Here is a 63,376-nt window from a genome sequence, read left to right on the forward strand (position 1 = left end):
TTCTGCTTGACTCGGTGGCTATATTAGCACACACATATATAATCAGAAATATACATAATGCAGAAGACAAAGATAATGTTCAGTAGCCTGGCAAGGGAACAAGAATTCAGGATCACCAGTCAGCCTCTAGAGACTGTAAAGCCCGACCCTCATGGAGCGAACTTCCCCGCGATGTTCGCGCGTCAAAAAGTGTAGCGAAACGCGACGCCGTGTTTTCGCCTCACCGCCCCTCATGCGACGATCCAGCGGCGAACGCCGCCGAGCCGCTATCATGTGGCCAGCCGTGAAGCAGGATTTACTGTTTTTTAAATGCAACCCACAGTAAGATTTAGCATGTTGCGACACTTAATAACGTCATAACTTAGTATTATAATTTTTTTGAGTTATTCTTCTACAACATACTGGTTCCATTACGCTTTGAATTTCGCATACCTAGGGCAACCAAGTAATTCTATGTGTGTGTGCGTCAGGAAAGTGCCAGAGGCAGCACAATGGAAGCCAGGAGCGCGTTGTTTTTTCTTCCCATGTCCGCCGATCCGCAGCGAAACAGACAAGCATACAAGCTATCTACCATAGCCCCCGAAAGCTTCCCATCTCAGAGGCCATATGCCGTCGTGCGCCTATCTCCTAACTTTACTGACAGGTGGCGCTCGCATCTCAATGAAAATTTCTCTCGCTAGGCTTAGGCGCGTTCGAAACGAGAAGCGATCTCGAAAATTCCTCAAGATTAGCCATAACACTCTCTCGTCGAAGCGGCATGAACTAAGCAAAAGCCGTTGCGCAGTCAGTTGCTACGAACGAAGTGAATTCTACAAAAACAACGCCAAATTCAGTTCGAAGCGGGCAACCGGGACCGCCGCCATGTTTTACATAAGCTCAATCCCATGATGCAACGGCCGGAAGTGCTGCCTCCTGATTGGATCGGGCTTGTCGCCACGCGCTGGACGCTTCCGGCGGCAGGCGAAAATATCTATCCCCTCCAAATCGGTGGCGCGCGTCGCGATTTTTGACGCCGACCGAAGAGCGGCCGCCGTCGACGAAGTTCGCCGCTTGGACGCCGGAAATTCGTTATGTGAGGGTCGGGCTTAAAGGAGTAAGTTTATCTAGGTCAGTTACTCACAGGGGACCCTGATCATGAGAAGAAATTTACAGAAGAATAAATTGGGTTGGAGTGCATACGGCAGGCATTGCCAAATCCTGACTGGGAGCTTACCACTGTCGTTGAAAAGAAAAGTGTACAATCATTGCATTCTACCGGTGCTAACATATGGGGCAGAAACTTGGAGGTTAACAAAGAAGCTCGAGAACAAGTTAAGGACCGCACAAAGAGCGATGGAACGAAAAATGTTAGGCCTAACGTTAAGAGACAGGAAGAGAGCGGTGTGGATCAGAGAGCAAACGGGATAGCCGATATTCTAGTTGACATTAAGCGGAAGAAATGAGCTGGGCAGGCCATGTAATGCGTAGGATGGATAACCGTGGACCATTAGGGTTACGAATAGATCCAAGAGAAGGGAAGCGCATTCGAGGACGGCAGAAAAACCATTGGATGATAAGTTAGGAAATTTGCAGGCGCAAGTTGGAATACGCTGGGCAAGACAGGGGTAATTGGACATCGCAGGGAGAGGCCTTCGTCCTGCAGTGGACATAAAATAGGCTGATGATGATGATGATGAATATAATCGGAGTCCAATTATCGCACGACGCATTGTAAGGTGCTGAAAATTTCAGTCGTCCTTACACACATAAGTCTGTAGATGTAGCATGCATGTATTGCACGTGAAGCAGTTGAGCACAAGTAAGCCCAAATCTACAACAAGAACTTATTTATAGAAATGTTGAGAGGCGAGAAGGGGCAGCGACTTCCTACGCTGCTCGTCGAGTGTCCAGTTCTGCTCTCTTGGTGAAAACGCCGAGCTGCCGCCAGAGGTGAACTGGCACCGCGAGCTGAACGCACTGGCACCGTGTCGCACTGGCACCGCATGCGTTCGGTGCGAACGTGGGAAAACACGGACCGCGTCGGCAGCAGCTCTGCATGTTGCCTCATTTCATTGGTGCTGCTACAAGTTTATGGGACTAGTGGCGGTGCTCTCTGAACAGTCAAGCATGTTCGAATTATCGATGTTCAAATAATCAGTCATTGACTGTATTCGAATAAATACAGTACAGTAACCTAACTCGAACTCTGATACTAGTGCTACTGGCTCATGTCATTTCAGAGCAACTTTTGCAGCAGTGAAAAATGAATTTCGGAGCAGTGAAATGAACTTCCAGAGCAGGTGTATGAAAGCGATTGCAAACAATATTATAAGGGGCTTTTACAATGGGCAAGCCACGTGAAAGCAGTAAGTCGTCACTGGTTCACAAACTCAACCCAAACACTAAAAATGAACCCTCGCCCCTTTCATCGCAGTCTTGCTGTGGACTGTGACGAAGCGGTAGTGTCCTAATCTGCTAAATAGCATTTCAGTGGCTTAGAAAAGCACGGTAGCACTTCAATGAGCTACATGCAGAATTCAAAAGCACTTTGAAAATCTATCTTCAATGTGATCTCGCTGCTATAAATGGATCCTTTAAGACAGAGCACCCTGAAAAAAAAAAAGGGCACGCCAGCGGTATGAAAATTTTTATTTGCCCTGTGCTGATGCTTCACTGATATACCATTTACAGTGAAACCCCGTTACTACAAACACCAAATTAACAAACATTCAGATTATTGAACCTTTCAGAAATCCCCTGCTGACTTCTTATAGTTTCAATGTAAAAAATATTTCAGCACTACAAACTTTAGAATGCTGAACATTTCAGAACGGTTTTTCAGTTTCCTTATGTTAACAACGCATCAGTACTTCGAACTAATATTCCGAAATCTAGGGATTCTTAGATTTCCACGTATCCTTTACGGCAGCCGGAACAGTAGACTATAGCAGATGACAAGGCGCAGAGGGTGGACGCTGTGGCGCATGGATCCATATAACCTGAGATGGCGCCAGAAGAAAAAAGTGGACAAAAACTGCGACTATGGATCAGGTTTTGCGAGCACCTGCTCCACCGAGAAAAGTGTTGCCTAGCAACGAAGGCGCGCATCTTTCCACTTCCGCGCTTCTTTCTGTGGCCGTACTAGCTACGCGCACAGAGAAATGTAACCTCCGTACTTGCGGGGATGCCACACGGTCACACTTTCCGGACAGTGTCGTCTACGTGCGCTTGTGCTTTGGCATAGTTCATGTGTTCACTTCGAGCGAGACAGTTGCGGTGTCCATGGCAAGGAATGTGAAAAACAAACAGCAAGAAACATTGTGCTTTCGAAGTGACATGGAGCTACCTTTTTGTAGGTAGTTTTCTCGACTTCCAACGTCTCTTTTACGCGTGTCACCCTTGTTATACGGTCCTTCGGTAGTGCGTGGCAGGGAACCTATGGAAAACAGCAATGTTTTCGCAGATTCCTCATATTGTGACACCTTACGAACCGATGGGTTGATGCGTGGAATGGTTAATTTTGGAGCTTTCACTATAACGACCTTTACGAATAATGAACAATTTACTGCGGTCCCCTGAAGTTCATTACATTGAGATTTCACTGTACTTGAAATACTGCGATGGTCAACACTGACGGGGCAGTTTGCTTTCACTCGTTGCACAGCTCGCTGTGCATCGCGCGCCGTAGTGAAGTGCAAATTTATACGCGCGTGACATCCGACTGTGTAACGCTGTCAGATTAGGAACTGATAAGTGAATTCAGTTTGTAGCTTTCTGGCTACACACAAGCTTTTGTTTGTTTTTTGCGCTTACTGGACGGGAGTCCAGTAACTTGTGTGACATGCCAGCAACTGCCACAAACGCTTTGATAAGCACAAACACAAACTTCACTCAGACTCTGGACAGACATGCGAGCTTTTGTTTGTTTTTGCGCTTACTGGACGGAAGTCCAGTAACATGGGTGACATGCCAGCAACTGCCGCGAACGCTTGAGTGAAGTTTGTTTTTGTGCTTACCGGACTCTGGACGGACACGCGAGCTTTTGTTTGTTTTTGCGCTTCCGTCCAGTAACATGGGTGACATGCCACCAACTTCCGTGAACGCTTTGAGTGCTTACGGGACAGAGTCCGGTAAGCACAAAAACAAACTTCACTCAAAGCGTTCGCGGCAGTTGCTGGCATGTCACCCACGGACCCAATCTCGGCTTTCGGCCACCAGTAGTCTAGCCTGTTAGATCACCAAAGTGGTTTACTGGCCCAAACATATTGGAGGCTGCCTGGCCATGACCGGCCTGTTGCCCACCACCGCGTCAGCTGGCAGCGAATTTTCGTCACGGCCGTACAATACAGCATGGCTTAATTAGCTGTGCTTCGTCAGTATCCGGCAGCGAAAGTTGCTCTTTGGTGTCGTGTCAATCAAAGCCTTAGTAGTGGCCCTATGCCTCTCTTATGCCGTGAAATCACCAAACCAAGAAAAGTGGGGAACAGGCGACAAATTGAATAGTGAAAAAATTGTTCAGTGTTTCCATGTCTGCGCCAATGTGCACGTTATGTTAAAAAAAAATCTAGCTAACAGCCTCCGAAACTTTAGTCACCGTTTTACATTGGTTATACAGGAGAGGAGATAATTTTGTTTACCACAGCGAGTTGGCTCGGCGCCAGTGCGATCGCTCACTGCCGCCTGAAAAGCTAGGCTGTCTCGTTGCGCAACCTTTACGCGTCGTCGTGGAAGGTCTTAATATAGACAAGATCGCATGGAAGAAACAGCAGTACGATCTAGGCTTAATTGGAGTGGCCCGACTCAGTCCACCACAGAGCTAATGCAGCCAGCCTCTAGTCCATGCCATGCCACTTTTGATGGCACGATAAAACACGCTTGAGGACTTAGTTCCATTTTCGAAAACCCGAGCAACACTGTCAGTGCAGAGTGGGTGCTGATTTCTCATGTATTGTTGAAACGTAACAGAATGTAGCAGGGTTCGCCTCTCGGCACAGTTCGGCACAATGGGTGCAGTGGTAGCATCACTGCTATATGTAGAAATATTGGTCAAATAGAAATTTTTCTCCAACTGGTGTGTCAACCCGATGTGCTTTTCACCCCTTCTCTTAAGAAGATTTCGTACCATACTCCAGATGTCTCGAAATCTCAATTTAGAAAATACTAGGGAAAAAGCAATGGGGCAGCGTCAGCAGTGTCGCTTGCGTTGGCTTTTCAACCGGCGGCAGCGTACTAGCCAAACCAGATGCCGTGCTGGCTCGTGCTCCTTGCTTATCTTTTCCGTTTGTTTCTATCATAACTCGCGCGCACGTGCTCGAGTGCTTGTTGCCACTTTATTATGGGCTTCATGCAGCAGTGGTAAGTTGGGAGCTGAAATCTTTTTTTCTCCCTCATCTAGGACGCTGTCAGTGACACATCAAATGTGGTGACGGAGTATTAATTGTAACCTTGAGCAAGACGATTCATACTTTTGAGCAGGCGTGATCAGCCCATGCACTGCACCCAAAACAAGCAAGCATGTGAGCGCAAAGCATTTCAGCGAGATGCGGCTTGATAAGGATGCTCATGCGCCACAACGGTGAGGCGTAAATGCCGCGTCACTCGTGGGTATCTGCTAAAGGCGTGACAACTGCGCTCTTACGCAGTTTAATTTCGGTTTTTGAAGGAAATCATTTGGAATTTATTACAATGCAGAAAGTAGCAGCATCAAATTCTTGGATGCCTGGAACCGGTTATACTCTGATCTTGCAATATTGCATTTAGGATCAATCGTATTGATTCTGTGCCAAACACGATTTCTTGGCAGAGTGCCACTAACCATATAGACCATAGACACTGATGTGTGCCATGCTAATGCAGGCGAGAGTGACCGAGAGTTTTACTGGCAGCATTTTGGAAAGGCTCCACATCGTCTTTGTGTAGCCAACGGGCTTCTATTTTCATGACTTAGCTTCTCCCAGCTTCTATTTTCATGATTTAGCTTCTCCCGAACTCCCCTTATCTTAAAATGTTTTCCAGTTTTTTACAGCTTCGAGTTAACAGGGGTTTACTGTATTGTCATTAGTGATGTTAATTTTGTTTAGCACAGCCAGATTGTGCTGTACGCAATACAATAGCGTCACCTAAACTTAGAGAAGAAATGAATGGCTAAAAGTTTTACGAAATTAGTTCACCAGGCAAAACAAACATTTCTGCATTGTACCCAGATCAAATAAATAACAGATCACATAAATGACAAGTTAAGCTACTGCTGTGGGAGTTTGTGTGCATTGCACAAGACCTTGCAAATTTCTATTTATTTTACCACATAGTGTATGCACACACACGTGCAAGCACCCACCTCGAGCCCCTGTGTGGAGGTGCGCAGGTGCAGCAGGGCGACCAGGGCGTACTCGCTGTTGGCGCGCACCATGGTGTTCTTCTCCTTGGTTCCGTTCACCAGTTGGGGCACCAGGGTTCGCAGCAGTTGTGGGGGCGCGCCCTTGTCCAGGCTGCGCGACAGCCATTGCACCGTCTGGGCCACCAGCTGCTTCACTTCGTTGCTCCCGTGGTTCAGGCACTGCGCAGAGAAGGGGCAACTACTAACGCAAACTGATGGTAACAAGGCGCTTCACTTAACCATTACTGGTGCCAAAAACGGGGAGGGAAGGAAAGGCAGAGCTCAAGACCACCATGCCCGAACAAGAAAGCTGCAACTATAAACAGAAAAAACAATGATTCAAGAGGATAGATGACATAACCTCTCCAAACAACCATGAGGTAAATACCGTATTTATTTGAATCTAGGCCGACTCCGATTCTAAGCCTACCCCCCAAAAGTCCGAAGCCAGCACGAAAAAAAAAAAAAAACTTACCTTGAATGTAGGCCGAACAAAAACGCGAGGACAGCATTCGCAAAATAAAACAGCATTTATTAAATATGAACATGCCGAGGTCATTCTACGTCGCCATCGCTGCTAGCCTTGTCGCTATCTTCTATCTTCAAACAGTGCACTATTTTCAGTACCATCAAGCGCATTAGAGATGCTGAACATTTGGAAGGAGCGCACGATCCATGTTTGCCATCCTCGTTGCGGCGCACGCAAAAAGCATCTCCCATGGCCCCTCCGACGATGGACGTTTTTCTTATCGATGCCGAAGTCCCACCCGGCTTGAACATTTGACTATGCCTCTACGGCTCGCACAACTACCGTATTTACTCGATTCTAACGCGCCCTCGATTGTAACGCGCACCCGTTTTTCGTGACGACAAAAAAGTCTTTTACAGTACGCTCACATGCTTTTAAACAGAAATACAACTTTCTGTCATTTGGAAAAACAGATTTCCTCCCGATGCACTGAAGTTGCGTTGAATAAAAGAAGTCGCAGTTTCATCGAATACGATGAGTACGATCTTGGAGGCTGCCATGTAGGATTTGCCACTGGCTTGGCTTCGAGCAGCCCACTCTGTAGCCTCCAAGATTGGGAGATGCCCGCTATCACTAGAGAGCGTGTGCCATCCTCCAGTCTCAAAGGCCATGCGTGCTCTCCTTAGCTGACAGAACGCTTGAGGGGACGGCACTTTCTTTTGCTTTTACAGCGCAGCTGTTAAGGGCTAAGTCTTCGATGGTCATGTCCGCGTGTAGAAAAAAACTCTCATTGGCCGTATGCTGTAGCTGCGAGTGAAAGCACGCGAGGGACGCGCTTTCACGGAGAGCGAACACACGGCAGACAGCAAACGCGACTTCTTCCGTCGCGCGAAAGGCCGCGGGGGGACGGGAGGTGACGTTTAGCTGCGGCACCAAATGCGTATCTTGCGACCGGGCCCAAGGGAAACTGGCGACTCAATCACCTGCGCGAAAGGAGGAAAACGGAAGGCAGCGCAGGAAGGAGGGAGTGCGGCTTTTGCTCTGCAAGCAGTTAACTACGTACTTGCACATTGCGCGGCGACGGGCGGTCGCGCGCACCGCATCTTGAAAGCGATCTCCACACGGCTCTGACCTTTGTATGCGCTATGCTTTCGCCGCTCAGTTTCCGTTGAAGTGATAGACCGCATGAGCCTTCGCTCAGTGCTGCTGGCGCGTTTGCTCACGCCAGCGTTTTCACAGCGGTTGTGTGCGATCATCGAGTGTGATCTATTCATGTCTGCGTGTGTGCGCTGACACCATCCTTGTTAATTCAGTTAGTAGGCGAATGTGTCCAAGTTTATACAGCCGATAAAACTACTATCCTTACTCCGTATAGCTCGCTACTAATTTGCTATCGCAATTGATGCTTTGCAATTCTAGCGAAATTGCATCTTTTTTTGTTTCGCACTTTTAATATTTCAGTCTAAGAAGATTTAACATAAAAGGCATGCGCTGCTGGTGTTTTGTTTCATGACATTTGTTTATGGGCTGTCATTCGCAAGTTCAGCAATGCGCAGAACTGTTGCCGACGGCGGCGTTCTGCCCGCGTTCGCACCGAACGTGCGCGGCATGGTGACGTGTTTATGAATAACGTGCCAACCTTTGCCGTACACCCTACGGCGGTGTATCGTAGCGCCCATAAGGCTATGGTCCCTATGGTCACTATATAAATGAAAACCACCGGATCATATATAATTCTCATTCTTTAATAGTTCAAATAACCAATTGCACCATCACATCTGAATAGTTATAATTGGAAATAAGTAATTCCCACCATAGTACAGCTTTGCTAGTCTTCTATCTCCACCCACTGGAAGGGCTGACAGTTTTTTATGGCGACAGTATGGATCGCTCCGTAACAATATCTTTTTTCTGGGGGGGGGGGGGGCAGCACTATCGTCTTAATCACTTAATGAGGGATCAGTCTTTTTTAAGTTTGGTTGCTATTTTGCACGTGGTGTGTCCACAGAGCAGGTGTGTCTTGGAGACGTCGATCTTTGTGTGTGTTAGTGCGGCTTCGCATTTGTGTGATCAGCACCACCTCCTGTGCTTTCGCAAATCCAAGTAGTGCAAAGTAATGGGGCTCATTTCTTCAATCTCTATAGCGATCTCTGCCAACAGAAATTGCCAACGCGGTGACACTCTTGTGGACTGTATACAGAGACAATGTCAGTCTTGTGCAAATCGGAGCAAATCTGATCGCCTCCAAGCGTAGTATGAGACAGCATTATTAGATCTGTCAATTCAGCAATATTAGCAATTCATTTTTTGGGGTGAACGAATTTTTCGGACTTTTCGATTTTTCCTGCTATCTTTCGGTCCCGCGAGGTGCGGAAAATTGGTCGGCAACTGCACCTCCCATGGTGGCTGCACGATTGCAGCGCCAGACTTCCCTCTAGTAAGTATTTAGGAAACTATGCCTGTGAGGCCGTCACTGTTGCATTGTCGTCATTCCAGCTTTGTCATCCGAGTGTTGTCATGCCGTCATCGTCATGCAGTCGCTTTGCAGTCCATTGCCAAGCGAGACAGAAATCTTCCTCAAAATTTTGACAATTTTTGTTGTCGGGAAGTTCTCACGATAAACATGCAGGGGTTCTTTTACACTGTTCACCTCTGTAACTAACCGTGCCTGTCATTCTGTTCAGCAGCAATGTATCAGATTCCAAATCAGAGCACTGGCTTTTATGAGCACTGAGCCCACATGGCTGTAGCCTCCCCTTCATGTAGCTCCACCTACCTTGGCAAATGTTGTCAGTAGCACTTGCGGCAGCTCCTCAGAGTTGAGAAGCATGTGACGTAAGCAGTGGCCAGTCCCACGCACTCCACCAATCACAATGGGCACCTGCAAATGCAAAGAACATTTCAAGTGAATGCACCTTGAGCCAAAAAGCCGTATATTATAACACGGACATAATTTTTTTTGTACACATACATTGTCACACATTGTTTTGCTTTCTTTATTATTACATACACATTACCTCGCTTTTTGACAGCGACCATTTTTCACCGGATTGCTACTGTTATTTATCGCATGGTGCATGATGCACATATTGCATCCAAAAGTTCTTGAATGTTAAAGTACTAAAAGTTGTGCGAGTTTACCAACTCGCCCACCAACTACCAGCACTTGTGTGTTACCTTTGCCTTGTGTCCTCGTTTCTCGTGTGTGCGGTGCAGTTTCAGAATTCTTGAATGTTGTCAACAGTTCTTCAGTGAAGGGCTTTGTCCGATCAGATTACGTGCACAACTTGAACAGTGTTGCACCTTCTCAAGTGGACGCGAGCATGAGCAATTATTTTGGAATGTACCATGATACGCATTTAAATAGCCCATCGACTTGACTCGTGAACTTGCGACCAATTCATATGATAGCCTTGCCATTATGTGGACTCAGTTTCACATTTATCTGCTACACTCAAGAAAAACTGGAAGCGCATGCAATTAAGTTTGTCTTGCCCTTTTCTCTGCCTCTTGTTTGTTCTTTTCACACTGTTCTTTCCATTTCAGCCACGAATACACACTAACTTGCTTCACTTTCAGTGCTTCAGACTGGCTCGAAGACATACTGACATCAATGCATACTCACTTCGACTTGCTCAGAAGTGGACTTGCATGCCACAGAGGCTTTACTCAGGTTTCCTCAAGCATGCCCTCCGAATCTGAGTGAGTCTGCCAACCTATGGCAGCGACAACTTCATCTGTTGGGGAGGAGCTTCGGGTATAGGCATGTATGTGAATACAGCTATAAATATGGCCATAAAGTTTGCACCTCTTCAAGCCATGCACGGCTGGGATGATTACCCTGTAAGACAAACAGTTTGAGATGTCTGTTTGACTTACCTTTAACGTATGATCAATCGTCTTAAGAACTTCAGATCAAGATTTTTAAAGTCCCATAAGGTTAATCTGAAAGAGAGTACAGTTGACTTCTGCTAATTCGACCCTGACGGGACTGATGGAATTGGTAGAATTATCCGGCTGGTCGAATTAAACAAAAAGAAAAAGAATCACAGAACACACCGCTGATATCTTTGGCAGAACTGTCGACTTCCATTAATTCGACTCCGGCTAATTCAATCCCGATCAAAGGTCCTGGCCGGCACCCATACATTTCTATGGGCCCAAACTATCGTTATTTCAATCCTAAAATTGGCCTTTGCCAGACAATTCAAACTTGACCAGTCAGCACACACATGCCCGACTCCTACGGTGGCCCCAGTAGCGACCCATTAGGTGGCAGCGTCTGTCTCGGCAGAGTTTAGGGGACAGTGCATGCTATGACCAAACGTCAAAAAAGCCTGCCCTTCACATTGAGCACACGTAAAAATTTTCCAAGGGCTTGCCCTAGGGAGATTTTTGAGCAATAACCGTAGCTCACAATATCTAATTATGGTATTTACCAGATTTGTGCCTCTTTTGTTCGTCCTTTTCAAGAAAGAAGATGAGGACTGCTGCAGCAACACGACCGCGACAGCAGCCACGACGGACAAAATGCTCCCTGCACTCGACGTGCTGAGGCATTCAGTGGCGTGCGGAAACATTCGCGACATCATGTGCGCGCACTTCTATGCCTTCCAGAAGGGGATCGTTGACGATTTGGGCAAGAGGAAAACGCACACGGATAGTAGAACCTCATTAATGTTCTTCAAGGAACTGCGAAAAAAAAAAAGTTGCAGTTTCGCTCGAAAGGTTAAGCAATGATTGCGATAGCAAATTAGTACACAGCTGTACGAAGTAAGGATAGTAGTTTTATCAGCCAAATAAACTTGTTAACATTCACTTACTAAATAAATTAGCAAGCACGGTGTCCCGCACGCACAGGTAAACATGAACACATCTCGCTCGATGACCACGAAAACTTGCTGTTAAAACGCTGGAGTCGGGAAGCGTGGCTACAGCAATGAACGAATTGACCTTCGCGCCGTCTCTTGCTTCAACGCGAACCAAACGTCGAAAGCACAGCACAACATCGAAGATCATTTTGAAGATGAGGCCCGCGTGAGCGCGTACTTTGCGCAAGTCGCAGATCGCTTTGAAGAAACCTCGCTCGCGCGACTGCACTGTATAGGTAACGTGCCGGTCGCTTGTTGCAACGTACAAGCTGGCTGCACTGCTAAATTTACGTGACCGCCACATTCAAACGCAACGCAAGGTGCAGGAAAATTAGATTGGTGACGTATCAAGGGGAACTTAATACATGGAAGTCAATGAGATTTAGGTAGGGACTGCGAAAATGCGACGTATCAGCCGGGAAAACGCAGCAGCGAGGAACTTATCAAAAGGGTTCCATTATTAGGAATTTTTTCTGCTAAAAATAGTCGACTCCCGTTAATACGAAGTGCACGGGCACCGCGAAAAACTTCGAATTAAACAAACTTCCAATTAACCACAAGGAACAAAAACGGATATTTTTATTCGAAAAATGACTATGAAAAAAAATCGGTTATTGCCGTCTGCTTCTGCTTGCGGCATCTTGCTACGGAGAGCAAGTTCTGCAGGCTGTAGACGTGGCCGAGTGCTTCGTCGGCATTGCTCTCTGCAGCAAAAAACCGCTGCGCGATGGCAAGGCCCGCAGCTACATCAGCAGCCGCAGGTTGTGGCTCACTTAGAATGTTGTAGTCCTCGTCACTTTCATTAGCAGCCTCGTTGGGCCGAACCATTTCAATTATTTGACTGTCCGTCAGCGTACCGCACATTTCAACACTGCCATCAACGGCGACGTACTCTTCGAAAGTGACGTCACCGAAAGCTGCTTGAAGAGTATGGTCGTCGAGCTCGCTTGTGTCTGCTTCCCCCGCTGGAGAAGACGAACCAACTCCAGCCACACTTGCACTAAAACCACATACCCTGAAGCAGTTTGCAATTGTTTCTTCTTTAACGCGGCCCCAAGCTCACGCTAACAAGTGGCTAGCACTGAGGAGGCTCACCTCGTACTGCATGGAGCTCTCCATGCACAAGAGCTTCCGCTCGAGAAGGTGCTTTCGGTACAGCACCTTCACATTTTTTATGATCCCCTGATCCATAGGTTGCAACACCGATGTTGTGTTGGCTGCCAGGTAGGCGACGCGGATGGCACTCAAGGCCGGCACATTCATGTAGGCACTGCACTGATCTACAAGAAGCAATACCTTGCGGTTAGATGACGCGAACTTGCGATCTAGTTTATGTAGCCAGTCTTTAAATAGTTCCGACGTCATCCACGCCTTTCTATTGGATGCGTAATCGACAGGCAGCGTTTTGACGCCCTTAAAACATCTAGGCTTAGCGGCCTTGCCAAGCACCAGCAGGCGACATCGCTCCGTGCTAGTCATGTTCGCGGCAATTAAAACGGACACTCTCTCTTTGCTGCGTTTCCCTCCAGCACAGTCATCGTCCTTGAAGGTCAATGTCTTCTCGGGTAACATCTTGTAAAAAGTGCCGTCTCGTCGGGATTGAAGATGTCTTCCGGCTTATATTTGCTCAAGTATTCGCGAAGCTTTTTGTTCTCTCCACGTCGCACATGTTTCCTGGTCGACGGACGCCCTTTCGCCACTCACGCTTTTGAACACCAGGTCGTGCCGTTGCTTCAAGCGTGTCAACCATCCATCCGAAGAGGCAAAGTTTTCAATTCCTAACATTGCCGCAAGCGATGAGGCTTTCGGTGCAACGATATCGCCACTGAGCGGAAGGTGATTGCTCCGTGCCTCCCTAATCCAAATGAGCAACGCTTGCTCTAACTCCGGGTGGGCGCTGGTGCGCATTCTCTTGCGAGACATCTTGAACTGGTCTTTTTCAACCGCTTCGAGTATCGAGCGCTTGTTCTTCAGGAAGTTTGAAAGAGTGTTGGGCTTGATGCCGTACCTTCGTGCGATGTCCTGCTTGGCGATGCCTCCTTCCTCAACTTCTTTCATAATCTTTACTTTCGTCGCCAAGTCGAGCGTCCGATAAGGTCCGCGGGTTGCCATTGTCGCGACTGCAGGTGTAATGCGGCACGCCGCAAGCGGAACCTCTGTGCAACGAGGCTTGACGCACTACAACACTCGAGGAAACAAACGGATAGCGCAGAGAGGCCTAGTACGTCAACGCCACAGAAAGACCACGTGACGCGGCTAACCTTGCCGCCTGATGATCTTTGGCGCTGTCGTCAGCTGCGATGCCAAAGACGCCAGTACCTAACATTGACGCTTCATGAGCTGTGGCGCTGTAGTCAGCTGCGATGCCAACGATGCCCGTGCGGCACGCAAAGCTGATTTTCACTTTAAAAATAGCAAATTTCTCTAACATTACGATCACGTCGAGACATCCGATTGAGAAATAACTTATAATTAACCACTATTTTAGACTTCTAACTTCTAATTACCGAGCATTTTTTTCGGTTGGTTTGCATGCAAAACTGACGGGACCCCTGCTTCACTTCCAATTAACCGAAATTTCCAATTAAGCGACTTCGAATTATCGGGAGTCGACTGTAAATTCATCTTTTCTGATTTTGTGTATGTTTTGATGATACAACCCCACAAGATTCGTATCACCGAGATTTTACTGTAGATCCATGCGCATTTTTCTTGCAAAAAAATCGGGTGCGCATTTAAGATTTCTATTTTGTTTAGGTGCTTTAATGTTATTCCTACGTTAGTTTTCTACTTTATACCCATAGAAAGGGGGCGTGCAGTTGATCCAGGATCATGTTAGAATCAAGCGAATATTGCCAAATGAATCCACGGTGTGTCTGCCATTATTTCTGCAACTCAAACGTTTAACTCGATCACCCAGATAATTTGATAAATTTTGTTAGTCCCTTCAGGGCCAAATTAGCGGAAGCCAATTGTATTCGCCGCGACTCAAACATGTCCCCACATCGAAAGCGCACCCACATTTTACGGGTTCGGAGTGGAATGCTAATAATTAAAAACGACATTAAAGGTCCTAAACAAAGTAGAAAGAGAACGCGCATCCGATTTTTTTAAAGCAAGAAACACACAGCATGCCTTCGACTCTGGCAATAAGAAAAGACAAGACCGGCAAACTTTAACTTCGCAGAATATAAATTAATTATTATTCATCGCCATCTCCTCAGACAGCACTCTATCGCTGTTTATGAAGAACCGCAACGTGTCGTCCTTTGTACAGTCCAAAGTGCTTTTGATATTCTGCATTTATCAAATGATTCTGCAACAGTCGAAGAGGGAATGATGGCGCACGCCTAGACTAACCAATTCGCTACTTCATCCTGCGATGCATGCGATTCTTCGAAATGCCAGGAACACGTATGTGACACGACTTTTGTTACGGCTAGCTGAACACGTAGAATAACTTATTGTTTGAATGTGTTTTCATAATCAGACTAAAAGCAGCGCATGGTTGCCGTCGTGCTATGAAAAAACTCGGTCTGTCACCATCCATGGTTGCCATCTTGTGATGGCAGTGGCGATGACACTGGCTAGGCTGGCTCTGATCGTAGAGGCTATGGTGAACAGATTACACCCCCCCGAACAACTACTTGGTCAACTTTCTGAGAAAAAAAAAAAAAAAAAAAGGTGTAGTAGAATTGGGTAAACATTGCAATAATTCATTGCGAGCTATTGTTCTCGCTTTAAAATCTTTCTGGGTCAGGCCGAAAATAGCCGTTTTTGACGGGAGACAATATGTGTGACACATTGTCTGTACCCTAACCCAAGACGGACTCTGCCACTATTAGAGTCACCACTGCGGTCAGCACTGGGGTCGAATTTCACAGCGAACACTAATTTCAAGATCGAAATAATGAAAGTTTGTCCCACAGAAATGCATGGGTGCCAGCGGGGATCTTTTGACAAATTAACCGAAAAATAGAATTAATCAGAGTCGAATTATGGAAGTATTGAATACTGTATAAGGTATCCCTGATACTGTTGACTACTCACCCGGTCGGCAGTCATGTACTTGATCAGTGTCTTGAACACTCGTTCTCTCCAGTCGTCCGTGAGGATGCGCTCGGGAGCTTGCTTCAGCGCCACCGAGAGCGTCACGCTGCAACCATGCCTTAATGTCCAGTCCTCGCTAGGGTCATCGCCTGCAGCAACATTTGTCCTATTTGTTACAGCGAGCTTCGACTGTCTTCAGGACACTCAAAGAATGTGTCAGCCAGAAAGCTGACTATTCACACACTCCCAATACAAATGCATTTCATTAAGATGACACAGCTTGACGACAACATCATTGCACAGCTCAGAGAACCAGGCTCCTGAGCCCTCACAATATCACGCATGCTGTCAGAAGCTCACAAAGCTAAATCACACTGCCATGCACAAAAAGCTTTACGATTATATCAATTTATGACTCGGGCTTTGGAACAATCTATCACGAAGCAGCTGTAAAACAAGGCTATTGACTATTCAAACAGGCCACGATTTCGAGTTATTGACCAGCGATTCCTTATATCAATTCACTAGATCAACAATTACAGTAGACTCCTTTCAAGATGAGCGAATTTCAGAAAACTGCTCGTCATGCCAGAGGTAGAGCTTGAAACTACAGTGCACCAAGTCTAAGAAACTAAATAAGAATCTCTGAACTGTTCAGCTTATCAAATTGTAGCTTCACAGGTTCATGATGTTACGGAGGAGTGGGGTGTAGTGCTGAAGATACGGCTGACTCTCAACAAACAAGACGATTTCGTGGGAAAAGCATGCAAATGGTCTGTAAACACAGCATGCAAATAATCTGTGAAGACACCTTTTTACGTAATTGCACCAATATTCCCATGCCGTCAAACTTTTGTGGAGCTGCGGAGTACAAATAGGGAAGCGATTATGTAAAAAGTGACAATATTAATGGGCAGTCTATCTAAACGTGTGGACGAAAGTGGCCGACAAAAGTGGGCCTTTGGGACAAGCAATTTGAGAAGAACCAGATGATAATGCGAGTGAACGACTGAGGCTACATTTCTGAGACACGTACTAGAGAGGAATTCGCTCGAGAAACAATGGTAGAAGAACAGAGCATCGGGGGACGACTCACTTAGTAGGTGTTCTCGGGCGAAGACGGCCAGCTCATCCGGTGGCAGCCACCGGCAAAGAGAGCCCAGGCACCCGGCAGCAGCCGTGCGGCAGCCATCCTCGGAGCTGCTCAGGTAGCTGCTCACGCTGGCCGTCACACTCCGCCGCATCAGGTCCGACATCTTGTGGCCCGCTGCTGCCACCACACGGTGCAGCGCGTACAGCATCGTCTCTCTGCGCCGACCAGGCATGTAAAACGCGTCGTGTATTGAAATAGGTGGTCGTTGACGACTTGATGCCCTCAGCAAAGATGTTAAAGGTTAAGAATAAGCAAATCCTAAATTAGAAGAAAGGGCAACAGATGACTGAAAGCACGGGGTTTATAGTACAGTTCAACCACAACATAAGGAACTTCAATGCAACAAAATTCTCTATACAGTAGAACTGCACATTGTGCGGCCGTGCACGCCCTATCTTGAAAGCTATCTGCGTCGGGGGCTGAGTCTAGGTGCGACGGCGGCTTATACCTTTGTGTGTGCTTTCGTTCTGGCTGCTAAGTTTGCGTTGAAGCAATACACGATACAAAGGTCACTTCGCTCGCCATTGCTGCCGTGCTTCCTCACGCCAGCATTTTGACAGCGAGTGTCCACGGTCATCGAGTGGGATGTGTTCACGTTTGCCTGTGCGCGCTGATACCATGCTTGTTAATTTGCATAGTTAGTGAATGTTTGCAAGTTTACAAAAACTACTATCCTTACTTCGTATAGCTGTCTACGCATTTACGATTGCAATAAATGGTTCGCCTTTTGGGCAGAACTACAACTTATTTGAAGTGGCGGCGGAAAAAAAATCTCTCAAAATTTTACCCTGCATAATAAACGCACCCCCCAACTTTGCATATTTTTCGGGGAAAAAAAAGTGCGTTCATTATGCAAGTAAATACGGTACACTGCCAAAATCAAGATGGTGGGATAAAATGGAACAAAGTTCGTAAAGAGACGCTTGTATCTACTGAGAAAAAAATTTTATGAAAATTATGAGATATACAAAATGTAATGCCATCGAATAGGCACCATCTCTGAAAAAATCTAAATTTTTCATGGAACAGGTACTCCGCTACAAAAATATAACTGCAAGCACTACAGTTGGGCGGGCCGGGCCGTGGCCACTGATGTTCCGGGATGGTTTGCGTTGTCGTCGCTCCGAGAGTCAAAGTCCGACGAAAAAGCAGCATCCTCAGACTCGCTGCTGCTTGATCCATCGATAAAATCAACTGCAGATGCAGCAAAATCACAAAATCTGCGATCTCTCGAAGCGCGCTTGCCGCTCTCGGAGGCAGCTATTTTTGCTTTCTACTTTGACAATGCCGAAGCACGTTCAAAAATTACCGCCTGGCAGGAAAAAAAGCGAAGTGCTTAGAAAACTAAAATCTAGTTCGCCTACTTTCCGTTTGACAGTGCAGTGTGTCCGTGAGCAGCGCAGAAGGTCTTGAAAGTAGTGTTTCAAGCCATCAATAGCGGGCTAATGATGCCAAATAGGCGTGGTACGGAAAGAGTTAAAAGCCTAAAAACTTTAGTTTTTTGGTTATAATGTGGTACTGCTAAGAGCGCAGTTTTTCGCAACTCCCGCATCCTTTTTATAAGCGATCTGGACTGCATAATGGCTGACATTAGGCACCACTAGCACTCACCTGACAGTGGGATCATCCTGGTTCTTGACCGAGTTGTGCAACTCCTGGAAGACTGGATCGCAGCGTGTGTGAAGGACAATGAGGTGACTCAGCGCTACCGAGGCCTTTAGCCTCACCTGCCGGTTGCCGTCATTGAGTGCTTTCAAGAAGGTGGTTTGCAGCTGAGGCAGGAATGGTTTCAGCTGCACCCCAACCTGCATTGGCCATCAAGTCCTCCCTTGAAGCACAGCTTGCCAAGTCGACAACCTGACAGTGAAACTTGCCACGAGGGTGTGAAACACCACCACACACAAGCAGCATGCGCACCACGAGAAGAATCCAATGGCTGCTCTCTCACAGTTCTTTAACGTGTAACCCACAAGTCCAAGCTGCACTCATTCTAACACTTTGTACCAGTACACCAAGGACAAATCCCATATGTGCAGGTCACTTTGCTTTGTTTTTAGCCATGAACAAGTTACACGCATCTGCTCATCCAGTCACTTATTGCCGAGTGTGGACAGTCATGCATATTATTTCGCTGCGGCCAGAGGGGCTCTACAAGAGGGCTCCACACAAGATTAACCGCACCACTCTTCGTACAATCAAGTTTATTTATCATCATCATCATGCATATTATTTTGTAACATTTATTTTGCTGTCTCGCATTGATACAATACTATTCAAGACTTATGTAATGTGGAAAAACTGCCTTTCTCAAAATACGTTTTATTACTGAATGATTTCACTAAGTAAGAAACAAGCCATACATTTCTTCTTCCTGGGGTTTTACATTTAACTAGGGTTGTACGAATACTGAACATACTAGACTTCCGTTAATTCGATCCTGACCGAAGGTCCCAGCTGTCGCCCATGCATTTCTATGGGCCCGAACTGTAGTTATTTCGATCCTACAATTGGCCTTTGCCGGATAATTCGAACTTGAGCAGTCAGCATACACGTTCCTGACCCCCGTGGTGACCCCAAGAGCCACCCCTTTAGTGGCAGCGACTGTCTCTCGCATCGAAAACGCCCATTTTTGGCCTGCCCTAGCAGGATTTCCAAGCAATAACTGTAGCTCACAATGTCCGATTACGGTATTTAGCTGATTCTGACGCGCGCCCTTTTTTTTTTTTTGTCATACAAGAAAATTGGGTTGAAAATAGCCTAAATGGTGCAATCGAACACGGAACCAAAGATGCCCTCGTGGCGTTCGTATGCCTTTACCGCATAACGCAGATGTATTTCAGCAAAGCTGACTTAAAGAGAAAAAAGAAAAATGTTCGGTGATGCTGACTTAATGAAACCGGTGCAACATATATTAGACCCCTGCCCATTTTTCTTGCTAAACCAATGCGAGCGCATCAGATTTCTACTTTGTTTAGGAGCTTTGTTGTCATTTCTATGTTAGTTTTCTACTTCAGACACATAGAAAGTGGCCGTACATTTGATTCGGGCACATGTTAAAATAGGACAAATACTGCAAAATGAATCAGCAGTGTGTTTTGACGTTTTTTCTGCATCACGTTTAAATTAATTCAACCCGCTGGATAATGTGATCAATTTCGTTGTTCCTGTAAGGGTCGAATTTATGAGAGTCGGCTGTAGTATATTTCAAACCGAATACCAAATTGAATAGAGAAGAAAAAAACCAAATATCAAATACCATATTTATTCCATTATAAGGTGGTCATTATAAGGTGAGGGTGCAAGTTGCAGGACACAAGAAAAAAAAAATACTGCCTTATAGTGTGGCTTCATGGCACTGTGGTGTGCGCTGCTGTAAAGCAACACTATGAGGTGAAACTCATGCTGCCGTGAAGCCACACTACACGGTGACATTCACGCTGCTGTGAAGCCACACCTGAAGGCAAATTTCGCGTATATGACTGAGGCTGAAGATTCCAGGAGAAAAAAAAACACCTCACCTTATATTTGAATAAATACGGTATCAGAACACTTCTCACGAAGTTTAATGCTTACAAATTTTATGCAAGAAAACATGGTACTGCACATGCACGGTAGTCTACTAGCATTATATACTAAGACTGTAGCCAGCAATCGGTAACTTCGGTATATAAGAATAAAGAATTATGGGTTTTTACGTGCCAAAACCACGATCTGATTATGAGGCATGCTGTAGTGGGGGACTCCGGAAAATTTCGACCACCTGGAGTTCTTTAACGTGCACGTAAATCTAAGAACACGGGTGTTTTCGCATTTCGCCCCCATTGAAATACGGCCACCGTGGCCGGGACTCGATCCCATGACCTAGTGCTTAGCAGTCCAACACCATAGCCACTAAGCAACCACGGCGGGTGGTATTTAGGAATAAAGATGTAGACAGTGGTGGCACTGACGAACTGAGATTTGGAGCAATTTTTAGAGAAGCTAATGTTCATCTTGGAGCAGTTTGATGCACCTAAATACAGATTTCAGGACACTTTGGAGCAAAATAAAAAAAAGTCAACTGTTGGACACGTCCTAGACACTTTCGAGCACTTAAAATAGACAAGCGCTATTCCATAAAGTATTTACGTGCTGTAAAACAATGTTACTCTGCCTCTAAATACAAGAAATAGAAACACAAACCCATTCACACAGCCTGCAGCGATTAGTTTATTTCAGATTGCGTGAGGCTGCTCAGAAGTTGCCATTTACATGTTTTGAATTTTTTATTAGAGACTGCCAGCTTAGCCTTGTTTTCAGCCTAGAGATAGCATCAGCCAGAAACACCTGGCCAGACTCAATGCCATCAATGCTCTTCTGAGCCAGGCTATCTTTGATAAGCCCCTGGTGACGCTCAAGCATTGTTTTAGATGGCACCAGGCGCTTTTCAGTGGTCTCTTTTTTTATCGTTAAGCTGGAGCCTCTGCTCTGCAACTGGCTGGTTCACAACTGACACCAGCTGATTATTCGGACACCAATAGTTCAGGCATGCTAAATTATTTGGACTCCTGCGTGGCACTCTTACTGGCCCATGAACCAAATATATAATGACGATAGAAAATTTTGATTGCAGTTTTGTTCAATTTTATTCTAAAATCTTGTTTCTGGGAATTCACATATTTTTATGACATAAATTTCGTTAATAAATGCTTTATGCCTGAAAAATGGATTGATTCTGCTTTGCTTTCATGTATTGCATAAAATGTTTGATGCAACAGTTTCTTCAGCAAAAGAGATCCAGTGTAACCGACAAAAACCAGCCATTTTCCTCACGATAGGAAAAGAGTTAGGTAAGCATTGTAATAACGAGGTTTAATTTATAACATTGTACAATCTCAAATCCTACATGATCGCACAGTTTTTTTACACCCAGATCCCACCAATCAGCTTCTTTATCATGTTCACTTTTCAATGCCAGCATGTCAATGCTGCCACTATTAATGTTTTGCTTATGAACTGAGAGCCCCAGCCCATTATCAATACCGTAATTACCTCTGCCATGCGCAACAGCCAAAGGAGGACATGTTCTCAAGCCCCCTCATTCAGTTTGCCACGAGCCCTGAAGGAGGTTATTTCAATAGCACAAGACACATGGTAACGATATGACAGTACTCCAGATAAATGGTGCGAACAAGTATCAAAAGTTATTTCTTTTTTTTGTGGTGTTTCACACACCCTCGAGAGTGAAGCATAATCAAACACCAGAGACCTCGCCGAAGCTTTTGGGAGGGCCAAGTGACTAACCTTTGCGAGTAATAGAGCAAGCGTCTCAAGCACAGCCACTTTGACGCTGAAGCTGAATCGGTCGCCTATGATACGAATGAGCGGCCCCGTGATGCTGATGACCGACTGCCGCAAGGAGGCGGCATCTGTTAGCCGGATCACCTGAAAGAGAGAGACTTCGTTGAAGGGACTGACAAGTGGCCAACAAATGTGCTGCGACACGTTGACGGAAACGAAATGACCACGATTTGTAGTGACAGAATCCAGCACGTAGTTTGCGATTTAAGTAGGAATTATAATTATAAGTTTGCAAAGAAAGTCTCAAAAACCAGCAAGTGGCGTGACTTGGTACTTCCGATGTACTATATGAGACTACTGTAGGTAACTTGGCTCTTATTAAGTACTGCACACTTATTGCTTAAAAGTGCAGTTCGTATATTATTAGGCTTTTGCACTTTACAAATTAAAAAAAGTCCACACTATCAAGCACCTTAACAGAACACGTTGCTGGGCCAGTTGGTTCATTATTGCTGAAATAAAAGAAAACGCAAACTTTGAACAGGACGCAAAGGAAGACGGAGACAAAGGACAGGTGCGACATGGGCTGGAGGGAAAAACGGCCACGACCGCACTTGTCGTCTGCCTCCCACCAATGCCGGCGTATAATCGCTATTGCGCTCACCAATCATTGTTTCCAGCATGCTTCCAGTCAATGACTACATCGTCACTGCAGACTGAAAAATTTGGATAAAAAAAAATGTTCCACGGCATTTTCCGCGTTACCACAGCATGATTTGACACTAAGTGGTAAGCTTTCCATTGCACGAAAAAAAGAAAGAAAAAAGAGGGCCCCATAAAAATTGGTTGTCAGTTCCTTTGAATCATCCATCAAACAGTGCAGATAGTACTATCGGAGACAGAAGTTTGCAGACCACACGAGCATTGCCTAAACAGTATTGCTAGGTCCATTAACAGACCAACACTCGTTTCGCAATCAATCCATCGCATGCTTGTTCAGATGGCCACTCAATTGTCGCAATGCATTGCAGCCTGCTTTTACGCATTGTCATGTTGAGCCAGGAAATTTGTGCACTTTGCAACACGTGACACCCATTTCATCTGATGCAGTTTTTCATTTTCATGAATTTGAGCAAACTAATGTTGAACCATTGAGACATGGGAATGAAAAGCTGTTACGCATTAGTTCTCAAGATAACCATATCGGTGAAGCATGAAATGGACATGCCATGCACTTTATTGTACTCGGAGTACTGGGTTGCCAGGTATTGCACAGTTGATGCTGCAGGGTTTGCAAACATTTGTCTTTCATAGTACTACACCGTTCATGTGATTCACGGGGGCAGAAAATGCTCACACACACAAGTTGGAATAACGTCTCCTGTTTAGAAAGATGGCAGTAGTCAGAAATATTCAAAGATATTAAACAGGTCTAGGAACAGTGAGCTGAAGCTAACTATCTTCTGCACAATCCATCGACATGAAAAACAGTATTTTTTTAAAGTTGCAATATTTTTGCGCATGCATGTACATTGCACAAGACAACGAAACTGAATGCAATTTTGTTTTAATGCTTGCTCTTTCTGAGCAAACAGTAAAACAAATTAACATTCAGTTTCATCGTTTGAGTAGCCATTATACTCTAGCTCTGCAATATATTTATCAGCATTAATTCAAATGCGAACAAGTTGAAAACTCAAATGCATTATTGCATTTCTATCTTTCCCTGGATTTGAATCAGCGGCTTAATTCAGGGTGTTATATGTTATATTAGGAACCATAACCTGTTCAGAAGCTGTCTACACGGCTTTGCATGTTGCATTCCCACGTAATTACGCACAGCAGGCATTGCAATTAGTTCTCTTCCTGTTCTTATTTTTAATTTATGCCGACGGTACATGACGGTGATGAGAAATAAAGGTGAATAGACATGTGGGCCTCGAAAATTGGCTGATGACTGACTGCACAGACAAGCTACCAAGCATGACATAATACAGGTGTGGGTGTGCTTTCACTTTCAGTGCAGAAAAAAGAGAAAGCAGTAGCAGCTACAAACTTCACAAGCAAAAATTTAACTTACGGGCAAGGTCACACGGGCAAGTCTTCAAAAGTTAGTGAGCAAAGATTACTGTCCAAATTAGCAAATAGTAAAAAAAAAAAGAAAACTGGTCTCGTCGTCTTGTCTGCACTGTGCCCCTATGCAAGCATCGGGCTTGTCTTTAGACTGTCCTGTGGACTTTCCTGAAGAATGGGACTGTTTATCCAAATGCACAAAGCCCTTTCAGAAGAAGAGGTTCAATAAAAATGACATATTGGTTAATTCCTTCCCTAAAGACCCCCTAAAAGCACTGAAAACTAACAATAACAAGTCAACAGGAAATGGGAACACTTCATTGGTCACAAACTGCAACTGATGCAGCAGTTGCTGCAGAAGACAAGTCAAGCACGTGGAAGACAAGTCGTCACCTCGCCAAGCCCCTGTGCCGCTTGTTCCTTGAGTTCGGGCACCCCGATGAGGATGGCCTCACGGAAGATGGGCAGAATGGGCGAGATGCCCTTCTCCTGGCAGAAGCCCGGCAGGTACTCCTGGCCCTTCAGGTCGCTAGCCGCAAAACGGATCGCCTGCCGCACATCCATCACGTACTCAATCTGCTGGTTCGTGTCCAGGGTCTGCAATGTTGCAAGGAGACCACACATTACAGGAGAATGCGGTGAGCACGGTCCGAGGCAATGGAGTGCATGACACACTAGCTCTTCTTGATGTCTTCTTTTTTTTTGCATCTGAAGCCGAAACAAAGTGCTTACTATATCAACAAGCTTTTATTTAGTAAATGAATGAGCAAATCCTGTTTCTACGATATTTTGCGCAAAAGCACTGCAGAAGGTGCAATTCTCATTTCTTGACTGATTGGCTCTCGCAGTGGCGAATACCTCGCGACTTCCTTCGCAGCGCTTTCCTGGCGCGCGCCTTCATCTTAGACACACTTTTCACTACCGCACGCACATCCCAATTATTTTTTCGTCAGTGAGCTGGTCGCCAACAGATCGTACGTCCATCGCGATGTAAACGGTGCTCTTCATCCACGACAACTTTGCATCAAGACGCTATTATATATTAAAATAGACGCTCAAAAACTTCGGTCACCAGTGATCGATGCCTAGTGCCGTGGTAAGGAAAGAGTTCAATTGTGGCCTTATGTTTTACTGTGCTGTACCCTACGAGTCTACAAAATTGGTCCAGACCATTTCAGGGACCCTTTAAATAATACATATGCCAACTGGGACAAGAGGAGGAGTGCCAATTATCCAATTTTCCAAATTAACAAGGGCCGAATTAAGGTTTGAGTGTAATTTGATTTCTCGGTTACACTGCATAAAAAGCCATGGCGCACAGGTAACAGTTTCAAAGCAGTATGCCATGCGCACGTTTGGATGATGTGCGATGGTGAATGAAAAGCCATCGGTGTCACTTTGCTGCTGATATGTGGCAGCACAGTGGCAGTGACAAATTGGCAGTTTAACATTCAGACACTTCCTAACGACACTGGGGGAATGATGTCATATGTGATCAGCGTCTACAAAAAGTTGTCGCAGTTTCACCTGAAAGGTGAAGCATCAATTGCGATAGCAAATTTGTAGAGAGCTATACGGAGTGATGATATTAGCTTTATCACCTGTATAAACTTGGACATGCAGCAGCACCGGCAACGCGCAGAACTGTTGTCGACGCCGTCGGCGTTTTGCCCGCGTTCGCTCAAAATGCGTGCGGCGTTGGTGACTGTTGCCGGAGCCTCTGATATAAATAGGCACTTGGTGCCGCAGCTAAACGTCGCCTCCCTCCCTTCCTTCCCCCTCCCTTCCCTCCCCCACGGCCTCTCGCGCATCGGAAGAAGGCGCGTTTGCTCCACATATATGGTGATTGTAAAGGAGGAAAGAGACGCCTACTTCTGCAGCCCTTAAGCAAGCACGGCGCGGAACGCGCGTTTGTTCTCCGCCGTGCGTTCACTCCCCGCGAAAGAGCGCGTCCCTCGCGCCCTTTCACTCGCACATACAGCGTTCGGCGGCGCGCGGTCACGATTTCATCTCCATTGACGTCATACGGAACCTCACGGCGACGGCGACGCCGACGGCAGAAATCTGCTTTTGAGTGTCCATATAATTGCTATCGCAATAATAATGCATAGGTTCGGGACCGAGCAAGATGAAGCCAGAGCTTGGCCAGAGTAGACCCAAAGCAAGCCCAGTATGCCTTGTAGTTTACCTTGGTGACGGCAGCAAGGGCCTCCCCGGCAAGCTGCAGCACGTGGCGGTCTGTGTCGGTGAATAGACGCAGCAGCTCCCTAAGCAGCTGAGGCACGTGCGGAGTGAGGGGTGCCCTGGAATGGGCGCAGAACGCGCACAGCAATGCCACGGCCGCACGCCGCTGGCTGGGCTGTCGGGCACCCGCGAGCAGCTGCTCCACCACCGTCTGCACTCCGGCCTCGTCCACCACCGACAGCACCACAGCTTGGCAATGTTCCAGCTCCTGCAGGGTAGGCATTGACCCCACATCACACAGGTAGGGTTGTTGAAACAGTTAAATATTCAAATGAAATCAAATACAAATGCTAGACTAAAACGGCGTTAGAATATTGAATCGAATACCAAATACTCTTGAATTTCAAAACAGAAATATAAAGGTTTCGTAGAGCACATACATCTAGAGTTGAACCCACTTATAATGATCCCAGATATAATGATCATATTTCTGTGCACTTACGATTTTACTACTCTATCTACTGAAATTGCGCCCAGATCTATAGAACATTTTTTTTTAAAGTGCCATACTGTTACAAAGAACACTTCAAACTGGTGCTGTGAGCCACAACTGTGGCTTTCCTGCAGAAAAATCATTTGGTACAGTCACCACTTGCATCATTCACTCCTTCTCCTGGTAGACAACAATATGTGTTGTTACCCATTATATTCGAACAGGAACGAATATTCAACAATTTGTATAGCCAAATCTCGAATTGAATAAAGTTAGCGCGGAATGCAATGCTTTCAAACTCTGTTTCCATGAGTTTACTGTATTGTGCAGTAAAAGCAGTTGGTCAGTTGAGAAGTTGGAAATTACAAGCCAACACCTTGAAGGTCAACAAATGAGCAAGCTAACGCTCAGAAGTGTGAGACGTTTGCCCACGTATGCACCCACGTATGCAAGCACGAAGCCTATATTGGTTGTCCCTAATGCTTTGTTTGGGCACAGCAAACTCTTAAAAAACTATGAGAGCTTACTTTTCCTGTGCTGCTGAGCTCTTGTCTATGATGACTAGAGGCCGGATCTTTAGGCATTAAAAAAGCACATTTTAGGTGCCAAAAATAGGCGGGAAAAACAAGGTTTTAGTCCTCCAATGTCGTAAATATAGACACAATAAATTTTTACATAGATGCAAATAATTTCAAACGAAGACGTGCGCGGCCTATATCTACGATAGGAAAACAAGAAATGTTATTGTCAACGATGGCACAAAGGTGCCAACAGTTAAACATAGCCGTGCAATTGTCCCATAAAACTGCTGAACTAATGACACTCAATTGGCCTAATTCAATAAGCACACTGCTCATATTCATGTTCAATGGCCACTGTACTCGAGCGTCGCATATGGTGAAACAGGCATGAAAAAGAATACTTGAAAGCTGGGAATACTGATAAAAAAGCGTTAGTGTGGGCATTTCTCAGTCACTTCTTCGTTGGCTGCACATGTTCATCATCATATCGGCTTCTTCGTCTTCATCGCTTGTGGGGACTCATCTTGAGACTGATCTGTGCCTTGAGCGTGATCGGTTCGCCACGCCTTCGTGGCGCATTAAAGGTCGTGTTAACGCTACGTCGCAAGTGGTGGACTCGGTCCCCCGTCCTCTGCTCGCCCGCTCTACCTCCTGGAGCTTCGCTCAGGTCGCCGTTTGTGCCAGCTGTCCACCAACATGCCGCAGGACGAGCACTCTGGCACTTCTACATCTACAATCTCGGCTCCGCCTGCCGCAGCCTCTCCATCTTGGATCGTCAGTGGGCCCCAGCGCGAACCCCATCTGTTTGCTGGCTTTCGTGGTGAAGATGTGGAGGATTGGCTTGACAACTACGACCGGGTGAGTTCTGCTAACCACTGGGACGAGGTGACGAAGCTACGCCATGTGTCCTTCTATCTCATGTGCGTAGCGAAGACTTGGTTTTTCAACCACGAGATCGACCTCACCTACTTGAGTAGTTTCAAACAGCAGCTCCGACAAGTTTTTGGTACTCCGGCCGTTCGTTCTGCCATCGCGAAGAAGACACTCGACACTCGCAAACAACAACTCGGCGAGTCATATACCTCGTATATAGAGGATGTCCTCGCTCTCTGTCGGCGCGTCAACGCTTCCATGGCCGAATCAGACAGAGTGCGCCACATACTCAAAGGCATTGGGCCTCTCGCCTTCAATGCGTTGGCCATCAAGGACCCGGCTACCGTCGCTGACATTGTAGCTACGTGCCAGCGCCTCGACGAACTCGAATCTGTCCGATTGCCACCCCCGGACACCCCTGACAACAACCCTACTGCAGATCCCTCGTTGCGCGCAATGGTCCACGCAATCATACAGTAAAAGCTCGTTAATTCGACCCTGGTTAATTCGGAAAATCTGTTAATTCGGACACGTCCTTTGATCCCGGCAGGCGTTTTCATTATTTAATGCAATGAAACTCTCGTTAATTCGGACGTATTTAGTCGCACATCGGTTAATTCAGACAACTCTCGGTGCTCGGCGAGCGCGGAGCGCCGCAAATGTGCGACGCAAATGACCCATAACTAGAGTGAACTCAACCATAACGGCGTTAGCGTCCACCGAAACAAAGCGACGGAGTTCGCATCGCCATAGCCATCAGTGGAAATCGTACGGGAATGACAGCAACACAGAACGCTTCGTGCCTATTAGAGCCTTTAAAGCTTTTATTCTTGTGTTTGCCGGCGCGCATAGCACCGCGTTGGCCACGTGCCTTCAAAACTGCGTAGTCGCCATCCGTGATCGCGTTGATAGCGGCCGCGGTTTCATCCACAGCGGTTGCGGCAAAAAGCAGTTTCGTTTTCACTCAGTGTCCGTGCCGACAGAGAATGGAATACGAAATCCTTGAAAAGAAAAAAAAAAGAAAGAAAAGAAATATGAGCCATTCCACGCCGCCGCGCGTTGTTTTCCATCTTTCTCCGCATCGCCAGCCTCGCGCGCCCGCCGTTGCCCTTCCGCCACTCCGAACACGAATGGTCCGCGCCCATAACTCTGTAAGCCACGCCACCCTCCGAAACATGAATGGACCGAGCCAAAACAACGTTATCGTCCACCGAAACGAAGCGACGAAGTTCGCTCCGCTATAGTCATCACTAAAATTCGTACTGGAATGACAACAACGCCGGATGGCTTCGTGCCTATTTGTGCCTTTAAAGCTTGCGTTTACCGCCGCACATAGCACCGCGTTGGCCGCGTGCCTTCATGACTGCGTAGTCACCATCCATGATCGTCACGATAGCGGCCGCGATTCCGTCTGCCGCGGTTGCAGCAAACAGTAGTTTCGTTTTGGCTCGGTACGCACGTCGGCCGCGTGCTTTCATAACTAGGTAGTCGCCATGCATGATCGCGTCGATATTGACAGCGGTTTCGTCCGCAGTTGCAGCAAACGGTAGTTTCGGTTTGACTCTGCGTGCGTTGGCTGCGCGCCTTCAGAACCGCAAGGTCGCTGTGCATGATTGCGTTGACAGTGGCCGTGGTCGCGGCAAGCAATAGTTTCGTTTTTTCTCAGTGCAAAGCTGTCGAGGATGAAGAGAGATATTGCGGTTGTGAAGAGAAAGAGGCGCACCGTCTACGTCGCGATGGGCGGCGACCCGGCGACATTGGTGAAAAAATAAACGGGATGTGCGCGCGCTAGTGAAAAGCGCGTCTCAGATGAAGACGCGATGTGAACGAAGTCACGAGACCTTCGCCGCTGCAAGCTCTAATCAGTCGTGAGATGACGAGAATTGCAGTTTACGCATTGCGTTTATGCAAAATAGAAACAGAATTTACTGATTCATACTGCAAATAAGAGCGTGTTGACGTAGTAAGCATTTGTTTATTGTTTTCTTGATACCCTCGATAATTCGACGTTCGGTTAATTCGGACATTTTTTTCGGTCCCGTGAAATCCGAATTAACGAGCTTTTACTGTACGAGAAGAGCTGCAGTCTCTTGGCTTCTCGGCAGGTCCCATTCCTGCCCACGCCCCCAATACCACTTTGCGTGACGTTGTCAAGGAGGAGTTGGCGTCTATGGCGGTTACTGCGTATACGGACCCTCTAGTCCCTAGGCTGCCACCAACGTACACGCAGGTAGCCGCAGTTACCACAGCCCTCATGCCATCGATGCCTCTTAAACCAACGCAGACGCACTTGGCTTCGATGTCTACCAGCACACCTCACCAACCTTACTTTCCACCATGGCGTCCAACCCGACCTATATGTTACTACTGTGGATATCGTGGCCACATCGCACGTTTCTGTCACAAGCGGCAGCAAGACGAGCGTCGCGGATTTGACACCAAGAACGAGACGACTTTTCTGCCAGGGCCTCTTTCCAACGCCATCCTTATGCTCCGCGTTCCAACCGCTCTCCATCGCCACCTGCAACCTCCGCGACGGCTCCTAGCTACCGTCCGGCCAGACACCGCTCGCCGTCACCCCTTCGTCGCTCTACGTCACCACTTCGACCAGCTTCTCCATTCGCCGATCGTCGCCCGGAAAACTAAATTATGCAGCTTTTGGAGGAAAAGCTGCATTGCTCGACAGGACAGAAATTCCTCCCGCGCGTCCGCATAATATGCTATCTGTTTTCGTTGAAGGAGTGCACGTGGAAGCTTTAATAGACACTGGTGCTAGTTTGTCAATTATTCACCGTGATTTGTGTTCGCGCCTCAGGAAAGTCACCACTCCTCATGATGGACCTACGCTACTCGCTGCTCAAGGGAACGCCATTCGACCTGCCGCCATGTGCACTGTTCGTGTCTACATTGATGGCATTCTGCATTATATACAATTCGCAGTGCTAAGTTCGTGTACCCAGCAGCTGATATTAGGATGGGATTTTCTTTTTATGGCGTCCGCTTCCATCTGCTGTCGGAAATGTGTTCTCCACATGACCGACACCGCCCATTCACTTCATACAGATGACTCACCGCTTCGCTTGCTTGCTGCAGAAGACACCGAGCTACTTCCTTGCCGTCAGAGAATTGTTGCAATCGCGTCGGATGTCATTGAACATGGTGACGTGTTCGTACAACCATCTGTGAACTGTCTCATAAGAGGGATAGTCTTTGCGTCAGGGCTGGTCCGGTTTAAAAATGGCTCCGCATTCGTCTGCACTACCAACCCGACATCCGAAAAACATCTGATCCCTAAAGGCACTACGTTGGCTTGCGTCACTAAATCCGAGCATCTCTCTGTTGTTTCTGTTGAAGCGGCTTCCTCTGAAGCTCCTTCTGTTGGGCGTTCCGCATCTTTCTCTACCCTTGAAGCTGCCATCAGTTCCGACCTGACCCCTTCACAGTCACAACAGTTGCTTGCTTTGCTGAAAAAGTATGAAGCTTCGTTTGACGCGCATGCCTCTTCATTGGGACAGACTTCCGTCATCACGCATCAGATAGAGACAGATGGCGGGTCCATTGTTCGCCGTCGACCATATCGCGTCTCTCTTGCCGAGCGGAAAGTCATTGAAGAAAACGTCGACGACATGCTGCAACGGAAGATAATAGGCCCCTCCGCTAGTCCTTGGTCATCCCCAGTCGTTCTAGTTCGGAAAAAAGACGGCTGTGTGCGGTTTTGCGTCGATTACCGGGCACTCAATAAGATCACGCGTAAGGATGTATACCCTATGCCTCGCATAGACGATGTCTTGGATTCACTGCAGAATGCCGAGTACTTCTCGAGTCTTGATTTGCGTTCGGGGCTACTGGCAAATACCTATGCATGAGGATGATAAAGAAAAAACAGCGTTTTCAACACCAGATGGGCTATATGAGTTCAATGTAATGCCATTCGGACTCTGCAATGCACCCGCAACATTCGAACGCATGATTGACACCGTTCTGCGTGGCCTGAAGTGGAAGACTTGCCTGTGCTATCTGGATGACGTCGTAGTTTTCTCTTCCACCTTCTCTCAACGCCTGCAACGCCTGGCTGAAGTTCTCACGTGCCTTGCCAACGCTGGCCTACAGCTGAGCACGAAAAAGTGCCGTTTTGCCAGCAAGACAATTAAGGTCTTGGGTCACATTGTGAGCAAGGACAGCATTCGTCCAGATCCCGATCTGGTTTCAGCGGTTCTTCACTTCCCTCGCCCCGAAAGGGCCAAAGATTTGCGCAGTTTCCTTGGCCTCGCTTCTTATTTTCGCCGCTTTATACATGAATTCGCCTCAATAGCTGCACCGTTGCACAAATTACTCGGTTCTGGCATTGCCTTTGCGTGGTCTCCCGAATGCGAATCAGCGTTTACCCATCTGAAAAACGCCCTCACATCTGAACCAGTACTTCGCTATTTCGATGAAACCGCACCCACACTCGTGCATACGAACGCTAGCGGTCATGGCATCAGTGGTAGTCTCCTACAGCGAGATGAGTCTTCACGTGAGAGGGTCGTCGCTTACGCAAGCCGCGTACTGACGAACACCGAGAAGAATTATACCATCACTGAGCAGGAGTGCCTAGCTGTCGTTTGGTCGGTACAGAAATTTCGACCCTATCTTCACGGCTGCCATTTTACCATCGTTAAGGACCACCATGCCTTATGTTGGCTTTCCACGCAACTTGACCGGACGCCTTGGTCGTTGGATTATCCGTCTGCAAGAACACGACTTCACTATTATCTACAAGTGTGGTAAAAAGCATCAGGACGCAGACGCGCTTTCTCGCTGCCCGCTTCCAACGACGCCATGCCACGGTTCCGCTCCTGCCTTCCGCGACAAGCTTTCGGACCGTCCTTCCCCGCATGTGTTGTCCTTAACCGCTATTGACCAGATTCCTTCTGATGACCATGGATCCCTCATATCTCACCAACTCGCTGACCCCTACTGTCGACGCATCATAGACCGCATTCAGGAAACTTCACGCCCGCCCAATGCTTGCCTTCGTCGACAGCTCACGCAATTCAAGCTCGACAACTGCGCCCTGTACCGCCATATCTATCACCCTGATGGTCAACGCTGGGTGCCTGTTCTGCCTCGCTCTCCTCGCGCCAATGTTCTTAAGGCCTATCACGACAACATGACTGCTGGTCATCTTGGTTTTCAGAAAACATACTACCGCATCAAAGGTCGCTTCTACTGGCCTGGCTTATCCACTAGTGTGGCGCGGTACGTCGCTTCCTGCGCCATTTGCCAGCTTCGAAAGCTACCAACATCTGTTTCATGCGGAGAACTCCAACCACTCCCGTATCCGTCGGCACCATTAGAAGTCGTTGGCATTGACCTGTATGGTCCCCTTCCCACGACTCTCACCGGCAATCAATGGATAGTGACAGCCGTCGACCACTTGACACGTTACGCCGAAACAGCTTGCGTGACTTCGGCGTCGGCTGCTGAAGTGGCTGCATTTATACTTCAAGCAATAATCCTGTGTCACGGTGCTCCTCATGTCATCCTGAGTGACCGTGGAAAGGCATTCCTTTCACAAATCGTAGCCGAATTGCTCCGAGCCTCCGGCACCACCCACAAGACAACCTCGAGTTACCACCCTCAAACCAACGGACTAACTGAGCGCTTTCATCGCACGCTCTCCGACATGATAGCCATGTATATTGAACCAGACCACACAAACTGGGACGCAATTTTGTCATATACAATGACATTATCCGAATTGTACAGGCAAGATGTCGCAACACTGCCACATACTTCCGCTTATTTGAAGTGCACGTGTTTGACGAAATCTGTTTGGAGAGCACGCGAAACATGGTCTAAGAATCACTGTGAAGATTGTGGAAACAATAGAAAACTACCAGTATCTCCAGATTTTTGGATTCAAAATTGTGCCTCTTGTCACTGAGAATGATCTCATATGCTGAGAAGGAGCGCCCGACGGTGGTGAGCACCTTAAAAAGTAAATTACAAACAAAACAAAAGCCGCGTGCACATCAAAATTTTCTTTCTTCTTTTGCTCTTCACTCGCCTTTCCCCTGATGGCTTTCCGCGGTTTCGCATTCGCCAACCGCTCGCGCAATGTCAGCGCGGCGGCGTATGGTGGCCGGCGTGTCCCATTTCAATGCTGCTAGCAGTTGTTTTCGGGAGTTGGTTGAACTAAAGGACTAGGTTGAACTCCATAGAGTTCCGAACAGTCAATGTTGCCCGGTAACATGAATAATGGTCTCTAACTGCGAAACTTGAGGCTAAATAGTGTTCATTTAGGCGCCGATATTGAAAATAGGCATGTAAGGACTGTGTGGCGGAGACAACCACCGCAAGGCCGAGAGATGGCGCCACCGGACAGAGCGACATCATCATCACCGATACGGAGCCGAGAGATGGCGCCACTGGACGGAGCGACATCGTGAGGATGGAGAAGGAGTCGTGGGCGGCCGAGCAGAGTGAATAAAGGGTTGTACTTGTTCGAGACGCGGTGTGCACGCTTCCTCCCTGACAAGTGGGGGCTCGTCCGGGATTGGAAATGGATAGCGTGAATGTTCCGGAGGAAGTAGTGCAGTACCTCGTCAACCAGACAGACGGATCGCCCATCCAGCGGGAACAGGTCGCCTCCCTGCTGCGGCAACGAGTGATGACCGCCGCCGTGACTACCGCGCCGGTAGGCCTAGGGGTGCCGGTGGCTGTGTCGCAGCCGCCTGCCGTGACTTGCATGCCATACGGGACATCAGAGCCGCCGAAGTTCATGGGATTCAACGACTTACAGTCGCCGGAGGTGTTCCTCGAACGTTTGGAGAACTCTTGCCTCATGTCTGGTATCGGTATCGACTCAGCCAGAAGGCTTAGTAACGTGGTGCCGGCCGCCTTGGAGGGCAGCGCTAAGCTGTGGTGGCGCTTTGTCGGTGTTTTCTCCACGTGGGAAGAATTCACACAAGCGCTCCGCGCGGAGTTCGCTTCAATCGACTCGAAGCGCCGCCTGAAGGAAGAGCTTCAACAACGCACCCAGCACCCAGAGGAGAACCTGAAGGAGTTCATTTATGTCATATCGGCATACTATGACGGCATCGGTGAAACCATACCGGAAGAGGAAAAAGTCCAGCGGGTTCTCCGCCAAATGCACCCGCAGCTCAACCTTTACCACTCTGAGGGAGCTCGCGACGGAGGCGGACGGATTGATGGAAAGAGCGTGGCGGCGATGGCAGTACAAACCGCCGCCACCACCAACAAATCAGGTCGCAAAGGATTTGGCATTTCAACCACACAGGGCAGTCGCTAACGCTCTCGGACCGCGGCCCATGTCGGCGGCTGCCACCGTGGGCACCACTACGTCAGCCACAATGTCTCCGCCGTACCACTGGCCAATACACCCCGCGGCGGTCCAACCGTCCTATCTTCGTGATAGAATTCCTCCCGCCCCCACCCTCCCTACGCTGACGCAGCTGATTCTGATCTGCCACCAGGGCACCTCTGAATTCTCTAGGATGCCCTTCGGAGTGGCAGGTGGGCCAGCAACCTTCCAAACGTTGATGGACAGAGTTTTGGATGGTATAAATCATAAATTCGCAATGGCATTCCTCGATGACGTCCTGGTGTATTCAGACACTCTGGACAACCATGTGGAACACATCCAATGTGTACTCGAGCGCATCAGAGCCGCAGGCCTCACCATCACCCAGACAAAATCCAACTCTGCCACCACTCGCTTAGGTTCCTTGGACATATTATTTCACCTGGGCAGTGTAGACCTGACAAAGACAAAGTGCTTGCTGTGTTGCACTACCCTCGACCAGCAACAGTCAAACAACTGCAAGCTTTCCTTGGCCTGGCGGGGTATTATCGACGCTTCATACCTCGATTTTCGCTCACAGCCCACCCCCTCACCAGCCTTTTGAAGAAAGATGCACCCTGGCAGTGGACCAACCAGCAAGAGTGCGCATTCCAGAGTCTGAAGCAGTCCTTGGCCAATGATGCCGTGGTGAACCTGCCTGACCTCAACCAGCCCTTTGTGGTGGAAACAGATGCCAGTGGTATTGGAATAGCTGCTGTGCTACTCCAGGCAAGCCCCGAGAAACTCAGACCTGTGTCATTCATAAGCAGGGTCCTCACGGAGGCAGAAAAACAGTACACTGTTCAGGAATGGGAGTGCCTGGCAGTGGTCTGGGCAGTCGATAAATTCAGACCTTACCTCGACTTCACGGAATTCGAAATCCATTGTGACCATTCTTCTCTCTCATGGATGTTTCAAACAAATCAAGCCTCACCTAGATTCAAGCGGTGGGTCCTTAGGCTGCAAGGCCTTAACTGCAAGATCAAACACAGGAGAGGACTTGCCAACATTCCAGCAGATGCCCTTAGCAGAGCCCCCTTGAACTGTCCAGACAACCCAAGCCAGACTCTACCCGAAACTCTGTTCCCGATTACCGTTCAAGAGCCTGAGCAACACATTACGTTCGAGACAGTTGCCCTCCTGTCTGTGACAGACGATGTGACTCTCCTCAACGATATAGAATGCCTGATTGAGGAGCAAGGTCGTGATCCACTGTTCGTGTCACTTCGGACTACTGCAAGAGCAACATTCGTGACGTACTCCCGGGATAACTGCGTCAAATCGTCTACAGCCATACTAACTGCTTCTCTCAGTATCTCGTCGCGCTCAATCCGGTCCCTATCAACGGGTCCCTCAACAACTACGCCACGGTCTGCGGATCTGGCATCACCTGTGTTAGGCTCGCAAATATTATCCTCTCTTTCTACCATCGGTAGAACCGTGCGTGCGACTTCTTTGCACTTTCCATGCGCGACTTCTACGGGCGCTTTGCATTGCACCTGCTCCTCCTCTACTTCTAGGCGCTCGTTGCTAGCCCTGCTCACGTTACTTTGTGTGATGGGAAACGACAACGACAAACTTGCCGGTTTCCAGTTGGGCCCAGGATCCGTTTAATAATGACACGGCAGACGGGAGCTTGCTACACGAAACACAGACTTTATACAGACACGCTAAACGATACAGACTATTTACATGCACATGTACGTGGGCTATAGTTCGGGAGTTGTCCTTCCATATAAAACACGTGCCTAACACTCATGCGTCAACACTCGCCCGTATGCATCGTCGTTGCGGTGCCCGTGACGGTGGTTGTGACGGTGGAGCGTCGTTGTGGCTACGTCGCTGCTGTCGCGCCGCGTCTTGTCGCGACGTGGAAGCAGGTGAAACAGCAGGCCGGTAGAACACCAGGCCACTGCTGTAGCTGGCCAGTAACGCCTGGCCTGTCACGCCTCGGCCGCTATAACGTCGGGCTCGGTCGGTGGACAGGTAGCTCAGGCGCCCCGGTGGCCAGCAGGAAGCACTGCACCAGGCCGCTATCACAGCAGGCCGCTGGTACACAGGAGAGCAGAGCCACGAGCGGGATCCACGACCAGGTCCGCACGGTAGCAGGACGCCTGGTCGCCAGTCCTCGGGCTCGCTCAGCAGGCTGGTAGCTGGTAGCTCAGGCGTCCCGGTCCAAGCAGGAAGCACTGCACCAGGCCGCTATCACAGCAGGCCGCTGGCGCGCAGGAAAGCCCAGCCACGAGCTGGATCTCCGACCAGGTCCGCACGGTAGCTGGACACCCGGTCGCCGGTACCCGAGCCTGGAGCCGCCGTTTTGCGAGCTTGCGTTCGAAGCTGCCGCTCGCTCTCACGCTCTGCGTGCTCTCGTGCTCTCACGCTGCTTCCTTTTTGTTCATGGCACGTGGTGGTCTTTTTCCATTGTCATCATCAGCAATCCTCTTCTTGGTGCTGCCATACAATCACCATCACTTCAATCTGGCTTGTCACGCACTTTGTCTTGGCACCGCACGCCACTATCCACATCATCACAAGGGCCCCCCACTTAAGATAGTTGCCCGCAACTATTCTAATCAACACAGGAGGAGGGGTGCATGAGTGCAGGCACGTGCGAATAGTTCAAGAAAAGTTCGTGGTTTTCAAACAATTGATGACAAAACACGTGGAGACTTCGGAACACAAGCCAAAGTTCTCACAAGAAAATCGAAAGTTCTAACACAATTCAAAGTTCTAATAAAAAAAACTGCAGTACTGTTCGCGACAATCACGATGGCACACAACAATAGTGTCCAAGAAACACGAAAGACCATTCACATCTTTGTCAGAGTCCGGGGTAGAGCATGCCGGTGCAGGTACACTGAATTATTATGTTACCCGCTCCCAGATCAACCGAACCGCGGATGTCTCAATCCTACTTATCGGTCTTTCATGAGTTAACCACGCACGCCAAGCAACGCCAGATGTGCTGCGTCGTGTGAGGTCAGCCACTCCTACGCGCCTGGTGTAAGCTTGCACAAAGTGATTGTCTGATATCCCTAATCTTGTTGGGATCTTAGAATCGAAATCAGCTGTTGAATTCCACGAATCAACTTTTTCATGCTTCAGTGGAAGATTCCGAACATCTGTCTGCTCGTCTCCGTTCACATTTGAAGGTGAGTGAATAAGCGCTTCATTTTGTCTCACAGGCGATTCATTGTTAGACCTTGGGTTCACCTGACATGCTGTAGTTTGCATATGCTGTTGAGATAGGGTGCTTACGCTTAAGTCACATACCACTGGAGTCATTGCCTGGTTACTAGGCGTTTGCTTTGACATCATGGGTGCCACTCTTACAGATTGTGAAAGATTGGCTGGGTGAGTTTGCTGGCAATCTCTATTGCTGATTATACCAGAGTACAAAGCTGCGTCTTGTATAGTGTCATGTAGAACGGGGTTCACATGCACTTTCGTTTGCGCAGCAGCCTCTTCGGTTGAAGAGCATGAATCTAACAAACCGCCAAAACCTAAAGACTGCTTTGATAGTGAGTCACAGTTCAAGTCTTGTAATTTATCTTTGTGGCTTAGGGCGGTTCTTGCGTTAGTTTTGTCAACGTTGTGAGCTTCGTGATCATGCAAAACATACAATGTTTGCTCACGCGACAAGCAACCTTGAGCCACCTCATCGCCCGTTTTCAAACCTAAAGACTTGGTTGCGGGAGGCGGGGAAGACAAGGCAATAACCCCATTACCAGCTTCACCATCGGATGGAGTCATGCTGCCGAAAGTCATAGCGCTAGTGAGCGCTTCACGAGCTGCGATCTGCAATTTGAGGATGCATAGCTCTTCTTCATGACGCACTCGCTCAGCTTGAAGTTGCACTGCATGGCGAGCTTTTTCCATTTCTCTTTCAGCAGCACGCCTCTCACACTCCAATGACCGCTGATGTTCCACCCAGTCTCTCAACTCTGCTTTCTCTAGTCCCATGCTCTCGCCTAGCTCGATTAGTTCTTTCATATCCATTGCCTTTCTGTCCTTGGATGCAAGTTCACAACCTGCCTCGTTCTGTCCAGTAGCTACACGCTCAAACCTCTGCAGATACGCGTGGAGGTCGTCGTGTCGTTCATCGAACAGTGGCAGGAGCTTCTGGGGATTGAAGCAGGGTAGCTTTGGTGACGATAAGTGCGCGGCTGGGGCAGGTATCTCGCTCTGCGCTCCTTCTTGAAGCTTGAGCTTCAGCTGCAAAATTTGTCGCTGCCTTTCGTCGGCTAACCGCTGACTTTCTGCTGCTGCTTTGGCTGCCTCTAGCTCAGCTGCTCGTTCGTCCCTCTGCCTAGCCTGTTCTTTTTCAATCCATTCGCAAAGTTCGGCGCAAGACAAGCCTAACTGTGCTGCAGTGGCGGCTAACTTGTCTAAATCCATACCGGACGTCTAGTGCTGCGTGTATACACCCGAATGCCGGTCTCCGCGTTTGGGATGTTACTGGCGGATCCTGGCAGGCTCGCCAGATTGTGATGGGAAACGACAACGACAAACTTGCCGGTTTCCAGTTGGGCCCAGGATCCGTTTAATAATGACACGGCAGACGGGAGCTTGCTACACGAAACACAGACTTTATACAGACACGCTAAACGATACAGACTATTTACATGCACATGTACGTGGGCTATAGTTCGGGAGTTGTCCTTCCATATAAAACACGTGCCTAACACTCATGCGTCAACACTCGCCCGTATGCATCGTCGTTGCGGTGCCCGTGACGGTGGTTGTGACGGTGGAGCGTCGTTGTGGCTACGTCGCTGCTGTCGCGCCGCACCTTGTCGCGACGTGGAAGCAGGTGAAACAGCAGGCCGGTAGAACACCAGGCCACTGCTGTAGCTGGCCAGTAACGCCTGGCCTGTCACGCCTCGGCCGCTATAACGTCGGGCTCGGTCGGTGGACAGGTAGCTCAGGCGCCCCGGTGGCCAGCAGGAAGCACTGCACCAGGCCGCTATCACAGCAGGCCGCTGGTACACAGGAGAGCAGAGCCACGAGCGGGATCCACGACCAGGTCCGCACGGTAGCAGGACGCCCGGTCGCCAGTCCTCGGGCTCGCTCAGCAGGCTGGTAGCTGGTAGCTCAGGCGTCCCGGTCCAAGCAGGAAGCACTGCACCAGGCCGCTATCACAGCAGGCCGCTGGCGCGCAGGAAAGCCCAGCCACGAGCTGGATCTCCGACCAGGTCCGCACGGTAGCTGGACACCCGGTCGCCGGTACCCGAGCCTGGAGCCGCCGTTTTGCGAGCTTGCGTTCGAAGCTGCCGCTCGCTCTCACGCTCTGCGTGCTCTCGTGCTCTCACGCTGCTTCCTTTTTTGTTCATGGCACATGGTGGTCTTTTTCCATTGTCATCATCAGCAATCCTCTTCTTGGTGCTGCCATACAATCACCATCACTTCAATCTGGCTTGTCACGCACTTTGTCTTGGCACCGCACGCCACTATCCACATCATCACACTTTGATTAAGCTGAATCATTAATTGTAACAACCGTATTTCGCACTCGTCGGCTTCCTTCGCCGCCACGCGCTCTTTCTCCCTTTTCATCTCGCTCTTTCTCCTTATTCTCTCGAACCAACGCCCACTCCTGCTGTTCCGCAACCCATGTCCTCAGCTCATCGCCCTCTAGGCATAACAGTTTGCTCTCTTTCTATCCACTTTTCACACTCCATTCCCTCCAAAATGCGGCTACGCGACTAAAACCCGTGCGCTCACAATTCGCATGCACGTGCGTTCGACACTGCACAAGAATGTGTCAGTAGCACTAATCGATCAATCTTCACGATTATCGTTCTCCGTTCACCGTGCTGCTCTTGTACAGAACGTCCTGTTCGCGGACGCCAGTTTATGTCGCAGTTGTCACCGATTCGTCGTCGGCGCAAAGTCAATCGACGGGGTAGACAAGCCGGTTGGTCGTTCCGTACTCAAGCGAACGCAGTGAAAAGAGGCAGAGTAGGGAGTAAACAAAAAACAAAGTATTTATCGGCTGATAAATATACGCACACAAAGGAAACACACTATACAAACTAACACACCTGAACTTAAGATAATACAATGATGAAGACAAATAAATACGAGCAATTAACAGTGGATATAAAAATGAAACAGTGCGAGGATCAAATACACAAGAATACACTAAACACTAAAGCAAAGTTCAAAATAAGTCAAAGTTCACAAGAAAACAAATGGTGTCATACGCATGGCCGGGCAGCAGCAGTAAGTCCATAGACCGCGAAGTCGGTGCACAGAGCTTTCCCGAAGAAGGCTGGCGGTCCGATCTTGTCGAAGTTGATGCGAATTGCTGGGCTGGGTTTCCCGGGAGTCTAGAACCAACGACTTCCCTCAAGCAGGTTGAGCTAACTTGAGGCGGACTACCGAGGACTTCGTTGCAGACGCTGGTTTGACGTCTCGTACGTCAACTATAGTTACTTGGAGTTCGACGCGGCTAGGCGGTCCAGGCGATACTGGACGGCGCTAGCTCCTTGGCTGCTTCTCCGCAAATTACAGGCTCAGCTTCTAGACTAATCAGCAGGGCCAAAAACCTGCGCTTAAATAGCCTATCATTTCCCTAGTTCCTTATGTAGGGAAACTGTCGGTATGCAGAGTTCACCTAATTAAATTACGGCTCCTCCCAAAAGTCTTGGCCGCTCCCCTTTCACCATGGACGAAGAACTGTAGATTCCCCTCTCTCCCAGGTCAAGGGCCAAGATCAACCCTGTCACTACCACGCGGACGTACACGCACACTTCTGGGTCCGTAATCGGTGTGTCGCGTCTCGAATAGAGATGCCACCCCGTGAGGCCACGAAGCTTTTGACGCCCGTAATTCGGCGTGTCGATGTGTCGAAAACTCAAGAAAATATGCCGCTCCGTGACAGTAGCTAAGCGAAATTATTCACCGCATAGGGAGGACACCACCTTTTTGGCGGCAGTTAATTGGCGTCAAAAACCACTCGAACTCCCGAAAATATGCCGCTCCGTGACAACACTTCATACGGTAGGCTGCCTACAGCGCTATAAAATAGGAGGTCCGTGAAAAAAAAAAAAGTAAACATGCAGTCTATTTATTAGCGTGCAGTGGGGACTTCGGGCAGGGCCAAATATCCCGTTTGCATGACCTCTTCGAGGATAACCTCTAAGCGTCCGACTGCACCCCTAGCCGTCCTCGCGTTCTCCTTGAGTAGCGGCAAATAGCAGCGGTGCAGGGTGTGCGCCATGGCGTGAAACCGCCATGGGCAGTTTTTCGACAACGCCCCGCCAGCTACATCCAGAAACGAGCAGAGAAGTATAGCCGACATGTCTGGGCAATCAATTGGCCATTGCCGCCATGCTTCCAGCCACTCCCAAGCGAGCACTGGGCCCTGTGGCTGGCGGGGCCTGTCGCCACCGATGTCCTTGTACCAAGGGAATGGCGACTTCAGCACAGCGGCGTACAAGCGCATTAGGCTGGCCACCCGAGGTAGGTGCTTGAGGTCCGTGCCCATAGGTCTGTAGACGCCAAGCCTGCATTGCACAGAGTGAAAAAAATAATAATTAGAGACCATCGTTGGTGTTTGTGAATGTAAGCGAGTAACCGAACTCTTCAAGAAAGCTATCAGCATTATTAATGGAAATATTCTCTTGAAGGCGCGTATCTGTTGCAATAAAGATATCTAGGTATCGTTTATTCTTTCAAATCATAACTAACAGCAGTGGTTAAGCAGCTCATCCACATCGCTAACGGAGGGGGATGGCGTCCCTTCATAACGCTCTGCGGCGACAGCGCGTGCGTCTCAAAGAGATATGATATACCCAGGAATTAGGAACATTTAGTTTAGTTCCCTTTTTCTGCCAGGTGGAGTATTGACCTTAAGGGCCCCCTCACCAGGCCGCATAGCAAATTTCGGCTATACACTGGAAATTCCATCAGTTATGCGTTGGTAGTTGTTACGTGCCCTCTAAGAAATGTTCTACTGCGGGAATCTTTCAAATTAATTAGTTCATTAATAGCAGAGATAGAAATATTTGAAGTACTGCGAACCCATGATTTCAGGAGGCGAGCGTCACGGCCAAACACAGACGCTCTATCCACTTGTCCCGTCTAGCCTCCGCAAGCGCAATTCCTTCTGTGTGTTCTCCCATAGTGGAGGATCGCGAGACGAATACATCACGGGCCCCGCCTTCTTTAAACACGAAATTGCTTTATGCCTGCGTCCGCGATGAACTTCCGTTACGGTAATAAGGGATGTGACGTTCGGTGCCAACGATTAAGATATCTTTTGTTGACAGGGATGACGCCGCCATCTAGGCGCGCTGAAGCGAAGTACTGCCTCGTGACGCTAACAAGCGCCTACAGGGAGTGCTTCGGCAGTCACAGCGCAGCGGAGGCTCCAATGCGATATTCGCAACTCCAACAATTCATGCGACACCTAGCGGCGAGCGCCGGAACCCTCACACGGAGGTCGGAGGGTCGGAGCAGACGCTCCGTCCGTAGCCTTCGTACTGCGATCGGGTGCGCTTCTAGTACGATACGATGGAGCAACCATCTACGAAACTCCGCACGGCCGTGGAATTATGCTGCATTTTGCAGTTTTGCGGCGCCGAAGAGCCACCTGGATTGCGAATCTTACCATAAGCTGCGACAACGGCAATAGTTGTGTTCTCAACATCTTGCTCGAGAAAGTTCTTTTTTTCTTTCCAGGCGAGGGTCGGTTTGTTACTTGTGTGAAGAGAACGCGATCCTGTTGCTGGTATTACGTTTGCAGTAAAGTGCTACAGCGAACTTGAGAAAGTTTGCGTTGAGGTTGTTACTGCCATCGTGATAAAATTCAGCGTATGCGTGCTGCAACATGCAGTTCCAGCACGCTATACACCGTTGCTATACACCGGATGCAACATGCAGCCGGTGTATAGTAATGCAGTTTATGATGCGAATGTCGCCGCGGTACTCTGCTTTCCTTGATTAAAGCTTTTATATCGGATACATGCGGCGCACAACGTGGAACTACCGCGTATGGTACATCAGCGAAAATCGGTACATCGGAGTTTCAGGTACTCCCGGGTAACGTCAATAAATCGTTCTGTGTGAGCACAATATGTACGTGCCAGAGGGCAAAATAACTATGGGGTGGCATTGCGGTACGCCTTCATTGCGACTCGAACATGCTACCCGTGTAACTAGTGCAAATTAGCATGCGCTTATCTGAAAGTGCGTAATTATCAAAGCAATTGTATCCCTTATCAGTGTATAAAGGAAAGTGGCAGTTCAGAGGCGAACACAGTTTTGGCCACTTAAAGTGCAGGATGCGTCAATTATAGAACATGGAAAATTATTAGATTCATAATGCAGTAGCTTACCTAGTTAACATTAATTTACACAAAAAAAATTGTTTTATTTCATTAGTTTACACGGCAGCCATGAGCGACATGTTCGTAGAAAGCGGGGATGAGTAATCAGTCATGGTCAGGCCACGCAGCACAAGCCATACCTGTACATGGTGTGCAAATGTGTTTTTATTGTAGTACGCAGATCTTTCGGTTTCTTATTTATCTTTTTGTTCTCTACGAGAGCAACAATGCGCCAACTACTGCAATAACTACAGCTAAGGCGAAGCATCAGTCACGTTGCGCAAATCTTGAATGTAAAATAGATAACAGGAACGCAAAAGTAGCGGGAAAGGTTCGCCACAGATTCGTAGTGCATGCTCGCGAGAAAATGCAAAGCTTGATTTCAGGTTCGCTTGCTCTCTGGACTGAAAAGAGCGTGCAGAGTTTGCGCCTTCGCCGAACGAACAACAATGAGAAAGTGCATGCGCGCCGGCTGTACAGCGGCAACAATTGATCGAGCAAGTCGGTGCGCTGCTGCGGGCCATTTTAAACGTGCCAAACTGAGCAGGTTGTAAGATTTCGGCAATCCTGGCGAGGCCAGCGTGACGTATCCAACTTCGCCGGCCGTTGTCTCGCACGCTTGAAACGCCGGGCTATCTATCCGCGCCTTCACAGTGAATCAAATCAGCAGAAACGTGCTTGTACTTTTCCGACAATCCGACAGTGCACGAGTACTTCGGTTCCACGACCAGTGGCTTCAAGAATACATCGGTGATTTTCATCAGAATCTCGTGCGGGTCCGCTGTCACGCCAGATGTTTGCACACACCCTGCGACCATTTCAGCCTCATTACCCACTGTGCCTCTCTCAGATCGGCTAAGATGACTTGGTCGGCGTAAGCTACTCGCTTTCCTTCCACAAAACAGTGCAAACTGGCATCACACTGCACGAAAATCATCAAACTACAGTGTACTGTACATCCAACACAGCGGTTGTGGCGACGGGGGGACCTCCGTATAACCGCCATGTTGCACAGTGTAGCCAGACGCGGCTAGAGTGCCTCGATGCCAGCGCCGCCGTTCAGGGTGGTGCCATCCTTTGACCGCCCCCACGCCGCCGCTTTCTCGCCGCGATGCCATCTTGAATCACAGCGAGCGGTTGCGATTGCTTGCTGCCGGTGCTTAGTTCAAGACACAGTGCGCGCGGATGCTTCGCTGACGCTTCTACTTGCTGGACAGTGTTCAGCCGCATGAATGACAAGCTTGTCAAGTGCATCGAGTCGACATGACGGGCTGTTGTGTTCCCAAGTGCACCGGATCGACGCGTAAAGGGCTTCGTTGTTTACGCTTCCCCCGGGACCCAGAGCGAAGGAAGAGATGGGAAGCCCAAGTAAAGCGGTATCACTGGAAGACAACGGATAGCTCCTACATTTGCGAGGTAAGTGTCAAGAAAGTTTAGACTATCGCACCGTGTTTTTCATTTAAATAAGAAAGTATTCTCTGATCCTCGCTCACGTACCTACGTTCGCTCGCGAACTAAGCACTGCACCGATGCTGTCTGAGTAGCCTATGGTTTGCGAGCGCGCGTCGCATAGGCTTTTGCCGTTTTGATCGGCGCAGTCTATGGTAGTAGTACCCTTATTTTAAGAACTAACGAAAATGCTTGGCCGCGAAATAGTCTTACATTAGCTACAAATCGTCATGTAAAACGCCTATTCTACTTTTGCACGGGAATCACACATCGTGTGTGTCTCTTGTTTCTTTTTTTTCTCAGTTTCTTTTTTCGCTACTGGTTATTTGGGACTAAAGAACGCAGTGCTTCTTCTGGGGAGAGCGGCAGTTGTGTACGTGGCAAGCGAAGCATTGTGATTTTCTCTGCTTTCTCAGCAGATATCTTGCGGATCTCAGGTTTTTACGTTGCGTAGCAGATTTTTTAGCCGAATATATTTGTAGCGTGGTGCTCGTAAGCCGATGGTCATTCGTGCTCATTCCCGATCGTAGTGGGTACTGTGACGGTCTTTAAATGCCTGTGCACGGTATGCCCAGGTGTAGTAGAGTTAAGGGGCATCATGGGACCAAAATGTTTCGGCGCCTTCTGGCATAGTGTCTGTTGTAGCCTGTGCATTTCTTCGAAACGTGTGAAGCGAAATAATACAGCATTACTTCCGCGAAAATTTATTTTTAAGCACTGTAATGGGTTCTCTGTATTTAGAAGGCAACTTTTCATATCAATAATCACTTTTGTTGTTTTACTTGTACTTAGAAACACTTTGAAGAGGACCAGTACGAGGGAAATCGACAGGATGGGCGCCGTCTGTTAAAGTCAACAGCCCTACATCATCATGGACTATATTTTCGAAGTGAAAAACATTGCTAATCTGTATTTTACTGTCTTAGTGTCATTTACGGTTTTTGTACGCGATATGTATGCAGTGTTGTTTATTTTTTCAATGTAGTTATCAGTGTTCTAATGGTTATTTATAAAATGTTCTGTACTCGCCATCGATGTGTTTGGCTGATGCGACGTATTCGATGGTAGCTGATGTATTCTGGCTGGATATCTTGATTAATATTACCCGCGGTTGCGTTTTCTTGTTTGCATTCTTGTTTTCGATTTATATTGTGTGTAATAAGGTTGATGTACTCACTTGAACCCCCTCCCCCCCATGTAATGAATAAATTTAAAAAAAAAACTCTCACTATCCCGAATTGTGTGTCGAGCCTACCTTGCGAATTTTTTTTTATCTCGTCTTTCAACATAACCTTCAGGCGCCACACAGTACATATAATTTTTCATGTACATATCTCTTTCATGATTGATTGTACTAGTCATAAATAAATGTATTTTGTGCATCGTTTGGTTTCTTGTGTGTACTACGCAAGATTGACACAGACAAGTTACGTTACATGTTTCTCTACAGCACTAACTAAACCTTATTTTCACATCGCAGTTATTTTTACACCAGCTTAATCCTGTCAGCACACAGTTTTGTGGGCAAAAAAAAAGCAAAATTGCGCGTAGATATCGTCAAATAATTGCAACGAACGCAAAGAGCACGCGCAACGCAAGGGAAACTAACCGCCGTGACGGCGTGACGTGTAAACCAAAATACAACAGCGAAAAAGAAAAACTTCCACACACAGGGGGTCGCAAACCTTATATACCAAGCATCGAAGCGCAAAAAAAAATAGTGCGTATTTCAAACATACACACGGCATATTAAATGTAAATTGAATTAGGCAACTTGGGGCGTGTTACCGGCGCCATACATTTACGTCTTGGACCTTCGACGAGTTAACGGCTATTGGTTATAAAGATGTGCAGATGCGATACCGAAAAAAAAATCTCATCAAGGCAAAGCACTTGGAAGTGCGCCGCGAGTAACACTATTTATGAACGCAAGCGTAGCTGAGTCTCAGCCACGGAGTACGATAGACAGGAGCGCCGACTCCGCCGCCGCGCAACGCATTCGCTCGGGACAAAACGTGCAACGCAAATTATACATCTCGTAGCGCCATCTGTCGAGGCGCGTGGAAAACACTCATCAGCTTGCTTCCATGTGCGCATGCGCTGAGTGGCGGAGACCGGCGGAGACCGGCGGCGGCGACGGCGGCGCAGAACGGGCAGCGCGGCACCCGCTGAGCGTGTCGTCTGCTGCAAACGTGGACCGTCGGCCGTCTCAATTTGACAGCAATCAAACACAAAAAATATATGCGCACAAATAATAAAGCGCAAGTAAACACGCGGTAGCGCTTTTATGCACGCATACGAAACATTTTTAGATGTCTTTAGAGGGAACAGACGATAAATGATGCTGTACAAAAAGACACAACACAGACGTACTTGTTTTTCACTCCTCTACGTCTGCACGGAAGCGAAGGTGGGAAATTTTTGTCTTCCTCGCTTTGTTTACCATGTCTGCAGTATGTTTATTCATGTCTGACGGAACAAGGTATCTTGATACTTGTGCGTGAAGAGACTGAGCAACAGGACAGTGTTTTGTTCCCGGCTGTAAATCTGGGTATGGCAAAGGACGCGAGAAGTTTTCGCTCTTCGCTTCGCCATCTGATCTTCAACTACTCCACCAGTGGCGTCAAAAATGCCTCAAATAAGCGAGCGCTTAAAGCAATGGACAAAATATGTGCGCGACACTTCGAGAAGCAGCTTATTTTTGATAGTTACTTCAGCAAAGACAAAGGTGATGTCCAACTAGATCTCAAGAAAGTGCCTCGACTTCGAAGCGGAGCAGTTCCTTCAATTTTTTAGGGAAGCCTGGCGTAGCTCAATGATGCTGAATGCCAGGAGGAACCAGAAGACGCCAATGCGGAAGGACGGGAGGAGCTCAATTTAAATTTCTCTTCAACTACACACAGTGCAGGTGCCTTTCCTTGCCCAGACACATGCCGTAATGTAGAGAGAGAGAAAGGTAAAGAAAGACAAGGAGGTTAGCCAGTGTAAATGCCGGCTGGCTACCCTGTAAATTCTCAGCCTCGCCTTCGAGATGATTCCGCTAGTTATGCAGACACATAGTCAGAGCTTCTGTTGTGAAATAATGAGCAGGAAACACTGGCAGGAATTCCCAATTATTATGTTTAATGAGAATGTGGGGATTCTGCTCACAAGAGAACCGGGCGACACGAAAAACACCGCGAGAAGCAAAGAAGCAAGCGAAGCATCTTAGCACTTGATGCGTGCTCAGATAAAGAAGAGTGATAAACGTCAGCTTTTGCGTAAAAACTTCTTTTCGCTGTCGTCTTTCATTGCTTGAGACCACCCGAACTGCCGTTATATCGCCTTACCATTTGCTATAGTTTTTCTCTCTATCTTTGTTTATTTTCTGTTCCTGTGCCTTGTAAAGTTTCATGTAGGCCACCTGACAAATGCCCTGCATTTGGCCTGTATAAAATAAATTAAGTAACATGATACAGGACTTGTTTCTCCTGCTAACGTCACTCCGTGAACCGCAAGAGCTATGCGTACTACAGGCGTCAGGGCGTGCGCGGAGCAGACGACAAAACGGATAGGCAAGCAGGCGCCGCGAGAGAGCCCCCGCGCCTTTGCTCCTCTCCGCTGCAGAGTTTTTCTTAAGTCGTAGCGCCGTCTGGCGAACACGCTGTGAAGCAGGAGCCGGCGTTGCAGAATGTGTCCCTTCCAGACGAGCGGAGTCGGCGCTCCTGTCTTATCTTACTCCGTGGTCTCAGCTCGTGTGACTCAATATGGCGGCGCCAGCGGGGCTGTCTCCACCCTGGACGGCGGCGCTGGGCATCGAGGCACCCTAAGGCACCCTACGCGGCCAGTTTTCGCAGCGCCCCCTGCAGTTCATTTGAGTTCCGAATAGCCTGGTGTTGCCACTTTCCGCACGTTGTTTGTCTTTTCCGTTGGATTAGCCTGTGGCGCCTCGTCGCTTACGGAGCGCAGCTTCAACATTCATCAGCAGCGCTTACACGCCGGCTACTGCTTCACTTGCAATGATCCCAACTAAGAAAACTGCTGCGCTAAGTGGCGCACAAAAGCAACGGCGTCGACAGGTGAATCTCGCTTTGGTCCGGCGAGAAACACGCCAGCGTGAAGAAGAACGCCTTCGCGCGTTCGCGGCGCACGCTGCGAAATGTGCCACTCGCATTCTTGAAGCTGAGCGCGTCGCAACTCAACTAGCTGCACAAGACACTACGGAGTCAGACCAAGATGATCGCACCGTCGCCGAAGCGACTCTCCAACAGCACGACGCGCAACACGGTCGCCGGCCCGCAAGTAGTGTGCCTTTTGGTGCAGCGGACCGTGAGTTCACATGCAACAGATTCTGTGAAGACACGTTTCACTTTCGTGTTCTATCGATCTCTATGAAACAGGGATCAACCATAATTTTTAAGCGAAGCTTTATAGGCTCACAAGTTTCGGCGGTGGTGGTGGTGGTGTGTCACGCTGAAAAGTTGACCGGTCCTAGTGATAGTGCAGAATGGGTCCAAGCTCAATAGCACATAACCTTGTCGTGTGTGCCGATCCTAGTTATTGTGCAGAAAGGGTCCAAGCTCAATGGCACATACCCCTATGGGCTCGGGGACCTCTAACACGCCCTTGAGCTACCCTTGTCACACGTGAGACCCAAAGGGACAAAATCACCAGCCCTTCCCCTGTCGAAAAAATGGGGGTAAGTGAAGATTGTCGTGCGATTCTAGCGTGAGAGCTTGCGAAGCCCTGGCGAAACGTCAGCGAAGAGCCGCGGACCCTGATTTTACGGCAAACGAAGCGGAAAGCCTGCCACAGTGTCGTTTTGCCGCAAGCTTCGCTTGTCCCTATTGTCTCGACAGAGGAAGGGCTGGTGATTCTTTAATCTCTCTTTCGCGTTTTGCTGAGTGGCGCGCTTCCGACGACGGTCTCGTGCGCTAGCTGTTGCGTTTGTCTCGTTTCACGCAGCGGACGATTTTGAGCGCTCTGTACGAGAACGCTTGATGAGCGGTATAATTCAGTTCCACACTCACGCGCACTGAGACAGGCGCGAGAAGATGAAGAGCATGATAGCGGCGCTGAAACAGGGTAGAAAATGACATAGTTTTGTTTTCAGCGGGCGCGACTGCACGACAACAAGCAGACGAAACGGAAGTATAACTCTCTTGCTATGGTACGAAGTAAAATATCAAATATGGAGACATTCTGTTTCTATGTTTTATTATTTCTCTTAGCTTTAACCGGTCTATTGAAGCAACAAATTAAACCAATAACTCATGTTGCCTTTAATAATTCTCGAAGTCACGTGTCAGTATGAGTGACGTCACAGCAATGTCATGTACGTAGGCGCACTTGCGCAATTGACGTCGACTCTACGGATGGGAGCGCAGCGCCCGCGAGAAGGTCAACACGCGTTTTGTTTGAAATTTAAGCCGTTTCCGCGGCACGTAGGAGTGTAATACTTAACAGATACGATCGTTAGCGCGAAATGTATGCACTCCGCTCAGCTCAAAATGGCCAGACCTGTCGCGGGGCCTTCAAAAGAAAAAAAATCTCGCGCCATTGCACTGCTATGAAGGTGCATTACCAGCGAAGCAGTTTAGCACACGACATAGAGGTGACACAGAATTAAGGTCAAAGGTATGAGCAAATTTTAGTTTACACTACCCTCAACTGCCGGTGCTGTGGCACTCACCCGGCTACGCTTCCGCATATGCTGTGGGAGTGCCCAGCACAGTACACAAACATTAACACCACGACCCTCTCGTCGAGGTCGCGTGAGGCTCTGCGGAGCTCCGCCCTCGACGACCAAACCTGGGCGACGCGGCACGCCCTTGAGGCTAGGTCACTCTAGTGAAGCGGCAGTGAGGCAAGCCGTAGACGTCCCCTCATGGGACGCTTAGGCCCGGCCATCATAAAGTGCTGATTCTCTAGTGCAAGCCAAACGGGAGCTGAAGGCGAAGGTACCGCACAATGCTCACCCTTTGCCCAAGGGGCTTCCTCGGGGCGCGCAAGTCCTGGTGCATAAGGCCAGGACGGGCGCAGCACTCACCGAAGACGTTCTGGCTAAGTGGCGCGCGTACGCCGCTTCAAGGAAGACGCGAGGCCATCAGAGGCAACGTTGGGACAGTGAGGAGGAGGAAGCGACTGAGGCGAAAGTGATGTCTTCATCAGTGACGTGCAGTACGTGCGACATCGGTGCTCTACCGACAATCAGGCATCTATTGTGGGACTGTCCCGGTCTCGCGGCAGTAAGAGACAAGCACAAGGGACGCGGCATTACCTCACTGGAGGCATGGACCACGCCGCCCCCTCAGGCCGATGCGCGACGAACTATCAGCTCCTTATGGGAGTCTGTGCGCGAGGCCGGCTTGACCGGCAGGTTATGAATGTGTAGTGTTTTCTTGTTTTTTTTGTGTGTGTGTTTTTTTCTAGTGAACCCCGCCATTGACCCTTACCCCTGCTTAGGCCATTGAGCCATTCTTTTCATTAAAGTTCTCTCTCTCTCTCTCTAATAAATGTTTATTCCTCCTCCTTGAGCGGCGACCACCGTCATCCCAAAGAAAGACACGCACAGACACTTTTATTTTGATAGGTGGTCTTTATCGGCAGCATACATTGGCGGTAGGGAGCCTACATGCAAGCGCTTGCATGTAGGTTCCCTAATTGGTGGGGCAGACTACCGCCACCTCGTCCAGATTTTATTAGCAGGATCTATCCGGAGAGGGAAATTCAAACCAATTGTAATAAGTGCAATGGCATCATTACTCTTGACCACATGCTTTGGCGGTGCCCCGCGGTCTTCGTAGACTGTGACAAAGAACAAGAATGGTGGCGGCAAATGCTACGAAGTGAATCACTCTCTGTCCAATTACGGGCAGTCCAGAAGGCCCGCGATGTGGCTGAAGGGCTCGGCCTGACAGTCCTAACGTGGGAGCGGCCCGCGTCAACCCAGGGTTGACCTTCAGGACTCAATAAAGTTCTCCATACCATACCATACCGCCACCTCGAGGAGACGGAGCAAACCAGACAAGCGCGACGATAACGCCACCCGCCGGAAAGTAGACACGTGCGACAGTACCGCCACGCCGGGAGAGCGGAAGGAAACTAGGCCCGCAAGCGCTTGGAATAGGTGACCCGTAAAACGAGCATTCGCAGGTAATTATGGGGCTCGCCGTCTGCTAGCAGCTTCCGATTCGACGGACGACGCGGCGGCATCGGAGGCATGCCCGGCGCACGTGTTTTCAACTGTCAGTCGTGCGAAGCTTTCCGTCCGCTTTGTCGACCATAAATGTCGTACCATTCATGCAGCTGATTTCTAGGTTTCAGTTCACTCTGGGCGCGACGATGACGAGCCATGAAAGGCAAGGATACGCTTTTATTCATAAAGGAACTCTGGTTTTCGTTTCGGCGGCCTTTTTTGTTTCTGCGAGGTTTAGCTCTACGACATTTGCCGTTGCTTGGACGCACCGTCACTGACTTCTCTGCCTGCGGGTGTGTCAGACAGGTGAAAAAGTTATCGTTATCCGATAATTTATCAAGCATATAGAAGCATTACTTAGAAAATCGGGTGCTGAGGCGATGGCTACAGCGGTGCATGCTGCTCTGTGATCCTAGCTAAAAACCGATATCGTCGGTATAACGGCGCAGCCAACGCTGAAAATGATAACTTTGCGCGCTGTCAACGGCATTTCTCGGTCAAAACTCTAGGTTCATTTGAATTGGTACGTAGTTAGACGTTCTCGCTTTTGTGTCAACAATGGCCGTATCGGCGTTATATTACGGCTGCGCAATATCTCTATCTGTGCTGAAGGAGTTAAGGTGGGCTAGTTGGTTACGAGTATTATGTATGTATCTCGCTGTGTCCCGCTTAAATTCGCGCCGTAAAACCTCGTTTCCTAATACCTCTATATGCGCATGCGAGTACTGACATAGTTCTGGTTGCCTGAGTCAATGTTAGAGAAAGAAATACCTTGGGGAATCATTCCGTGTCGGCCCTTACACAGCTAATCGCCGCCTGATAAGTGGCACTGTACGTTCATTTTCTTTTTGTTCACGGATGGTCTCTGCCTTGTTACAGTTTTGGAAGTGGAAGCCATTCCTCTGATGCTTGTGCACAGCTGACTCAACAAGGGTTGCTGCAAGGCAGTATAGTTACATGCGTTCACCTTTAACTGGCAATGGCTGAACAGCCGACGGTGGTTTTGCTAAGCCCCTGCAACCGGGTAATCTTCGAGTGGGACAAAGCCTGACTGCAAGCGCAAGTGGCTCAGTCAGCTAAGGCGTTGCGCCGCTGAGCACGAGCTCGCGGGAACGAATCGCGGCCGCATTTCGATAAAGGCGAAATGCAAAAACGCCCGTGCGCTTGCGTTGTTGTGCATATTAAAGAAGCCCAGGTGGTCAAAATTAATCCGGAGCCCTCCACTACGGCGTGCCTTATGATCAGAACTGGTTTTGGCGCGTAAAACTCCAGAAAGAAGAACGGACTACAAGCGCATCAATGGACTTCAACGGCGAAGCGGTGGCGGCGGCTGCGCTGACTCGAACCGGAAACAGCTAGCAGACGGCGCATCCCAGAATCCCTCGCTATTTTACGGGTCACCTATTCCCACAAAGCGAGAGCGGTGCGAGCGCATGCGTGGCCGACGCTGGTCGCACATCGGCAAATCTTTATTATCTATCTGAGGGTCTACACATGTTGAAAATGGTACCTATGGACAACTAATCTACTCAAAATGTCTATCCAAGTGATGAGACGTATAAGCTTTTGCATAGAATGAAGCGATATTGCATCAAATTTGGGAGCTGAGTTTTTGGACAGGCAGGTCTGTCGACAGCCACGCAAAATGCATAGAAGTCTAGCCATAGACAGCTTCGCTGTAAAATAATTGCAGCAGAATCCATCTCACGATCGCTGTCGATGGTAATGCGTTAGCATTGAATCAATGTAGTGACACAACCTATTGCCACCGTCGAAACGAGTTATGTATGAGACATGTGTTGCAGCGAGACTCCTCTTTCACACCTTCTCTGTGAACAGTTGGCGCCATCTAGCGCTGCCGCAGCGAAGCCTGCGTGTGGAGTCCGAAATGCATGGTGCGTGCGAACGCTGAAAAACGCGTCGTGCGGCAACCATGCTCCTTTCGCGCTTCTTTCTAGACACGTTGTGCCATCTGGTGTAACTGCCGAGAAGTACGCGCGCGGCCCCCGAGACAAGAAGCGTCGCGCGCAGGTGCCTGCGAATTCTGAGAATTGTTCCCTCGCTTGTCGCACACTCAGTGCCACATACTCAGTGTGCCTAAGTTGGCGAGACGTTCATTGAAGAGTGGCACATGCCCAGTGCATTCATGGTACAGCTCGCTAAATTGTTGGCGGGAAAGGCAGGAGTGGTTGATACGGCACAAGGCGCTGTCTAACAACCACTGGATTATTGCAGGAAATGCAAAGCAGATACAGCGCAGAAGACCAACAGAAACCTCCCTCGCGTGCTTTCACTCGCACACGCATCATTGAGAGCGTAGTGATGGTGTTATCGCCCTTGGACTTTATACATGACACCATGGCGACGGCAAAACTGCGTCTGGAGGATCCATATAACTGCTATCGCAACAAATGATGCTGTCCCTGCACATGCGCCGCAACTCGTAACGCCGCCAAAAAACCGATGAATTTTCGGAAAGGTTTACCGCCGTCATCGCAGTTCAACGTGAGCTACACAACATTACACGTGATCAACGAACGCTTCACGTATAATGCGCTGACTGACCTTGTCAAGGAAATGAAGCCATGTAGCCAGAATTGAGATGAAAATATCACCGCTACAAACACTACGCCTTCTGTCTCTAAGTAGGGAAGAGAAGGGGGGTAGTGAACAACTCTGGCAGTCCTGGGTACCTATCTTTTACACTTCACAAAGAAGGGACACATGGCCTCTGCAGTGGTGTGAGCCGGATCGTCGTTGACTGGCAAGATACGGTTGGTTTTCCTTTACCAGGAGGAATATTGAAGGGTAAAAACACCTAAAGGGAATTCTGGAGATGATGGCCTTCCGCTGCAACAATTCTGAATTTAGAGTTTGACTGGACATTTGAGCAACATTCAGTTCCTACCGACTGGCCCACGTGCCTACGCTACTTCCTACAAAATTTTGAATAGCCTGAGGCGTGCCCGTTCTAAGGCGTGCAATGAAATCGACGACGAATACCTCCGTTCAATCGAATCGTGCGGTTCCACGATTTGATTATGAGGCACGCCGTAGTGGGGGGACTCGGGATTAATTTTGACCACCTGGGGATTTTTAACCTGCCCCCAATGCACCGGCCACGGTCGGTTTTGCGTTACGCCCCCACTGAAACGCGGCCGCCATTCGCTCACTAGGCCTCGTGCTGGGTACGAATACCTTCGTTCCACAGTCGTTGCATTCCACAAGCGTCTGAAGGCCTTCGCCAAAGCAACCGGAAGGAAGTTGAGCTCTTACTGACCTTTTTTTTGAGCGTTTTTGGAAACTTTAGATTTGGTTGAACGTTCTACCTAGATTTCTGTTTCTTTCACGATGAAAACAACCCAGGCGCAAGGATACTTAAGCCACCCGGTACAGTCGCGTTGAAAGTGAGCTGGAACGCGGTGGCCGCAGTCGAAGGGGAGATGCACTACAGCGCCAACATACGAAAATTAATAACTGAACACCGTTTCTATTAGTGCCCCTTAGTGAGCCAATTTTGTTGATGTCGGGGCGACCAAGCTGTCTTGGAAGTCCTTCGACCAGAGGCACAGTATTGCAGCTATAAGATTGAAAGCGACTATACGCCGCAAAAGAAATCTTCGAAGGTTTAAAAAATGTCTGTGCCCTTAGACGATTTTTCGATTCACAGCGGCATAAATTCCAGGCTAGGCAACGATGAACATTCCATTACAAAGGTGGAAAAAAAGCTTTTAAGATAGAGTTGTGCACTGACCCGATGCAGTCCATCGCCGTTCCAGAAACCTCGGGCTGAAGGAGTGCGGGCATCAGTGCCGGGCAGCGTCTGAGCAGATGGCCCAGCAACAAGCGGCCCACATCGGGGAAGCGGCGCCATAATGCCTCCGCCAGAGCAGGCAGAAGGTGGGCCTTATTTTCAGTGACGTGTTCACCTTGCATCTGGAAACACAGGAAGTCATGCAGCGGTGACTCACGGTTGCCGCTGGGCCCCACTTGACACAGGACACCAACAGAGCACATCGGGAACTCCCCAAGCACATTTTCTTTACCTCTCATCATTTCTAGCAGTATTGACCGTGTGCAAAGCCTGCATGCATAACAAGAGCGAGCTACACTGGCTGTAAAACGCACTACGAAGAAAGAGTACGACGCTGGATAGTGCAGTGCACCATATATGTAGGTAGACATGATGAGTGTGCTCCCATATGGGAACACCAGGGGACGCGACGTTCGTCTTAGCTGCACGGCTGTCGCGTCTTCATGAGTTCTGACTTCCCCAAGACATAAATATGATATTGGTCAGCGATATGAGCAGTTACAAACATCAGTAGTAGTTACGCAGCTACGAGTGCGTGAGTGTTCCAATGCTAGCGCGTCACCGGACAAGGTGAACGGCTTGGACGCGAAATGAACTTGCTTCCTACTCTTCGGCGGTTGAACTACAGAACGCGCGGGCTTGCCGTGCAGCTTCAGAGCGCAGCACCGGCATGGGCGAACACGTGACGAGGACTCGACTCCGTTCGCGCCCGCTACCGCTACTGCACCCGCTAACGACTCGATCGACATCCTGCATGTATATCCATTATTTTCACAGTGCACTTGCAAAATGAATCGAACTTGCCCGATTAACCCTAGTGTTCCAGCAATAAATACGCTTTTTCAATGGCCAGGCTAATGTGTGCCTTTTTTTTCTCGTTGCCAAAACCATTTAAGACCCCACATTTGGCACCCCCACGTGCAGATGTTGGAAGACTCAGTGATTGTTATTCGCTTAGACACAACTTGAAAGAGGGTAAGCCTAGTGTCTACTTTGACCGCTAGTGTCGAAAGCATGCTGTCGTGAGGTTCCGGAGATGGCTTTTGTGGCGTGTTTGAACTTATCGACATGCTAAGACTTTGCGCTTGATTCCGAAACGTAAATACTCAAAGCTTTTCCCTGAAACAGTGCTGCATAAACCTCCATATACATTCAAGTGGCTCGAACTGTGCAATGACACGCTTCCAAACTTAAGCGACAGCGTCCTAATGGATCTTCTGCTGGGCACAAGTTCTTTTACTTCCTTTAAACCTTAAACGAGTTTCTCAACCGGAACTTCGGAGCCAGCTGCCGTGCATGGGACCGGTTTGGTTCGAGCACAACGTGGTACTCGTCAGTGCAACTCGTTGGGATGAACACCGAAGAAACACACAAGCTTCGCTTACCTCCATTTCTTCGACAGGGGAGGGGCTACTGATTTTTTACGCACAGGTTGCCATTCTCTAATATAGACACTCCATTTAATCTGGGCGGATCGAGCGGTACTACGGTAGAATGATACCAGAGGCATCAACATGCAAGTACTCACCACAATCTCTTCGGCGATCTTTTCGAGGCAAATTTCCGAGCCTGTGGATGCCAGGAGGTCGAGAAAGTCCGGTGGTCAGCTTTGAAGGCTTCGCCGGACACCAGAGCACTCAACTGTTCCAGAGATTGTTGCACTGAACCCACAGCCAACAAGGATGTCACTGGTATTTCAATTTGTTTCCCAAGCTCGATGCAGAAGTTGCGGTGCTGAACAGTCACAGGTTGTTCAAGCAGCAAAATGAAACAAAAGAACACAAGTCAGGTGCGTGTAAAAAAAAAACGGATATAGGCATTTGACTAGACGAATAAGAACGAAGCACCAACAAGGCGGACACGTTTACACCAGCCGATTACTGACTTTTGTCGAATTCGCGCTGGCTGTGCCAGATTCGATTGAATTACGAATTACGCCAACAATGAATTACGCCAAGTTAAGTTTCCATGTTGAACGTACACATTTGGAACCACTTCAACCAGGGCGGGAATAGACCAGAAAGAAAGAACCAGACAGACAAATGAAGCCTACTAGAAGATAAACTTGGGCGAGTTGGTGGGAATTGATGTTTAGGAAAATAACCGCGCTGGGTAGACAAGGACACAAGAAGAACACTACACTGGCACTGTTGTCGTGCGTCAGCACCAGTGTCGTGTTCTTCTTCGTGTCTTGTCTACACAGCGCTGTTATTTTCCTAAACAGACAAATGAAGCTGTACAATTATTCCAAGGCTTGGGTTTATTGCGTATATAGAAGACTGGCATATGCCCACAACTAGCACCTCAGACCCTAGGAAACGTAGGATCAAAATTAAATCTTCACGGGGTTGTTGTTTGATTTGTGCGCCGACAGTGGTGAGTGTCGCACAAGAAGCACCGATCGCTTCTTTGCTGATCGCGATACAGTGTGAGAGAGCTCCTTAAGCAGAGAACTCACCGGACATTTCGGTATTTATAAATTCTCAAACGCCCGAATAAATCCCAATTTCTTCACGAACGTCATTCTACATATTACAGGGTTCGTAGCCGGATTTCAAAACGAATTGAACTGTTTTCAGAGTTTCGAAGCCCCAAAAATTTATTTTAAAGGATCGAACCGACCTAGGAATCAAGAACTTTAAAACAAGACATTGTCTTGTCCAGTGATTGAACACTTCTTATTAAGAACGAGCTTAAAAATGCAGACATGTGGCAAAGGATTCGTGAGCAAACCCCTATCAGCTACCGCAGAATAGGATGACTGCCTACCGCGCAGTTCCTTACCAGATTGTGGTTTAACCTTTGATATGTGTCAACCTTCTGGCTGGATGTGCAAAGAAAATTCACTGTAAGGTTAGCCGAAATTAAATTCAAGAATTGTCCTGCTATTGAGAGATTTTGAGGCCGTGGAAATTGAAAATTGATGTCCTAGAGTTTTCAATTGTTTCGAGACTGTTGCTAACCGTGGCCCGTATCGTAAAAAAAGCTTAATAATTCGAAACTGTTTGTAAATGAATATGATAGCCAAGCACAATCTTGCACATGTTTCAGTGAAGGTACACAATAGTTGCCAAAAAGTTTGTTAATTCAGCCCTGCGGTTCTAGATATACTGATTGTCTTACGCGGCAAGTTGCTGAGCCATGAAATGTATTCTCATGCTAATAATGCCATATTATTAGCACCGTGATACCAACTTTGGTATGACTGTCTAAAAAGGCTGGCTTGTAAAGATCAAACAAAATGAAAGTGCCAAATTCTTATTGAAACTTCGTTAGCAACGCTTACGTGCAGAATTTAGTTAATAAGTCACTAACAGAACAGACCTTGGCAGATGTCGGCCTTCACTATTGATACGTGTCCAGAGAAGGAAAATATTTGCTATGAGTTGGACTGGACGCACTTGAAGAGCGTTGGCTCCCCATGCCCTCCCCGTTTACCGAAAAACAGTTATATCGGTACACTACACAGTACATTTATTCCCACATTGGCATATATATGTCCACATGTTTATGCTAACAGCTTTTAATGGGCATTTTTCGCGTGCATCCGTAGTCTTCACTCGAGATTCCCACCAAGATTAAATTCTTTGGTACGCATACTTTGTTAACGCACTTCAATTTTGCCTTCCCTGCTCTGTCAAACAAATTTATTTCAATAGATGACGCGGTATGCCCATCACGCCATCACACATATGAACTGCCGCAGAGACCGGCCTAGTTTATCTCGATGTCAGCAAAGAAAATTGCGGTTAAACCAAGAAAACAACATCGCCGTAATCTTGTAATACGAAATACAATCTTTGTTGCGAATTATCAGTGAGTATAAAAAAACGGCAACCGCCAACAGTCTTTTCAAATGTCGATCAAATAAAAACGCATCTCGTCTTGAACGGGGCACTCGGAGCATGAGCCAGCGTATGAGTGGGCCACATGCAGACGGCATGATTGCTGCATGCTGTGTACGCTAACAATCAAAAGGTTAGTTGCGTGCCAGTGCTTTGGTGTCTGTGTCTGCTCCATGTGTACAGTTCATTTTGTCAGTAATAACAAATTGCACAGTTCTAGCAACCAACGAGGATGCGCAGAAGCACTAGGTAAGCTAGGGTGACCTAACATTGGCAGCTAATGATTGAATGTTTAGCGGAAATTTTCGTTTTAACAACATTCGCGGTTTTATAATTGTGGCCGTAATTTGTTTTGAAATCGTAATAAAGGTTCATTTTATATCGTTTATAAATCCACAGAAACGAAGGTAGACCGATGGTCCGAAATATATGTTCCCTCACAAATACCTCCAGGGAGAATACGTTTCAAGCTGCCTCCGTTGTCTAAGTGCTTGGTGGGCTTCCATGTATGAATTATGAAATGGGCGCCCATAGTAAGAATCTATACACAAACAATAGAACATGCACCTGCAATGTCAGCTGTGGGTACGAGCTTGTCTGTAAAACACAGTACCACATTTCCTCTAACCACAAGTCTACCCTGCTGTAATACGGTAACAGCAAGGTAAGGGCGGATGTCCGTGATAGGCACACGTCCAAAAAGATTCATGTCTGTTAAAAAGCGATAAAACGAGCTCCTCTTACTCGGTCGCCGACGGTGAGGTCCCCGTATGACGCCTTCCACCACTTCAAACCTTGGGAAACTTCGAAATGCAGCGTCAGCAGCTTGTTCATTGTTGGATCCATGGTTCTGAAAGAAAAAAAGAACAGCTGAAATCTTGCCCCTGATGAGCCATAAGGCAGCAAATAGTGCCTTTTCTTTGGGACGAGGCAGTGACATGTGCCACTGTACTGCTCAAAAAAAATGTAAGTCGCTATTCAACTTCAATATCGTTAAGTATGTTTTAATTATAACGATTTGATTTGATAGCCTAAACTTATTTTCACTTAAGGCAAGATCTGCAGCCATCTTAGTGAAACTTGTGCAATGCCCAATGAGTGATAAGACAGGAGTGAATTGTCTCCAGAAGCGGCCATATGGCACTTGCTCCAGTATGTGGTCTTTTTAAAGGGACCCTAAAACACTTTTCTAACTGATCGTAGAATGGCTTCACTGATAAGGTATACCGCTTTGCAAAACCTCTGCTGGAACTTTTCCCCAATCTTTCAAGTATAAGCGGAGCTTCAAGTATAAGGGTATCGGTGCGCTGCATTATCTCTCCTTTCCTCGCCACTAGCGAGCTGGATGCTACACAATGTGGATGGCAAAGGGGTAAGGCTCCACCCGAAAGTTGGGCATATGCTTTTCCTTTACGACTCTATTTACGGGTCCGGCATGTGCGTCTCTCTCTCAACGCGAGATGGTCTCTGGGGCTGCCTCGCTTCGTCACGCCTCTGGAGCTACGTCACCCCACAGACCAATCAGAGCACGCGGTTGTCAGCGGCCGCATGGCGTTACTGTATGTGCTACCTACAGAGTAACTCTATGGCCAGATATCTCGTTGTGGCACCCCGTGGCGGCCGCGGTATCTCCAAAGGAGGTTATATACTAAACCTTCAGGAGGGGAGGTGGCAGTCCAAAAGTGAAGCTGGTCGCCGCCATCTTGCTCGGGCAAAAGCCCGAGCTGCCGTGGTTAGTCGTCCTAGCAGAGCATGGAGTGTCCTACCACGTTGATGTTGTAATGGTATTTAATGATTGTTGCATGCTTTCCTAGAGCATTGCAGTACCTTAGTAGGCTATGGTGAAATCACGCTTTGCTTTCGGCTGTACAAATCGGCTTAAGAAGACACCGGGAATAACACTTCCCCTGTAAGTGCACATTTCTCTTTGCTTACGGCTGCCTGTATGGTGTGCGTTCTCTTCAGTTGGGAACCATGGTAAGGTGCACGTACATGATTTACTATATTACGTGTCTCGATGGCAAATTTAGGCTTGAACTACTCATTGACGCGTCGCTGGGCTGGGCTGGCATTTCACCGATAGCTT

General features: G+C 48.2%; 1 protein-coding gene across 1 annotated transcript; it reads right to left on the minus strand.

Annotated features, from left to right (window-relative positions):
• Positions 1-5,460: 5,460 nt before the first annotated feature.
• LOC119445449 (eIF-2-alpha kinase activator GCN1) lies at positions 5,461-26,733 on the minus strand. The gene is made up of 9 exons (XM_037709729.2): positions 26,440-26,733; positions 24,645-24,848; positions 22,182-22,322; positions 18,510-18,703; positions 16,842-17,053; positions 15,746-15,894; positions 9,601-9,705; positions 6,317-6,535; positions 5,461-5,472 (listed from the first exon to the last, which is right to left on the minus strand). The coding sequence occupies exons 1-9, from the start codon at positions 26,716-26,718 to the stop codon at positions 5,461-5,463; spliced, it is 1,515 nt and encodes a 504-aa protein (XP_037565657.2). The 5' UTR covers positions 26,719-26,733.
• Between the last annotated feature and the right edge of the window lie 36,643 nt (positions 26,734-63,376).

This window comes from Dermacentor silvarum, chromosome 3, assembly GCF_013339745.2.
Source record: "Dermacentor silvarum isolate Dsil-2018 chromosome 3, BIME_Dsil_1.4, whole genome shotgun sequence".
Classification (NCBI taxonomy): Eukaryota; Metazoa; Arthropoda; class Arachnida; order Ixodida; family Ixodidae; genus Dermacentor; species Dermacentor silvarum.

Bases quoted from the DNA above. Each gene is read 5' to 3' on its own strand.
- LOC119445449 (XM_037709729.2), bottom strand. From the start codon at position 26,718: ATGCCTACCCTGCAGGAGCTGGAACATTGCCAAGCTGTGGTGCTGTCG. The intron at 17,054-18,509 runs GTGAGTGCTAGT...TGGTCGGCGCAG, and splicing joins CAGGATGATCCCACTGTCAG to AGAGACGATGCTGTACGCGC. The intron at 9,706-15,745 runs GTGAGTAGTCAA...TTGCATTTGCAG, and splicing joins AGTACATGACTGCCGACCGG to GTGCCCATTGTGATTGGTGG.